Source organism: Gossypium arboreum, chromosome 2 (genome assembly GCF_025698485.1).
Source record: "Gossypium arboreum isolate Shixiya-1 chromosome 2, ASM2569848v2, whole genome shotgun sequence".
Classification (NCBI taxonomy): Eukaryota; Viridiplantae; Streptophyta; class Magnoliopsida; order Malvales; family Malvaceae; genus Gossypium; species Gossypium arboreum.
The window spans coordinates 104,894,642-104,966,730 of NC_069071.1; the positions used below are offsets into that span (position 1 = coordinate 104,894,642).

The 72,089-nt window shown below is 32.6% G+C and overlaps 4 protein-coding genes across 6 annotated transcripts; 1 reads left to right on the forward strand and 3 right to left on the reverse strand.

Annotated features, from left to right (window-relative positions):
• The first annotated feature begins 27,409 nt into the window (after window positions 1-27,409).
• LOC108466700 (endonuclease 2) lies at window positions 27,410-29,717 on the forward strand. Its single transcript, XM_017767071.2, has 9 exons — window positions 27,410-27,693; window positions 27,785-27,956; window positions 28,590-28,697; window positions 28,793-28,848; window positions 28,918-29,001; window positions 29,075-29,167; window positions 29,251-29,318; window positions 29,395-29,468; window positions 29,544-29,717. The coding sequence occupies exons 1-9, from the start codon at window positions 27,577-27,579 to the stop codon at window positions 29,636-29,638; spliced, it is 867 nt and encodes a 288-aa protein (XP_017622560.1). The 5' UTR covers window positions 27,410-27,576; the 3' UTR covers window positions 29,639-29,717.
• Window positions 29,718-37,299: 7,582 nt separating this feature from the next.
• LOC108466805 (probable WRKY transcription factor 9) lies at window positions 37,300-39,426 on the reverse strand. Its single transcript, XM_017767168.2, has 5 exons — window positions 39,078-39,426; window positions 38,823-38,960; window positions 38,370-38,723; window positions 38,183-38,296; window positions 37,300-38,088 (listed from the first exon to the last, which is right to left on the reverse strand). Exons 1-5 carry the CDS (start codon window positions 39,306-39,308, stop codon window positions 37,486-37,488), a joined length of 1,440 nt encoding a protein of 479 aa, XP_017622657.2. The 5' UTR covers window positions 39,309-39,426; the 3' UTR covers window positions 37,300-37,485.
• A 9,666-nt stretch (window positions 39,427-49,092) lies between these two features.
• On the reverse strand, window positions 49,093-53,357 carry LOC108466834 (uncharacterized). The gene is made up of 5 exons (XM_017767191.2): window positions 52,107-53,357; window positions 50,942-51,699; window positions 50,761-50,853; window positions 49,729-50,502; window positions 49,093-49,631 (listed from the first exon to the last, which is right to left on the reverse strand). Exons 1-5 carry the CDS (start codon window positions 52,222-52,224, stop codon window positions 49,488-49,490), a joined length of 1,887 nt encoding a protein of 628 aa, XP_017622680.1. The 5' UTR covers window positions 52,225-53,357; the 3' UTR covers window positions 49,093-49,487.
• Window positions 53,358-54,468: 1,111 nt separating this feature from the next.
• LOC108466835 (kinetochore protein NDC80 homolog) lies at window positions 54,469-58,819 on the reverse strand. Of its 3 annotated transcripts, none has more exons than XM_017767194.2 (5): window positions 57,574-58,819; window positions 56,762-57,008; window positions 55,825-55,971; window positions 55,430-55,689; window positions 54,469-54,663 (listed from the first exon to the last, which is right to left on the reverse strand). In XM_017767194.2, exons 1-4 carry the CDS (start codon window positions 58,647-58,649, stop codon window positions 55,477-55,479), a joined length of 1,683 nt encoding a protein of 560 aa, XP_017622683.1. In that variant the 5' UTR covers window positions 58,650-58,819; the 3' UTR covers window positions 54,469-54,663; window positions 55,430-55,476. The 3 variants fall into 3 exon arrangements, with proteins under 3 accessions (XP_017622683.1, XP_017622682.1, XP_017622681.1); XM_017767193.2 differs by lacking the exon at window positions 54,469-54,663 and adding an exon at window positions 55,049-55,331; XM_017767192.2 differs by lacking the exon at window positions 54,469-54,663 and having other exon boundaries at window positions 55,049-55,689.
• Between the last annotated feature and the right edge of the window lie 13,270 nt (window positions 58,820-72,089).

Sequence of the window (72,089 nt, forward strand, 5' to 3'; positions counted from 1 at the left end):
TATTCAATGCCAGTTAGGGAATTCTATGAGAGAAATTTGGACGATAATGAAACTTTTCATGTGTTATAGAATAGTATATTAGTAAAGGATTCATTCTATGATACTTTCAATTGACAAGAAGGAACATTAATTCATATTTTTAACAAACTTTATTAACCACATGGAGTACAAAACTTTGTCTTGTTTTGGATCCAAAGTTGGTGGACAAAACTATGTAAACAAGAGTAGTATAGCAAGAGTTGTGCTAGATTTGGATATTTAATTTTAATATGAGGTTGTTATTAGTTAGTTATTAGTTACACTAAGATACTGAACAACAAAAGGATATGTAGGAACAACATAAAAAGAAAAAAGAATGCATCGAAAGGTTCTTTATACAGATGTTTTGAATATGATGAAAAAAGGGTTATGGATTTATTGATTGATTAATTTTTGTATTTATACATCGGTAAAAGTTAATGAATCTCAACTAAACATCCTAATAGACAAAACCTATCTAAAAGTAAATAACAAATTACTCTAATATTTGTAATGCCCCTAACCCGAATCCATCACCGGAATAAAGTTACGGAGCATTACCGGAGTTATCGATTTCTTTATCAGATATTCTATTTCATCTAACGTTCATATTTGGAACCAATTAAAATCAAACATATTGTCCCTTAAACGTACTTATTTTTCTCGACATGTTTTACTTGAATTTATTACTCATCTCAACATACTTAATTTCCTTGTATCAACGTATCAAAGATAATCACATATGTACATGTCATGATAAATATCATTCTCTTGCCATTTCTTCATAAACATCAATCAGATAATTCATTATATCGATATTCCATGCATTTAAAAATACAATTCAAGTTACACTAACTTACCTCGTTCCTTGTTCATGTTTATAATTTCATTAATTCGATATATTATCTTTTCCATGTTCAAGTCTCGTATTTCAGTCATCCGGATCTTTATAAATAAATTTGATTGTCGTTTTCATTTATTTCATGTTCTAATACATTCAATTAATGCACTGAACAAAATTATCATTTTACCCCTACACTTTTAATTAATGACGATTTCATCCTTAGGCTCAAAAAAATAAAATTCTTGCAAATTAAATCCTTATTTCCAGCCGTTATTCTCATACAAATTGATAAAAACCCATGAATTCTATAAAATATTAGAATTTTTCATAATTTCAACACTTTTCAATTTAATCCTTAAAACATGTTTTTCCCCAATCTTGAACTAAATTAACAATTTCATTCAATTTTGCAATTTTAAATAATAAAATAATCCATTTCATGCAAATTGGTCATTTTTAACATTTTTACAAATTGCCCATAAAGTTTTACTTTTATTTAATTTAGTCACTAAGCCTAAAACATGCAAATTAGCCATGCTAGCTGAATATTCATACATATTTTCCTCCTCCTCCTCTCCATTCAACATTCTTAATTTATATAACATGCTACAAGTAACATTATCAATAATTTCACTATTTACTTATATGTATATTCAACACTGTCCATTTGTGTCATAGTCACTAAATTATTTATATCTTGAGATACAGAACTCAAAATTAAGATCCACTAATTTTCCATGAAACTAGACTTACGTATCTTATTACCATAAAATTTTCAGAATTTTTGGTTTAGCCAATAAGTACAGTTTATTCTTTAAAGTCATCCTTATTCTGCTATCTGACAGTTCCGACCCTTCTTTACTAAAAATTAATTATCTCATTCTACAGGATTCGGATGATGTTCTCGTTTGTTTCTATTGAAAATAGACTCATTCAGGATTTTAAACATCTAACTTTAAGAACCTAATTATTTTTATCCAATTTTTTATGATTTTCCAAATTCAGAATAGGGGAACCCAAAATCATTCTGACCTTGTCTCACAAAATTTATTATATCTCATGATTCACAATTCCATTGCTTACACGGTTTCTTCTCTAAGAAACTAGACTTAATAGGATTTAATTTTATATTTTATTCATTCTCTAATTTGATTTCTAAAATTTTTGTGATTTTTTCAAAATTAGACTACTGCTGTTGCCAAAAACTATTTTAGTACAAAATGTTAATTATTAAGTTTATAACACCCTTATTTCCTTTCTCTACAATACTTCCCACCACTTTCTCTTATTTCACTTCACTAATATATCAAGAACATAGAACCATATATAAGAAAACTCTATTTTAGCTTCATTTCCATGCTTTTTTTTCAATAATATCACTCTTAAAAATACATAGAAATCTTGATGTTCTTACCTTCTATTTCTGGAATCTAACTTCATATTCTATCTTCCCATAGTCTCCTTATTATTTTTCTCTCTTGGTAACCATGAAAATTCTTTTGATTTCTAGGTGAAAATGGTGAATTTTTGGTGGAAGGACTAAATTGTAAAGAAAGGAAAGTTTCTTCTTCTCTTTTCTTTCTAACGTGGGATGCATGAAAATGGATGGCGATGTTCCCTCTCTTTTTTTTTTCCACACACACACATATATATATACTAAATAAAATAATAAATTAATAATAAATATCTTATTAAATATTAATAAAATAATATTTTTCTAATTAAATAATTATAAAATATCATCAATCATCATCATTACTTTCTAGATTTCTCTCCCTTTCAATTGACCATTTTGCCCTTTATGATCTTTTAAAATTTCATTCTTGAGTCATCACTTAATTTGGTAAAATTACAATTTAGTCCCTCATAATTCTTCACCTATTCAATTTGGTCCTAATTCATCAATTTTTCCTTTTTTCTAGATCATTCCACCATTAAAATATTTGCACTATTAGTCATTCAATTTTTTTATATTTACACTTTAATCCCTCAAATTTTGAGTATTTACTCTTGGGCCATAAAACTTTTCTCACTTTTACAATTTAGTCCCTTCTTAAATCAATATGTCATAATATACTTCCTAGTGACATAACTCAATTTTCCTCTTCTTGTCACTTTATTTCCTTATTTTACTATATTAAGGATACTATCTTACTGTAGAAATTTTCAGGGTGTTACAATATGCTATTTTAATATTTGGGTTAAATTTCAACACTTAAGTGTGAAATCTTAGAGTGAAGACTAACTTGAGAGATGTCTTGGTGAGTATATCAACAACCTAATTAGCAGCACGGACATGACCAACATCAAGTTCCTTTTCATTAACATAATAGCGAGTAAAGTGAACATAAACTTTTAAATGCTTTATCTTGTTGTGTAACGTACGATGTTAAAAACATAGAGTAACACTCAGATTGTCACATGATATTTTAAGTGTATTCAAAAGAGGTATCCTAAGCTCTTTCAGAAGATGTTTGACTTAGAGAGTTTTAGAAGAAGCAGCTTTAAAACCATGATTCTCAATGTCAATTGAAGATCATACATTAGAAAATTGGTTTTTTTATGTTCAATTGATGGGAGCGAGACCATAAAAAAGAATATAACCTAATATGGACACACAATCATGTTAGTGTGTGGGGATAAAATTGAACTTATGAGAAATTAACGAATATTTTAAGGATGTATCAAAGCCATTTTTTTAAGGTTCTCTTGGGCCCCACCTATATTTTGGTGTGTAAAAGAGTTATTGGAAAATGAACCTCGAGGTTATAATGAAACCTAGTGACTTTCAACATTTGGCACTCACAAAAACAATCCACTGAATATTGAGCGGAGCATAAAAAGAAACTTTTGTTTCTCAACTTTTTATATGTTTTTAGTGTATCAAACAAATGAAATTTGACTCCTATTTATAGGAATTCTCATGTTTTTTTTCTTAGAGACCTAACTATCCTATTCAGATGGATAGTTACATCTTTTAACAATAAATATAATTATTCAATAAATATTGGATCACTTGTAATTTTTCAATTATAACTATTAGAACATTATAAATGTTTTAAAAAATTTTCCAACAATTGAGATCATGCCAATCTACATCACCATACATGTTGAGATTATAATCACAAGAATTAAATATTTGCAGACCAATATTTTATTGTTTGTGTAACACCCCTAACCCATATCCGACGCCGAAACAGGGTTACAGAGTATTACCAGAATTTACAGAACATATAATAGACATTTCATATAATTTACCAATCATATCAAAATTCAATCACACTGTCCCTTTTGTGATCCCTCGAGGCCCAAAATATACATTAAAATCAAATCGGGACTAAACCGGGTACTAAGAAATTTTTTAGAAAATTTCAAAATTTTTCGTAGTTACAGGGTACACATGCCCATGTGGTCATGCCCTGTGGGCATTCGAAATAGGGCACACGGCCGTGTCCTAGGCCGTGTCTGTACCTGTGTAACTCTTTAACTTGGGTCACACGGCTAAGTCACATGCCCTTATGCTAAGTCGTGTATAGGTGCAGGGGTCACATGGCCAAGCTACATACCCATGTGTCAGGCCATGTGAAAAATCCTGAGCATTTTGTTTTAAATTTTAATGATGCAGGGGACACACGACAAAGTCACACGCCCATGTGCTGGGCCATGTGAGACACACGCTCGTGTGGACAAAATAAGGTTATTTCCAAGCCTTATTTCCCACTCAATTTGTCTTCCATCTACAATGACATTTTAACACCTTTACAAGCCAACACAAAACATTCAAATCAAGCCAAAATCAAGTTTTATACATGACATATCATCACATGTTTTCATGTTTTCAAACTTACCTAATTGACCCAATTCACATATATGCATGTTTTTACCAAATATGTTAGTTTAATCCAAACATCCATATGATTTCCATCATTTTAACCATTTTAAACACACATGTCAAACATGTTTAGACCATGTATATACATAACAAAATATACTAAACACAAGCCATACAAATGGCTAGTTTCAATCAAACTTTTACATGTCATCATTGGCTAATTTAACCTATACATGCCATTATAAACAAAATTAACTTGCTATATATAAATATATATATATATATATATATGCCGAGAAGTCCGAGGGACAGTGTGATGTGGCTCCGACCAAGTTCCAACCTTTACGAGCTTCCGAGTACTATAAAACAGAAGAAATACAATAGAGTAAGCTTTGAAGCTTATTAAATTCGTATAACAAGAAATTAACTTACCAATTAATTCACATTTAAGGTAAGCAAATAAACATGTTCAAGCCAAATTGGCCTTTTTCCTAGACACATATCCTCATCAAGCATGTTAGTCATGTAATTCACATTAATAACAATAAACAAGTATAAACTTATCACTAATCAAATTTCCTTATTCATGTACTTTCCACATCATGTATTCATCATGTAATTCACATGAATAACAATAAACAAGTATGAACTTATCATTAATCACATTTCCTTATTCATGTACTTTCCACATCTTGTATTCAAACTTCATATACAAGTCATGTTCATGTGATCAAATATATATCCATAATCTTTTATCATAAATTTATATTGTCATTTGTCATAACTTTATCCATTAAACCACTTAAAATATCGATGGATACATGCTGAGTACACACAAAGTGTACATACTATATTCCATCAATTCATATTTAGGAATGCTCATTGAGCATTTAAACGGGAAGCTTTTCCAAGCCAAATAACAAAAAGCTCATATGAACTTGTAACGGGAAGCTTATCCGAGCTTAATAACAGGAAGCTCATAAGAGCTTAAATCAGAAAGCTCATGTGAGCTTAGTGGGTAACTCCGAAGAGTTATTATTAGGAAGCTCAAGAAAGACCTTTTAATTAGGAAGCTCCAGATAGTCATATATCGGGACACTCATAATGTAACAGCACGATTTAGGGCCTAGTCAGAATAGTAGTCTTGGGACCACAAATCTAAATTCGAACAAAGAATTTTATCATTATTTTGGAGTCATTGCATGTTTATATTAGTGTATGAAAAATATTGTGAGTTAACTTTGACGTTTGTGATCCCAATTGCAAAAAAGGACTAAATTGCATAAAGTGTAAAAGTCCTTAATTAATAGATAGAGGTGTCAAATAGCTAGAGAATATAAATTGAAGGTCTTTAAAGGGAAATTATACCCTATAGAGATAGCTTGGTCGGCCATAGGAGACAAATTGATGAGAAAGTCAAAATTAGCTGAGTTTTGGTCACCAATTTTGACTAGTTTTAATATTTAAAATAAAAAAAGGCCCCATCCTCTTTATTCTTCTTCTTCACTGATTTTTACCAGCCATATGAGGGTTTTGAAGCTTGAAATTTGCAACAACTTATCATCATTAGAAGTAAGTGATTTTCATACCCTTTGTTGAAGATTTTTACATTTTTGAGACCCTTGAAGTATAAGCTTTCAAATGAGGGGACTATTTTGAAAATGGTTGAAGGTATAGGGTCCTGCCATGAGAACATTTAGGGTGTTTTCTAAAATTTTATGGAATAATATGAAGCTTAGTGGTGTGGTAAACAACTTTTGTGAAAGGATTTTCATGAAAATACCTAAAAAGGACTAGTTTGCATAAGTTGTAAAGTAGATGATAAATATGTAATATAGTAGGAATTTGGAGTTGCTATAAGAGTAAAAAGGGTTTGGCTAGGCTTAAGATGCGAAGAAATTTGATTGACCTAGGGGTAAAATGGTCATTTTGTCTAAGTCTAGGGGCAAATTGGTCATTTGTCCAAGTATGAATTATGGAATGCTTAGATTGATAAAGTGACTAAATAAGTGCATTTTGTTATTATAGATTAAGAATTACGGAATCCGAACCTAGATCGAAGGAAAACCAAGCAATTAGACTAAGCCAACTAGTCATCTACTTTTTGTAATTCGAGGTAAGTTGTATATAAATAATGCAACTACAGTGTTAATGTATGTGTTGAATTGTACTTGAAATTTAATATAGCATGATGGTAATAAAGATAGTAGAGTTCCCGTTTGAACCTAGGAAACAAATCAGATATCCATGCCATGACATATGGGTTATTGTGGGCTAGTGTAAGCCATGTCTGGGACATGCATCGGCCACATTATGAGAGCCAGTGTAAGACAATGTCTGGGAGGTGGCATCGGCATTGAGACGAGTGCTAGTGTAAGACATGTCTAGGACATGCATCGGCTACATTATGAAAGCCAGTGTAAGACCATGTCTGGGACGTGGCATCGGCATTGAGATGAGTGCTAGTGCAAGACATGCGTGGGACATGCATCAGCCACATTATGAGAGCCAGTGTAAAACCATGTCTGGGACGTGGCATCAGCATTGAAACGAGTGCTAGTGTAACACATGTCTGAGACATACATCGACCTCGAGATGTAAGCCAGTGTAATACATGTCTGGGACATGCATCGGCTACGAGATGTGTCAGTGTAAGGCTATGTCCAGGACATGGCATCGGCACAGATATGCTAGAGCTTGTGTAAGACCATGTCTGGGACATGGCATCAGTACCTTACCCACGTTTGAGGCTTAATGAATATCCGGTAGTGTTCTGAATGGTTCAACAGCGAAAGTTATGAACTTAAGTTGTTGAGGAAGGTATAACTGTGTTGCGAATGGTACAAGTACCTAATTGATATGTATAAAATGTGAGCTCAACGTATATGCTATGTGATTTGTATGGATAGTGATGAGTAAGTTATGCTTATGCCCTCTTTTGTATCATGAACTTGTTGATAATTGGTAAAGTTGTTGTATATTTATTTATGTGTAACTTACTAAGCTATATGCTTACTCCCTTTTCATTATATTTTCTTATAGTGCCGCTTACCTAGCTCGAAGATCATCGGAAGTTAGAGATATCGATCACAATATCAATCAAAGCATTCGGTATAGCTTGATTTATATTTTTGAAATGGCATGTATAGGGGATTAGACTTGTGTTTTGTGTTATTAGTAATTTGGCTAAATGTGTTGGCTTGGGATAAATTCCTTATTTTGTATTAAGCCTCGAATGATGGCTGATATTCATGTTGATTTGTATACAAAGATGTTATATCCATAGATGAGTAAAATGCATACATGGAATGTTGTTTATTGTGGCTGATTTGGTTGCATAAGATAGCCTTGTATTGGTTTTGGTTGCTAATGTGTAGGTTTTGTAGGTAAGGGTGGCATAGAGGCTTGGTAAATAGCCTTATATTGTCCACACAAGTAGACACACGGGCATCTGTCTAGACCTCGTGAGACACACAGTCTACCACATAAGGGTGTTGTACAGTCGTGTGTCCCCTGCATGTAAAAATTGCAAGTCAGTATGCATGGTAGTAAACACACAGGCAGAGACACGGTCGTGTGTCTCAGCTGTGTGATAGACATGGGCATGTGCCTGGACCATGTGACATTTTGGGGATGCTGACGTCAGAAACAAAATGTCCATGTTTTTGCACACAGGCTACAACAAGGGCGTGTCATGGCCGTGTGAAGGACACGATCCAGGGACACAGGCGTGTGCCAGGCCTTGTAAAAACCCCTGTAAGTGTGTATTTAGAATTAATTCCACATGAGTGGAGGACACAGGCTGTAACACCCCTAGCCATAATCCAACATCGGAACAGGGCTCGAGGCATTACCGGAACTTTACACTTTCAGTATACTAACTTGGATCACAAAATTCATTTGAATTTAAAACCTTTCAATCATGAACATCTCGTCCCTTGTATAGGCCTTCGAGACCTATAACATATCGGAGAGCAATGTAGGACAAATACGGGCACGTTCGATTAACCTTAGGCTCTTCAAAAAAATTTCCTTAACATAAAGGGACACACGCCTGTGTAGGTGGACCGTGTGGACTCACATGCCCGTGGGCTTATCCCGTGTCCAAAACTTGAACATTCTGTTAAATTAACACGGCCAAGACACACGCCCGTGTGTCCTACCCGTGTGCTAATTTAGCTTAGAGTTTTAGGTGCAGTGGACACACGGTCATGCCACACGCCCATGGGGATAGGCTGTGTGTCACACACGGCATAGACACACGCCCGTGTGTCTAACCATGTGGACATTAATAGGCTATTTACCAAGCCTTTAATTTCCCCTTTCTACTTCTTTTTCTTAAAAGATACCAAATTCAAAGTAAAACATGATTATACACTTGTAAATGATCTTGATGAAATTAGTTGTATGATAACCTCATATCATTGGTTTCATTCAAAAAGGTTATTTCCCATCTAGTATTTATGGGTTCTTATGTTATTGTAACACATTCAAAACTTGGCTCGTTTTTGAACTCATTGCCACTTGACGTAACCCATCATAATGGAGCATAAACATGCATATAAAGGCAGATCATAGCCTACTTTCAAATATGCCAATTTCTATGGCCTTGTACAAAAAGATGAATACATCTTTACATGCATTCATTTGGCAATTCAAATGACTCAAATGACAAGATACTCAAAGCCCTATACATGCCATTAACAAAATAGAAGTGTCTTTATACCAAAGCCTGACTAGTTGTTAGTGTGTTGACTCTCCAATCGTCTCCCAATCTTTATGAGTCCTCGAGCTCTATAAAATAGGGAAAAGAGAGGGGGTAAGCATTTTCATGCTTAGTAAGCTCAAATAACTAGAAAGTAAACTTACCGAGTAATTAGCTTACATCCATACTTAATTCATGAAATCATCCATTATGAAATGATTTCCTATCACATGCACTCAATCAATGAGTTAGTCACATAATCATGTAATTTATATAGATGAGTTTGTCATTCATCATCTTGTTAGCATACATCATATTAACCCCGTTGAGTTTCTAGGAAATCTCGATGGAATACCCAGTATCCATCAATTCTCATGAATGATCATTTTACATATATGCACTCTCGTGAACCTCACATTTCATGGTGAAATTACCAGTCCATGCTAAATTCCCCATATCATGAACTCGTAAGGTGATGTCGGGATTACCAGTCCAGGCTAAGTCCCTTATAATGACAAACACCCTTAATGAGCTCGAATCTGAATTACCAGTCCAGGCCAAATTCAGACCCTGATCGGATTACCCGTCCGGGCTAAATCCATAGTGCATACATATTCTTTGGGAGGCTTGATCATTCAAAGAACACCCGTCCGGGCTAGATTGCTCTTCATACTTGAGATCACGGATTACCCATCCGGGCTAAATCCTTACTGCAACACATGCAGGATCTCATTCCACATGTAAAACATGGTTTATCCATCGAATTCCCTTTTTAACCTCAACTGAGACGGTTATCAACAATTCATTATCAATGATGCATTTCATACATTTTCATGTCATCAATAAATGCAAATATCATGCATTCAAAAATCATGCAATTATACATATTAGGGGTTTACTTTAAGTTATCCAAACTTACCTGGTATTCTTTTTGGGATTGTGTTTCGGTGATTCCGAAACCTTACGTTTACCGCAATCGACCCCCAGAACTTGTTCCTCGAGGTCTATAACAGAAAAATTAACTCATTAATACCCCACATAATACATTTCAAGTTTAATATCCACCCTCAGTCCAAATGACCGTTTTGCCCCTAACCTTTGACATTTTTACGATTTAGTCCCTAAGCTCATATAATGAAACACATGCAATTTCTATCTTACCCAAGCCTAACCAAACATTTTTCCTTCTTATGGTAGCTCACATTATCCATTAATTTCTCATTTTTACCACACATTTACATCTTTTGCAAAATGGTCCCTATAAGGGTTTCTCATGAAAACCAACTTGGAAAATATGTTTAACACACATTAATCTTTCATATTCCTCCATAATCCATCAAAATACCAATAAATCATGCATGGGTAAATTTTTTAACATAAACTCTAGCATGAAATATGGGTAGAAATAGGAAGAGCAAGCTACCTGGGTTTTAAAAATATAAAGAACATGAAAAACGGGGCTTGAGAGCACTTACTATTAAGCTTGAAAATGTTGAAAACCCTCGCTACGGTGTCTCTTCAATTTTTGGCAGCCATGGAGAAGAAAATGGCTGATTTTGGCTTGATTTTTTCCCATTTTAATTCTTTAAAATGACAAATGACCAAAATGCCCTTATGCCCTTTCTTTAAAATTTCATCCATGCAAGCCCATTTTTGTCCAAAAATTTAGAATTTAGGCATATTTCTCTCCAAGACCTTCTAATTCATAATCTAAAGCAATTTCATGCGAATTGCTTCTAGAAACCAAGTTTTACAATTTATTCAATTTAGTCTCTAATTTCCAATTAGACACCCTATGCTTAGAATTTCTTCATGAAACTTTAACACATGCATATACTCATATTCTAGGCCTCACAATAATCATAAAATAAATATTTTGGTTTCGTATTTGTGGTCCTGAAACCACTATTCCGACTAGGACCTATTTCGGGATGTTACATAGGCGTGTCCCTATATTGCTTAGGCTGTGTGAGCCACACGAGCCATCAGCACGACCATTTCAAAATCAAAACACGAGCATGTTACCCTTCCACAAGGGCGTGTGTCCTATTTCAATGGTAAAATTTCAATAAATGATTTAAGGACCCGGTGTAACATCCTGAATTAGGGCCTAGTCGGAATAGTGGTTTCGAGACCACAAATATGAAGTGGAAATATTTATTTTATGATTATTATAAAGTCTATGATATGTTTCTATGCTTGTGTGAAAATTTCATGAGGAAATTTTATGTGAAAAATGCCTAATTGAACTTTAGGGACTAAATCGAATAATTTGTAAAACTTGTGTTCTAGAAGCATTTTACATGAAATTGAATTGGATTATTAATTAGAGGTCCTTAATGAGTAATTTTACCAAATTATAGGTCCTTAATAAGTAATTTGACCAAGTTCTAAAAATTTTGGACAAAAATAGGCTTGGAAGGGTAAAATTTGAAAGAATAGTAAAAAGGGTATTTTAGTCATTTAGGGGTAAAATGAACTAAAAGACAAAATTAGAAACCAAATGTGTCCATCTTCTTCCTAAGGGTCGAAATTCTCATGAAAAACACCATGGCTAGGGTTTCCAAGCTTCCAAGCTCAATAGTAAGTGCTTCTGAACCCCGTTTTTAATGTTCTAAACATTTTTGAAGACTCAGTAGCATGATCTATCTATTTCTACCATTATTTTGAGTTAGGGTTCATGTTTAAAAATTTACCCATGCATGAAATGTTAGTATTTTTATGTTTAATGGTAGAATAGGAAAGATTGGAGTGTGTTTAACATCTTTTACTAAGTGATTTTTCATGAAAAAGCCTAAAAAGGACTAAATTGAAAAAGGTGTAAAATAGGTAACTAAAAATATGTTTTAATGAGAAATGTGGGCTTCTATAAGCTTGAATATGATTCGGCTCGAGTTAGGTAACCAAGAAATTGAACACATTTCATTTTACGAGCCTATATTTTACGAGCCTAGGGACTAAATTGCAAATATGTGAAAGTTTAGGGGTAAAATTTTAAATTTTCCAAAATATGATTTTTGGGACAATTTGAATAACGTGAGTCCTAAATAGGCTACATTTGAAATGTTAGATCAAAGAAATCGAGATTCAGGCTTAAATCGAAAAAGTACAAAGTTAAGGGCTAAATTGGTAATTTTGTCATTTTCGTATTCGAGGTAAGTTTTTGTGTTAATAATAAGGCACTATTATGTATGAATTAAATCCCTTGTTATTATGGCATAAATTGTATGATGGACTATATTGAAAAGTTGATGGAAGGAGTATATGATGTGGAAATATGATATAAAATAAAGATACATGACTAGTAATGCATGAAATATATGATGATTATATGATTAATGTGTTTATATGATTACTTGATGATATAAAATGTTGTACTAATGTGATGAAAGTTATTTCAATGATTTCTGAATATATGATAATTGCTATGTGAGATGAGACCGACATTCCGAATATGTCCGACAAAGATTTGTATTCAGAAATCTCGTTTGAACTTTAGGAATAGCTTAGGATACAAGTGACATGTCACTAGGATAGATATGTGATATATGCTTTGTTCCAGGTGCTGGGTATCTTGAATGTGTCAGATACTCTTTAGCTCTTTGAGTAGCCCCGCGAGTAGAATTTATGAGCTCATTTGATATGTGATACATGCTAGGGTCCGAGTTCTGGGTATCCTGAGTTGTGTTCGGACACTCTTTAGCTCTTTGAATAGCCCCCGTTGAGAGTGGCATATGATTCTATGATATGAGGCACTTCGTTGCACATTCTGTCTGGTAGCCAAGGCTACATTCAGGCACTTCAGTGCATTACATCCACGTATTCGATCTTTATTCCGAGTGTTCAACGGGAAAAAAAGATAAAAGTAAAATGAAATTCAATGATAAATAAGTGTACCAAATGATTATGTGTGAACGGGCACAGGTACGTATTTGAATTCATGTGAGTACTTTGGCAAATGATGGTTTCGTGGAAGGTATGTATATATGTGTTTATGTGTATAAGTATATATGTGTTCATGTGTATATGTATATAAAGGTGTATGAACTTAGTTAACATCATTGTGACACTAAAACAGCCTTGGGCAGTAGATGTAGTCTGAATTTGAAAATCCACCAAAAATTTTGGAAATTGAATTAGAGGGTGGATAAAATATGAAATTAAAGCTTATCAAGCCTAGTTTTGCATAGAAGAAACAGTGTAAGTAAAATAATTTTTTATTATAAGATATTTGAAGTTATGTGAGACAGAGTTAGAATGATTTCAGAATCCCCTGTTCTGATTTGGGAAAATAATTAAAAATTGTAAAAAAATAATTATGAGTTACAATTTATATGCTTGAAATTCCTAATAAGTCTATTTTCAAAAGAAATAGACAAGAACATTATCCGAGTCTCGTATTATAAGATAATTGATTTTTAGTAAAGAAAGGTCAGAACTATTAGATAGCGAAACAAGGGTGACTTTAACGAATAAACTGTACTAATTGGCTAAACCAAAAATTCTAAAAACTTTATAGTAAGAATATATGTGAGTCTTGTTTCTGGAAAAATTAGCAGATCTAAATTTGGAGTTCTGTAGCTCCAGATATAAATGATTTAGCGACTATGACTCGAGAAAACAGCCTGATTGGAATATGAATAAATAATGAGAATTTGGCAAGAACTTGTTAATAATTTGCTTATTATTTTCATACAAACTTACTAAACGTAAAGCTTACTCCCCCTTTTCTTTTCTCTTAGTGTTGTCAGGTCAGCTTGGGGTTGGAAATCGTCGGAGGCAGCACCACACTATCAAGTCACCTCTTTTGGAGTATTGATGCATATGTTAATAATTTCAAGTGAGTGGCATGTATAGGGGCTAGACAAATTATATGTGTTATTATGATTTAGTCAAATATGTTGGCTATATTGTGTTATTTGTATATGGCCATGAGATGTGGCTCATATTGATTATGGTTTATAAGTTTAGCTAATTATGCTATGTTTAATGCTTATGATGTGATGACGAAATTATGTGGTTGCCTTACATGATTGATAGTATGTCATATGTGTTGGATGTATGCTTTATGACCATTCGAGATGGTCATAATTTTGAAGTAATTTCATGATTTAGAAACAAGATGATGATGATTAAACATGAGTGTTTGACGGATAAGTTGGTAACCTTGGTTTAATGGTAAAAGTGGGCATCAAAATGACAAGTCTTATGAATGGGGATTAATGAATCTAGACTTGGTATTTCATGAGTAAGTGCATTATATGAAAAAGGATATGTTAGTATGATAAATAAGTCTTAATAAAGAGTGTTTAATTATTAAAATGATGCCATGAATTGTGATTTGGATGTGTGCAAGGTTGTAAGGGATTATGAGTAACATAAAAGCGTGGAAAATAGCCTAAGTGTTGGCCACACGGGCTGAGACACGACCGTGTGTCACCACTGTGTGAGGGACACGACCTGGAGGCATGGGCGTGTAGCCTGGCCGTGTGGTTCAATTTGTGTGCTGATGTCATAAACAGAGAGTTACAAGGCCTGAGGAAACGGGCGTGCCCCTGTGTCCACACGGGCGTGTGACTCTGTTTTATGCTAAAATTTTCTAAGTGTTCTTAGAACTTTCTAAAGTTCCCGGTTTAGTCCCGAACCTTCTCTAAATAAGGGACGATGTGTATGAGTATGAAAAGTTTTGAATTAAAAAAAAAATTATTGTCTGGTTTTGCATGTTTGTTTATGCTTAAGTCCAGTAATGCCCCGTATCCTGTCCCGACGTAGGACACGGGTAAGGGGTGCTACACTCGGAATGGTCCCGAATAGTGTTAATGGTCGATTAAGGGCTTGTAGGCCCATAATAAGAAGTTTAAAGTAGAAATTGAAAAAGTTTCGAACTGGGCAAAGTCTTAGTGACTTGGGAACGTTTGTGTGCATGAGATCGAGTTAGGTAATGCTTTGTACTCCGCTCCAGCGTAGATTGCAGGTATGGGGTGTTACACATAAGAGTTGCGGTGTGTCCGCAACACATGTAGGACCACTATCGATCAGAATGCTCATAGGAGCATATAAACAGGAAGCTTGAAAGAACCATATATCTGAAAGCTCAAGAGAGCTTATATCGGGATGCTCATGTGAGCCATAACAGGACGCTATTGGGAGCTATGGTGTGTTCACAACATATGCAGAACCAAAACCATTTCGGGAACCCTGTATCCATCTATTTTCATTTGTTCAAACGGGATTTATTTCTTGTCAGGTATTGTCGGATATGTTATTTATTTTCATACTTAACAATTATACAATTCACATACATATAAATCAAGAATATCACATAAATATTTAAATACACAATTAGTTACACGAACTTACCTCAACAAATGTTCGTGTATGCAAAAGTCTACTAATTTGAGACTTTTTCTTTTCCACGATCTGTCTTCGTATTTGATCTATCCGGATCTATTCAACTAAATTTAACTCAATTTAATACAATTCATATTCAATTCAATCCAATTCACATTTTAGGTAAAATTACCATTTTAGCCCTATACTTTTGATTAATTCCAATTTCATCCCTAGGCTTGGAAAATGAATTTCATGCAACTTAACCCTTATTCCCAGCCTAGCCAAAATTTTCATATAACAATAATAGTTCATGTATTTCAAAAAAATCAAAATTTTTCGATGAATTTTACATGTTTTCAATTTAGTCCCTAAATCACAATCTCATGAAAATTTCCTTTACAAAAGTTGTTTACCTATCAATAATCTTTCCATTTCTACCATAAAACCTCATTATTCATCCATGTTAAAACTTTAATACTTTGATAACTTTGCAAATTTAGCCCCAAAATAGCTAGATTAGGTTATTACGATCTTGGGAATATAAAAATTGCTAAAAACGGGACAAGAAAACATGCCTAATTAAGCCAAATAAGATTGCTTGAGTTCTTTTCTCTTAGCTAGGGTTTCCATGTATTTTAATTTGGGGAAGATGATGAAATAAGATGATATTAGTTTTTTATAATCTTTAATTATTTCAATTTCCAATTTAGTCCTTTTCTTTATTTAATTTTTCATAGATGATTCATCAAACTTATCTAGTAACCCCTCTTAATGATTTATTTTCCATATAAGGACCTCAAATTTTGAATTCCATAGCTATTTGATACTTATAGCTACTACAACTCAACTTTTTCATTTTATGCAATTTAGTCCTTTATCAAATTAGACATGTAATCGATAAAATTTTCTTAATGAAATTTTCATATGTTATTTCTATCATAGTGCAGACCATGCAGTAATAATAAAATAAATTTTCTTTCGGACTCGGATTTGTGGTTAACCACTGTTTCGATTTCATTAAAAACGAGCTGTTACAATTTGTTACAAGTAACACGACAATCATTTAACTACTCTCAAGTGTGATTTAGATGGTGTGATTTAGATGGATTGTGCATAAATTGTGATAATTTATTAAGAGAGTAACAAATATTTGGCTTTGTGAATATCGAATATTGAATTTTGTCAAGCACCCTTTTGAATTCTATAGCATCAAAGAACTAGTTCCGCAATTTAAGACCAAAACCTCTAAAAGAACTAATAGGATTTTGAACACCACTTCTCTCATGCATATTTGTCTCACGAAGAATGTCATAAATATACTCGAGTCGAGATCATAATAAGTCAATTGAAGTATGAATCAGTTCAACACCTTGGAAGAACTTTAGTTCAGCAATATCTTTAATTGAAAATTTTACAAACAAAGATGAAATGAGATTTCGAATGAGGGATGTGTTGTTACCTGTTATAACAATAATGTCACCAACATAAACCAATAAGTAAATGCAATTTCCATTGATGTTGTTAATGAACAAGGAAGCATATGTTAGAGAGGATTGAGACCTCATTTGCGAACTTTGATAACTTCTTTGTGCCATTGCTACGAGGCTTGCTTGAGCTCATAGATGGTCTTAGATAACTTGTAGATGTGATTTGGATTGATAGAATACTCAAATCTTGGAGGTAGTTTCATAAAGTCTTTTTCATCAAAAAAACCCCTAAAGAAAAGCATTATTAACATTAACTTGATGAAGTTTCCAATGATTTTGCACAGCCACAGAAAAACCAAGGTATCATTGTAGGTTCGAGAATCGGGATGAATGTATAATGATAATCTATTCCTAAAATTTGTGTAAAATTTTTCCCAACAAGTCTCGTTTTATAACAATCAATAGAGCCATCAAACTCTGCTTGCGATACCACTTTGCAAAGAGGATTTTCTAGACCATATTTATATGTCCTAAAAGTGATGGAGGAGGTAACATTGGTAGTATAGCCATCAGGTTTTTTTTATATTGTGAAAAATAAAATAAAATAAAATAAAGAACACACAAATTTTACGTGGAAACCTTTTCGGGAAAAAACCACGGGCAGAGGAGAAGAAAATTCACTATGTCAAAAAACGTGAATCAAATACAAGAGGAATAGACTATGTCTATTTATAGGCTTGCAAAGCCATATTCTAGTAGGATTGAAACACCTTATCCTAATCAATATAAAATAGATGGAGTTTAATAAGATTTAAAAACCTTATTCTAAAATAAAATAAAAGAAGTCTAGTTCTATATGGATTTTACTTTTATTTTATTTTCCATCGTATTTTATTTAAATAAGAATTTGGGTCACTTAATTCTAACAATCTCCACCTTGACACAAATTCTCAATGAACAAGTTCTTCATCGCGAACTTTCAATAAACAAGTTCTCCACCTCTTCCATAAAACCCTTAAGGGTTTAACTTCAACAATGAACACCAACCAAGTCTAAGCAATGCTCAAACTTGGTTATAGGAAGTGACTTAGTCATCATATCTGCAGGATTTTCATGAGTACTAATTTTGCTCACAACAATATCACCACGAGCAATAATATCACGAACAAAATGATACCGAATATCAATGTGTTTTATTCTCTCATGAAACATTTGATCTTTTGTAAGAAAGATGGCACTCGATCGTCACAAAATCTGTCTTGATTTGAAGGTCTTCATTGAGTTCACTAAATAGTCCCTTCAACCAAATAGCTTCTTTACAAGCCTCAGTAATCGTCATGTACTCAGCTTCAGTGGTAGACAAAACGACTGTAGTTTGCAAAGTGGCTTTCCAACTAATTGTACAACCTCCGATTGTAAAGATGTAACCTGTGAGAGATCTTCTTCTATCAAGGTCTCCAGCAAAATCAGCATTAACATACCCTATAACTCCATCTTTAGTTCTTCCAAACTGTAAGCAAACATCAATAGTGCCTCGTAAGTATCTTAAAATCCACTGAACTGCTTTCCAATGTTCTTTATCGGGATTTGCCATATATCTCGCTAACCTGACCGATCGCATATGATAAATCGGACGTGAACAAACCATAGCATACATGAGAGATCCCATCGCACTAGAGTATGGAACATGTGACATGTACTCAATCTCATCATCGATTGAGGAGACAAGGCCGATGAAAGTCCTGAATGCTTGTTGCTAAAGGAGTACTAACAGGCTTAGCACTCTGCATATTGAACTCGCAAAGAACTTTCTCAATGTACCCTTCCGACTTAGGTACAATTTACTTGCTTTTTATCTCCGAGAATCTCCATACCAAGTATCTTCTTTGCTAGTCCTAAATCTTTCATCTCAAATTCTTCACTTAGTTGGGCTTTAACCTTTCTTATCTCTCCTTTATCTTTTCTCGCTATCAACATGTCATCAACATAAAGAAGTAGATACACAAAAGAACCATCACTTTTTTCTTAAAGTAAACACAACTATCTAAACTACTTCTTTTGAAATCATGAGAAGTCATAAAGGAATCAAACCTCTTGTACTCTTGTCTTGGTGATCTGTTTCAAACCGTAAAGGGACTTTCTCAACAAGCAAACATAGTCCTCTTTTTCGAGACTATAAAACCCTCCGGTTGTTGCATGTAAATATCTTCCTTAAGTTCTCCATGCGAAATGCGCTTTTACATCTAACTGCTCAAGCTTCAAATCATGCATGGCCACAATACCAAGCAAAGCTCGAATCGAACTATGCTTAACAACTGGAGAGAACACATCTGTGAAGTCCACTCCTGGAATTTGACTGTAACCCTTTGCAACAAGCCTTGCTTTATATCTGGGTTCTTCAACTCCTAGAGTCCCTTCTTTCTTTTTAAACACCCATTTACAACGAACAACCTTTTTACCTTTAGGAAGTTTCACAAGGTCCCATGTTCTATTTTTGTGGAGTGATTCCATCTCTTCTTGCATAGCAAACATCCACTTTTCTGAGTCTTCACAGCTAACCGCCTCAGAATAATTAGATGGCTCTTAATTCGCATCCATATCTTCAGCCACATTTAAAGCATAAGCAACTAGATCAAACTTGGCATACTTCTTTGGAGGTTTAATTTCTCTTCTAGTTCTGTTTTTGGAGATAGAGTATTGTGGTGAAGAAGCAACTCTATTCTCAATTTTTGTTCTGGCTTGAGGAGTTGACTCTGTATTAATCGATATTCCACCGCTTTTGATTTTCTTTATTGGAAGAGTTTTAAGAGATAAGTTAGGTAGCATAGCGCTTCATCAAAACAACATCTCTGCTAATCACAACTTTTCTATTTTCAAGACACCATAACTTATACCCTTTTACACCACTTTATAACCAAGAAAAATGCATTTAATAGATCTCGGTTCCAATTTTCCATTATCAACATGAGCATACGCAGACACCCAAAAATCTTTAAATCGAATAATTAGCAAGATTACTGCACCATACCTCTTGTGGAGTCTTTTTCTCAATGGCAACGGATGGAGATCGGTTGATTAAAAACATGCAGAGAGGCCGCTTCGCCCAAAATGTCTTCGATAAGTTGGCATTTGACAACATACATCGAACCTTCTCCATGATCGCTCGTTCATTCGCTCGCAACGCTGTTTTGTTTGTGGAGTATGACGAATCGTCAAGTGTCTCATGATCCTTCCGACTTGCACAATCTATTAAACTCATCGAACAAAACTCTAAGCCATTGTCTGCATGCGGAGGTATTTTATCTGCTTTTCCTTCGTTTTTCAATCATAATTTTCCAAGACTTAAATGCGAAAACACATCGCTTTTCGCTTCGTGAAAACGCCCAAACTTTTCTCGGAAAAATCATCAATAAAGGTTAGCATATAATTAGCTCCACCTCTCAAGGCACTCGGATGGCCCCCACGATCGAATGAATATACTCCAACGTTCCTTTGTGTTATGGATTCCTCTAGTGAATCGAACTCTCTTTGCTTCCCAAAACACAAGGTGCTCACAGAAATTCGGTTTGCAAATTCCTTGCCCATTAAGAAATCCTCTTTGCTTAATTCGCCATGCCATTCTCACTCATATGCCCTAAGCGCATATGCCAAAGTTTAGTAATATCATCATCCGACAAGGAAGAGGAAGCGACAATGCATCACCAAGAATAATGGAAGCTCAGAAACATATAACTTGGCAATCTTTCTCGCCCTTTCATCACAACAAGGACCCTTTGAAATCTTTAAAACCCCACTTTCAGTTGTGTATCTGCATACCCTTTTGAATCAAGAATACTCAATGAAATTAAATTTCTTTTCAATTCTGGAACATGCCGCACGTCACTAAGTGTTCTGACAACTCCATCACTTTAATTGTTCCAACACTTGCGATTTTACATGAAGTATTATTTCCCATCAAAACAACACCTTCAGATACTGTTTCGTAAGTTGTAAACCAACCCCGATTGGGACTCATGTGGAAGGTGCAGCCTGAATCAAGTATCCACTCCTCGCTTACTTTGGAATCATTGACAGAAGCGACTAGAAGTTCACCATCGCTGTAGTCTTCTATAACATCAGCTTCACCGGAATTTTCTGGTTATTTTCCCTTTTGATTTGCAGCCTCCCTTTTAATCTTATTTTGTAGCTTATAGCACTCAGATTTAATGTGCTCTTTCTTCTTGTAGAAGTTGCAAGTTTTACCTCTGTTTGAAGACTTCGATCTACCCTTAGATTTACCACAAGGATTCCGTTCCTGTGTCCTACCACGATTATCATCAGCATTCCGATCTTGTCTCCCACGAACAATGAGACCTTCTCCTTGAGAGTCGGGTTTAACCACAAGATGCTTCATCTTATCATACGAGGTTAAAGAATCATAAACCTCATCAACTGTGAGAGACTCGCGGCTATATAAAATCATGTCTCTAAAGGTTGAATAAGACGGGGGCAACGAACAAAGTAGAATCAACCTTAGATCTTCCTTATCATACTGAACCTTCATGGCCTCCAAGTTTGAGAGAATTTCTTTAAACACTGTTAAGTGTTCGTGTACAGATGCACCTTCCTCCAAACGATGAGCATAAAGACGCTGCTTCATATGCACTTGCTTGTTAGAGTTTTCGACATACATATTTGTTCTAGCCCTCTTCCATAATGCAGCGGCAGATTTCTCTTTCATCACATCCTGCAAAATTTCGTTGGACAAATGCAGATGTAATTGTGTTAATGCCTTTCGATCCTTACGCTTCTTCTCTTCATCTGTTAATGTCGAAGGCATCTTATCTATCCCTAGCAGGGCATCCTCTAGATCCATCTGTGCAAGAACTGCTTGCATCTTAATTTGCCACAACGCAAATCTGGTGTTGCGATCCAATGCGAAATTTCATACTTCAAAGACGCCATTACCGTGATCGAGATGAATAACCCGGAAGCTCTGATACCAGTTTGTGAAAAATAAAATAAAATAAATAAAATAAAGAACACACAAATTTTACTTGGAAACTCTTTCGGGAAAAAACCACGGGCAGAGGAGAAGAAAATTTACTATGTCGAAAAATTTGAATCAAATACAAAAGGAATAGACTATGTCTATTTATAGGCTTGCAAAGCCATATTCTAGTAGGATGAAACACCTTATCCTAATCAATATAAAATAGATGGAGTTTAATAAGATTTAAAAACCTTATTCTAAAATAAAATAAAAGAAGTCTAGTTCTATATTTATGTAATGGCGTAAATTCAATGTTATCGGAACAGTGGTTTCAGAACCACAAATCCGATTTAAAGAGAAATTTATTTCAATATTTTTGCTTGAAAATTTATATGATAGGAAAATCGTATGAAAATATTGATAGGAAAATTTTATCAATTTAGTGATTAGTTAGAAAAGAAATTATTGAAGAAATTGGGTAAAATAAGGTATCGGGACCTCTATCTCGTAAAACCGAGTCAAAATAATTTTATAAATATTTATGAAATGTTATTAATGTGGTATTAAAATTTCGTTAGGAAATTTTAATGTTTGGGTAGTCAATTAAATGAAAAGGACTGAATTGTAATAGGTGTAAAAGTTGCTAGAGTGATTAAATAGCTTATTAGTCTAATGAGAAAGGATATAAAAGGCAATTAAACCCAAAAGTTATTTGGGCTGGACGGCAAGGGTATGAAATCAGCAGAAAAATTGATAAATTAAGGGTAAAATTGGAATATTGCAAAATTAACTAAATAAAACTAGGACTAAATAGGAAATATCTAGATTTCTCTTCATTTCTCTTCAATTCCAGTAGCTAAAAACGCCATAGGAGGGTTCTCTAAGCTGGTATTTCATAATTTTTGCACCAAGTGAGTTAATCCTTGCCTTTTTCTTGTAATTTTTGTGTTTCTAAGACTTTTACAACTAGATCCTACTATTAAATTCATTGGTTTTTGATTTCATGGATGAAATTTAAAGTCATCATGGTTGAGTGCTGTAAGTTTATGATGAAATAGAATGAAATTAAAGCTTTAATTTGTTTATGAGATGATTTTATTAGGCAATTTCAATGGAAATTGATTTTTGGGACCTAATTGTGAAAATGTTTGGAATTAAAGTCTATTGCTGAAATTCTGATTCCTAAAGGTTGTAAACTAGTTTAAGGTGATAGAATAAAATGTTAATTGAGAAAAATCAGCTCAATTGAGAGGCTAATTGAGTAGGGACGAAATTATCATTTATTAAAAGCTTAGGGAAAAATGGTAATAAACAGCTTGCACTAAAACAGTTTGGACAGCAGCAGTAGGCTAACTTTGAAAAATCACCAAAATTGTAGGAATCGAATTAGAAGATGAAAAAATATGAAATTAAAGCTTATTGAGTCTAGTTTCTCATAGAAGAAATATTGTAAGCAATGGATTTTAAATTTTGAGATATAATGAATTTTGTGAGACAAGGTCAGAATGAATTCAGGTTCCCTGTTCTGACTTTGAAAAATTATAAAAATTGAATAAAAATAATTAGGGACTTAAATTTATATGTATAGAATTCTGAATGAGTCTATTTTTAATAGAAACAAACGATAACATCATTTGAATTCTTTATAAAGAGATAATTTATTTTTAGTGAAGAAGGGTCAGAACTGTTAGACAACAGAACAGGGGTGACTTTGAAGAATAAACTGTACTGATTGGCTAAACCAAAATTCTGAAAATTTTATGGTAAAAATATATATGAGTCTAGTTTCAGGAAAATTAACGGATCTTAATTTGAAGTTCCTTAGCTCAAGTTATAAATAATTTAGTGACTATGACTCAAGTAGACAGCTTTGAATGAACTATAAATAATAGTTGAATTATAGAGAATGTTGCATATGAACATGAAATGTATTAAATTGATAATTAAATTTATTTATTTAGATCCAGAAGATTCAAATACGAAGCTAGATCGAGGAAAGGAAAAAGTTCGGGATTAATAGATTTTTACTTGTTTACAAACAAGTATCAAGGTAAGTTCGTAACTTGAATTATATTCTTAAATGCTTGAAATGCATGTTTTTGATATGAATATGATTTGAATGCTCATTATATGAAATTTATGAAACATTGATATATTTGATAAAAGGGGAAGAAATCCCGGTTGAATGAAAGGAAAATTCGATGGATCTCTGAAAAGGAATTGACGGTAAAAGGATCCTATCTGATATAGCCCTCCAAAGAATATGTGTAAAATGGATTTAGCTCGGACGGGTAATCCGAATTAGGGTCTGAATTTAGCTTTGACTGGTAATTGAGATCAAGCTCATTAGAGTAATTGTCGTTGCGGGATTTAGCCTAGACCGGTAATCCCGACAATACTCTATGAGTTTATATTGCGGATTTAGCTCGACCGGTAATCCCGCCGCAAGGTTGAGGTTCATGAGTGTGCTCTCTGAAATGGAAATGTGCACACATGAATATGAGTTGACGGACCGGAATTGTACACTAAAAGTGTACCTCTGAAAATCCATCGAAATTCGATAAATTCAACGGGATAAATATGAAAATAATAAGGAATGAAAATCATGGTATTGATGAGTACATCAATCATGGTATATATATATATATATTATTGATACATGGAAATTATTGTACTAACTTGAATGTTGAGTTTGTGCATGTTAGGGTAATAATGCATTGAATGGATATATGAATGTTTATTATATTGTATTGAAAATATTAGGTAAGTATAATTCTTGTTACATGAGCTTACTAAGCACAAAGTGCTTACCCCGTTTCCTTTTTCCCTGTTTTGTAGTGTTAAGAGCTCGGAGGTCGGATTTGGTCGGAGACACATCACACTGTCAACCTCAGGATTTCGGTATATAAAGAAACTTTATTTTGGAAATCAATGGCATGTATAAGCTAACAAAGTAAATATTAACGTGAAATGAATGTAAAGTTAGCCATTAGCATGGTTAACAAACCTGGTTATAGATATGTGATGACGTTATCTTATATAAATGCATGAATCTATTATGAAAATATGTTGAATTAAAAAAAAAAAATTAATTCGTAAACTCCGGTAATGCCTCGTACCCTATTCCAGCAATGAATACTGGTAGGGGTATTACAATTTATTTTATTTTCTATCGTATTTTATTTAAATAAGATTTGGGTCGCTTAATTCTAACATATTTATTTTGAATATATTATTTTAAGGTTTAGTGACTAGGCGAGATGAAAAGGGTAAGCTTGATGGACTTGGGTTTACTTTGGCAAATGAGTTTTGGGATAGTGGAGAAGGGTCGTGGGTAATATATTAGGGAACAAGGGATGCTCTAGGTTGGGGAGGTGAAGGAAGGTTGATTTGAGAAAGACGTGAATGTTAGGATTTTGGTAGGTGGGGGTTGATTTCTACGAGTGTAAGTAATGATGGAAGGTGGTTAAAATGGATAAGAAGTAGAAGGAAAAAAGGTTGACGTATCTAATTACGAGAGTTCCAAGAGAGATGTGACAAATGTTGGCATCCATAACAGGAGCAGGCAAATTATCCTATTGATTTTGGTAGGTGGTTACAAATTTAATCAATATTCTAAGAAGAAGTTAAAATTTGGTAGTATCGTGAAAGATATTTGAGAAAGTAGCATTGCGTAATAATTTTTATATTAAAATTTAGTAGATAGAGGATAAACCCAATCAAATTTTAAAAATTTATTTTTAAATTAAAAAAAGTATTTTCAATGGGGTAATTTTCTGCAATAAAATTGCCATCTCTAAAAAGAAAGAAAGAATTTTAATGTACGTGGATCATAAGACAGATAATAATTATGGATTTAGGAAAAACCTAAATAAATACATGATTTGGATCTAGGTTCAAGCTTACTTTTAGTATTGGTTCAAATCTCAATGTAACACAAGTAGCCAAGTTTTTTTTATTTATTTATTTATATGTAATTAAAGTCTTTTCCAAATAGCTTTTTTGGTCGGGAGATTCATTTTGGAGGGATGCTTGATGTAGAAGTGGTTTGGTTGTTTCAACAATGTGATGTTGTCGTTTTTTGGCAAGAGCAAATTATTATGGAGCATACAGTTGGAGATAAAAATGCTTTATACCTTTGTAAAACAAATTTAGAGAATGACCAAGAAGAAAAGAACAAATTTTGAGTCAATTTGTAATATTCATTACTCAAGAGACTATTTATACACACTACAGTTTATCCAAAGAGAAAAGGAAGTTAACCATAAAAAAACCTAATCACTATGTAAACCCCATAAATAAGCTATTTACAATTATACAGATTTTCTCTAACACTCTCCTCAAATTGAAGCATAAATATTAATCATGTCCAGCTTATTATAAATATATATAATTTAAGATACATTTAAAGCTTTTTGTAAACATATGACATTCAGTAGAGACCAACTTTTGTTGAAATTTCTCAAGAACAAAATGATAGTCACTAGATTGGAAAATATGTAAAGAGCAACCATACAATCTGTCATAACCTAGTTAGGATGTTACTTAAAGGAAAATATATTTAAAAATCATAGAATTTGAGTGACATTATTGAGATAATATCAATTTACTAAAAAGTCTTTAAATCTAACATGCTAATCCGATGATTTATTTTTTTTTATAGTGATTTGGTTGAATAATGTATTAATGCTTAAAACTAATTGATTTTTAATGATAAAATTTTGTTAATGTTTTATAACCATGCCATAATTAACCTTAGAATCTTATCATTCCATAAAATCCAATAATAGATACCTCATTGCGCCAAAATAGGGGGGGAAACATACTAATATAGATTCATTGTCCAAATAGTAATAGACAGATGAGCAAGTCTGATTTCTTTCCTTTTCAAGTTCCCTTGCCTTTCCAACCAGGTTACTCAAGGTCTTGGAGAAAATATTATTGATTTCCATTTATGAATTCATCTTTAGATATTCTTAATTTAATTCCATCTATAATTATAATTTCGTATGAATCAACGGGTAATTGGAAAAAGAAGTAAACTTCTTTTCCAGTTATTTCCACCTAAATAGGGTTGTGTTCAAACCGTCGAACGGATAATAGCACCTAATTTTATACCAAAAAAAAAAAATCAAAATGAACAAACGTAGCCTTGAAGTTAGGCATTATAATTAAAAGTAAAAGGGCATAAGTCAACAATCAATATGAACAGGTGTGGACGTATTTTCAGTATATTCCGAAACTGACAACTAATTTGTCACAAATGAATGTAAAACAATAACACAAGACATTAAAACAGAAAAGATCTTGATTGATGCATAGCACCATAGAAAAAGTTGGGTTTTTTCATACGTTTCACACCAAATCCGTTCCCTTTTATAGGCCAGCTATAGCTAGTTATAAAGGCACAGTGTTGAGAGTTGAGAGTTGTGCAAGAGAGTGAAAATGGGTGAGTGTAGAATGCAGAAGATGTTAGCTTTCTTGTCCCTTATGCTTGTTACGCTTCCACCAATATATGGTTGGGGAACTGATGGCCATTCCATCATTTGTAAAATTGCTCAGGTTTTGATGTCATAATATAGTCTGTTTATTTTGTGTGTGTGTGTGTGGTTACTGCTAAAAAGACTAAAAATCATATTTGTTTGTGTGATAGACTCGGTTGACCGAAGAAGCAGCAGATGCCGTAAAGCAATTGTTGCCAAAATGGGCGGAAGATGATCTAGGGAGTGTGTGTTCATGGGCGGATGAGGTGAAGTTCCGTTACCGATGGTCATCACCTCTTCATTTCATTAATACCCCTGAGACTTGCTCTTACCAGTACAAAAGTAAGTCTCTACTGCTTCCTCTGCTGTTGTTTCATTTTATCTTTTTGGGTTTCATAAATTTACAACAGAGAAGCTGGATTGGGAAATATCAGTAATTATTGCCTGGAAAAGGCTACCCAACGTGTCAGTGTTAGTGCCGGTTAAAAATGGTTAAAAATGGGGGTCACGTATGAACTTGACTGGTTTGGACGGCAACCCTGGAATTTTGTTTTAAAAATTTCTTTGCCAATAATTTGGGTTGCTTTTCAAGGAAAAAAAAATGTGATCTTTTTTCTAGTACCATCAAAGATTTTACTTTATAATATTTAAACAGGTAAGGGATTGAAATAGACCGAATTGGTTGAATTTAAATTCGGTTGAGGGTATGGTTCATTGATTAGATTTGTGTTTTAGTAATATTAGTTGAATTGAGTTAAAAATTGGTTAAACTATTGAACCGATTTTCTTTATTTTAAGTTTTTATGAATTTTTAATAATTTATTTAATTAAATTGATGGAATTGAAAATTGATAGTTTGATTTATATAACTATGGATCCAATTTTAAAATACACAAATTATTATTACTTGTTGGTGGGTAGTTGAATCTTGCAAGACAGTCCAATTTTAATGTTAACAACTAATTTAATCTTCAGGGGATTGCAAAGATGAAGATGGAGAAGCAGGTAGGTGTGTAGCCGGGGCAATTAACAATTACACTTCTCAACTTCTCACCTACAATTCTGCCGCAGATAAAGCTGAATGTATGTTCTCCACTTACCCCTTTTTTTTTCTTTTTCTTTTTTTTTTCTTTTTTCCGTAAACATTTGGTTTTTGGTGACGATTCAAAAACTATCAGATAACCTTACGGAATCACTTCTTTTCCTTGTTCATTTTATGGGAGACATCCATCAGGTAATCCATTTTGATACAAATTTTAAGTTCCACAAATACTAAATACATAATAACGATGTCCATGTCCAGCCTTTGCACGTAGGGTTTGCATCAGACAAAGGAGGCAACACAATCGTTGTCCATTGGTATAAAACAAAGCAAGTTCTTCACCATGTAAGCCTGACTTTATTTATAACTTGTTCATTGGCTCGACATGTGATGTGCATTAATGCCAAAGATTTTACAGGTTTGGGACACCAATATAATTGAGACAGCTGAAGAGAGATTTTATAATTCAAATGTAGATGACATGGTTGATGCAATTCAACAAAACATTACGGTATTTTTCTAATCCATTTTTCCACAAAGCTTTATATTTTATTATAAAATTCATCCATTTGTATTTGATGACTGTGAAAACAGAATGAATGGGCAGATCAAGTTAAAAGATGGGAGACCTGTAGTTTAAATAAGACAGCATGCCCTGATATGTATGTTTCTTAAGCCTTTTAACAACTTGGTATTATATATGAAATATGATAAATTCAAAGAATATGTTATTGGCAGATATGCATCTGAAGGTATCAAAGCAGCCTGTGATTGGGCATATAAAGGTGTGAAAGAAGAGTCCGTACTTGAAGGTAAACTTAATATTAATTTCTGAGATTAGACATTGTTTATTTGAGAATAGAAATATGAGGGGGTGGTTTTTGCAGATGATTATTTTGTGTCGCGATTACCAATTATTTACTGGAGGTTAGCACAAGGTGGTGTTCGATTGGCAGCAACTCTAAATCGTATTTTTGGATGAAAAATTTGCCCATAACCCATCCTATTTTATTGAGATTTGAGATGAATTTTAATAAAAATTTGGAGTCATTTCATTTCCAGCTTCAGCTTTTAATTATTTGAGCTAGGTTGATTTGCTTAATTACAGCCCTATCAAACTACTACCATATTATACATATAATTAATTCAAAAGGCGGAAGTAGAAGATATCAATTCCTTTTATACATTAAAATCTTTAAAAGAAGACTATAGAGTCATATTATATGTATGTTAGTCCTTATTTTGACTCTTATATAGAAAATCACGATAACCGGAATACAACATAGTATTGACCAAGCTCTAACATATGCAACAAAACTGTTTTTGAAAGAGAATATTCTTCCAAAGAAGCATTTTTATTCCTTATCTTTTCTTTCTCATTTGGTTTTTGATTGTTTGAACAAGTTTCCTTTTTGTTTTTCATTCTCATATTCCAAGGTTTTGAATCCACTTATATCTTCCCTTTCAAGTTTCCAAACCATAAAAATTAAAATTAATAGATAAATCAACTGATCAACAACAACAGCTGTCAAAGATATGATAAAATTTTAGAAAAAATTTAGAAAGCTAAATCATTGCCATGAATAAAAATCTTGGTAACTAGTGTTGGAGTGGATACAAAATTTTCATTTGGGATTGGAATTGGATGAACAATTTTTGGGTAATTGATTGTAAGACTCTATACTCGAGTTGGTCGTTAGATCTAAGTCTGTTGTCACATTACATTGTTAAAGCAACTTAAGTTACTATAATACAAATACATTCAATTTAATTATTAAAATAATTCATATGCATGCATTTATACACTTATTGATTTCACTTCATCAACTTACGGGATTATGCTAGTTAATTTCAAAGTTAGGATTCAAATACAAACTTAAATGTCAAATTTCAAATTTATGTTTCAATACATGGATCCCGATGTCTCACTAGGTCTCAAGACCAACCTCCTCTATTTTTTCTATTTTTGCTTCAATATTTGAATGTCTCAAGATAAAAGGTTCTTGTCTCAAGACTTTGTCGAGGTACCACAAGACCTAAGAGATCGAATGGAAGGGTACATAGACAAGTAAATCCTTTATGACACTCGTAGACTATTCAAGAATTTCACATTTCATTTATGTCCTAATTTTGAATTGAATAAAGAATTAAGAGTAGGACAAAATTTATTTAACTTCGAAGTTCTTCTGTCTGGAGACAAAGGACCACTTGACTCCAGGACATAGGAACAATTACCTCGAGACTATACAAATATGTCTCAAATTTAAATGAAAATTTTAAATGAAATTTGTTCTAGCGGTCTTGAGACATATTCTTTCTGTCTTAAGACTTAAGTGTTTTTGTTGTTTATTTGTTTTGGTTTTGTTTTGTTTTATCTGGGCCGAACAAAATTGGGCCACTATATTTAAGTTTTAGCACTTTTGGTAAGTGACCAATAATGTTATAATGGTTGAATTTATTATTTGATTACTAGTTAATTAAGTTTGATTATGTGAGTTTGAATGTGCAAAATGGTTGGTTTAGTAATGTTGTATTGGAGGTTAAGATTTGGAAATGTTTGAACATGTTTAAATAGGTTAACTGGATGAATATGTTTTGTGGTACATTTTAGGTATGTATAGATTCATTTGGTTAAGACTTTAAACACTTAAAAGTACAGGATTTTGACCATTTATAAAAGTCTAGTCCATTTATAAGCCCAAAGCCCACTATCCTAAACCTAAGTTGAAAAAAGAAAAAACCCTAATCCCTTCAGCCGCCGCCTCTACTGTGTCAACAGGCACACCCCCTAAAATTGTTCGCGCCCCTTGGATTACCCTCTACCAATTTCACCGAAATGGCAAAGGAATCACTATTGACCGAAAGCTTCTTCACCACCACCATGCAAAGGCCTAAAACATAAACAGGAACCGAAGTAGAGAAGCGGGAAAGAAAAGAAAAGAAAATATATTCTGTAATATATTTGGCTATAAAAGCCGAAAACTATGTTGTAATTTGGACAAAAAATCAAATACAAAAGAAAAAAACAAAGTTAAGAAAAAAAAAACTAAGGTTGTTCATCACTTTTTTTCTACTTTTTATTTAAAAAAATATAAGAAAATAAAATAAGAGTTTAAATCTTACCCGTTCATCGCCACTAAGAGGCTCTTCTCCGTTCTGAAAGGTCTCTGAACCCCTTAGGGTTCGTCGACGGCCACATCGAAGAAGAGAAACCGAAAGGTCTCTCGACTTCCAGTCGAACTTTGACTGGATTTTCGAAGGATCTATCACCAGATCCATGATCTACGCAAAAAAAGGGGGCTCGGGGGAACTTTTTCAGTTTTTCAGCCACTGGAGGCGAAGGTCGCTGTCATCGATGATCGGTGGCTGCGATGGATGACCAGCTGAAAGGAGTCTTAAGAGAAAAAAAAATAAAGGAAGAAAGTTTTTTTTTTTGAAACATGTTTTAAAATAATTTTTTTAATATTTTTTAACTTATATAGGTTTAATAAAACTACGTCGTTTTGGTCTAGCTTCAAAAGCCCCAAAACAACGTCGTTTCGAGCTCAACCCGAAGACCCAACCCGAGTATCCTCAAGATCCGCGTGTTTTCTAAAGAGAGATCTAATTGTTTGTTCAGTCCTTCCGCTTTTTTGCCCCTTTTTAATTTCATCCCCATCCTTTTATTTATTTTATTTTATTAGCCCATAATTTTAATTTTTCTTACAAATCAGTCCCTTGACCCAGTGTTAACCTACCAAGGGAATGACACGATGTTGGGTTGGGGAAAATAATACCCTGGGTCTCTGTACTTTTTATTTTGTTTTGATTTAATCCCTTTTTCGCTTTTATTTTTTTAAAATTTATATTTTGAATTTCATTTAGGTTTCAATTTAGTCATTTGCCTACTTATTTTTTTATCATTATTTTATTATTTATTTTATTATTTTCGCGCTTTATGTTATTCATATTTATCCTTTTAATTATGCATCTTTTATTTTTATTTTGAGTTATCATGTTTATTTTATTATTAAATATAGTAGTATGATTATTATTGTTATTATTATTACCATTGATTAATGTTATTATTATTATCATTATAGTTATATTATTAATATTGTACTATCATTACCATTGCTACTATTATTTTATTCCTTTATTATTTATTTATAATATTATTTTATTTGTACTTATGTAGCAATTTCATTTTTGCTAAGTATTCTATTATGCTTACACATAATCATACAATGCCTAAATAAATTAATTACACGTCGCATTAAATATAAATAATTAGAACTGAGACGATGTTCTTTAATTAGAGGATTTGAGAAATTGTGCCCTAACTTACGGGGCACGACTTTCTCTTTAAACCGAGATAATCTACCATCTTTTTAAAATAAAAACACATAGAATTCAGGTAATAATCAAATAGTGATTATTTAGAATTCAGGTAATAATCAAATAGTGATTATTCTTGTTTTCGAGGATTCGAGACATCATGCCCTAACTTATAGGGCATGATCTTTCCTTCTCGATTAGCTCGAAATAAAGCCTTTTCCACAAAAAAAAATTTAATTTAGTTAGCGCTATTTTAATCAAATAATATCACACAAAGAGGGATCGTATTTTAATTCTCGACACTAAGACATCAAATAATCAACTAGATATCAATTTTGGACGTTATAAGGGTGCTAATCCTTCCTCGTACATAACCGACTCCCGAACTCATTTCCTAGATTTTGTAGACAAAAAATCATTGTTTCAATAAATCTAACATTTTATTGAAATGATCAAATTTCGAGGTGATCCAATAACACCTAATAAAAAGGATTTGTGGTGACTTCATTTTCATTTTTTTAAATAAAAGGTTGAGTTCCAAAAAAGTTTGGACATTAAGCATCAAGCCAACCAACCTAAGTACATGTCATATAACTTCAAAACATATATATACATACAAAATAGGATTGTAATGGCTTCCAAATTGAGCTTTAGAATTGGATGATTAACCACAAATCTTCTTTAGCTTTATCTAGGACTTGCGCACAGAAACAAACAAATCCGTACGCTAATTAATAGCTACTCATTGGTGCTAACATAACTCGAATTCAATTATAAACATAACACAATTTAAATAACATACTGACTCAAGTTAACTAACTAATCATTTCACATTAATATCAAAGATATGTATATACCAATAGATTATTAATCATTTTATCTTATTCTTGCCAATTTTTTATTTAATTTCTCAATATAATTTTCAATGCACCCTCAAGGTATTTGCATCTAATTTAACATATTAAAATCATGTCTCGTATTAATATTAATATCTAATTCCAATTCAATATATATTCAACATGCCATTTTTACATTTATTCCATATTAACCAAATCGAATATAATAACGAATACTCGGATCAATTTACCATCACACCAAATACGCACCAAAGTGCTAATTGAACATAAATGCAACGATCCCACCAACCACACCTGAATACACTCTATCCTCAGGGTATTTGAGTTGGTGATACGTTCTCGACCCCCAGAGTATTAGAGAACTATCATTATGTACACGCATTGCGTTGAATCTTTCACCTATTAATACGGATCTTATAGCATGGCAACTATACTCATGACTCTATTTGATAACATTAATAAGGTAAATATCATCATTTTTGTCGTATATTATCATCAAGCATATATATCTATATTCATTCAACCAATTGATTATAAATCACAGAATCAAGTATATACATAATTGTCGATCACATTCTTATTGATAGTTAATCATTCCCGAACATATATATAATTATTTAATGAACTTGAGTTATGAGAGCACAAACTAAAATATTTATTCGTCGATGGCTTTGGATTTCTTTGTCTCAAGATGTCCTATGTCGTTTTTAGCTACGAAATTAAATTTAAATACGAAAAATTCATTAATAACACAACTCAAAATACAATTCAATATATTAGACACATGAATGCATTTTATTTGATTTAGTCCTTAAACACCTAATATCCAAAATATTCATATCTTACAATTTACTCGATCGAATTTAAATTTGACTTAATAAATATAGTACAAGGACCTCTTAAAATCGTTATTTATTTACCAATCTCAAAACTTTCATCCCTTACAAATAAGTCCCTATTAACATGTAATTAACTAAATTACTTAAATTCAAATTAAAGCTTGAACCAACAATTTTATCACACTTGTAATTTTCTGATTTCTATCTAAAATTAATCATGCATGTCTTGAATGCTTAGCATCAGCTTTTCTCAAGTTTCTCCACAATGAAAACTAAATTAAAGCTTATTAATTAATGCTCTAATTAAACAATTGGGCTACTCATATATATCACCAAATAATACTTTTCCAACAAAAATTAAACATAAAACTCACCAATTTGCTATGTGAGAGCTACGGTAATGTGAAGGTATAAGGAAGAATGATGTTTCCTTTCTTTTGAAGGCCGGTGGAGAAGAAGAGAAGAAATGATATTTTTCTTTTTAACTCTCACTCTCTCCCACTAACATTATATATGTAACTAATCACTAATTTAATGATTTATTAACCTTTACGATACTTAGTTGTAAGCAATGACACAACCATTAATTAAGCATTATCGTATTATTCAAAATGGTTTAATTGCTATTATATCCTTAGTTTAATTTTCATTTAAGATACTTTCCAATTTAAAAAAAATCAAATTTCCATTTATTTTAGTCATGAACAATTTAGTCCCTATACTATTTTTTTTTTACTCGTTTTAATTCAGTTACACTTACTCATTCAATCTTTTTGGTCCGTACATGATACGCAATTATTCTATTTTAGTTATCTATTAATTCAACTCAATTAATTCGGTTCGAAATCGAATTTTATCACACCGTTGAAAATTAAGTCGTTACATTTACTGACAATTTAGTTTAAAATTAAAATGGGACTTTAAAAGAAACTAGTACAAATATGTGTAAATGAGATGTAGAAAATGATGAGATGAGATTAAATGATTATAAAATCTTTTATTATGAAGTGTTAAAAGTTGCGTCTCAGTATTTGTTTTTGGATTCGTATTTAGTTAAGAAGGCTATAACAAAAACATGTGAATGAATGGAATTTAAATTGTGTTTTGAAAGTGGATATAAATTATTATTTATGAAGATGACATCTTGAATATTGAGGAAGTTTGATAAATGCATAATGATTGATGCCAACTTATGATTTGTTATATCATTCATTTGTTTAATATCCTTGTATTATTACTTATTAATTTTGTTACTAGGATTGAGTTTCATTACTTAGTGTGTGATTTTGTTAGTAGGATTAACAATTTGCAAGATTATATATACGGGAGTGTAAAAATTATGTATTTATTAGAAATAACGAAATATAAGGTCTAAAATTAATAATAATAATGTATATGTAAGATGTACGAAATTTAAATAAAATTTTGGTTTAAATTATGTAAAAGGAAATTTAACTAGGTAAATACATCAAATGAAAAATATTAAATGAACTCCAATTGCTTATCTCAATATTGTCATTTGTCTTGAGTTGGTATCAAGTTAACTTATGATATCAAATCAATCAACGACATTATTAATACTAAAATTCTATCACACACGTATATATCGAATACTATGTATTTAAAACACAGAGGTGTATTTAAAACTAACATACAATAAATAAATGGAACATACAATTTGAAACTAATTAATAACAACACATTAAATATGTATGATATTAAAATGAAAAAATAGATTAAATTGTGAGTAAAACAAAATTGAAACACGTAAATACATTATATTAAGAATACTAATTAAATGCACTACAATTTCTTATCATGATGTTGTCATCAATCTTGAGTTAATGTTGAGTAAAATTTTGATACTAACTCAATTAACAACATTATCAATATATTCAATTGGTGGAGGTAATAAAGTATGAATAACAAAATTAATGGATAAATATCAAAACTATACATAAACTTTGGTTACATGTGCAATGTGATACATGGACTTTGACTTTGTGCAATAATATACATGAAATCTTAATTTGATTTAATTTTCACAAATTACTAACAGTGTTATTGTTGTAGCACCATTTTACGCTTACGCATTTTATACACAAATAATTATATTCATCCAACATGAAAATAAATGGATGCATTTGTTTTAAAATTGTGTACAATTGAATCAAAATCAAAGTTTTATATGTAAAGTTGAACCAAGTTAAAATTTCGTGTGTATATTTGCACTAAATCAACGTTCATGTATCAAATTACACACTTAACAAAAAATTCATGTATAAATTTGAGATTTATCCCTAAAGTTAAAATGTTTATATCATATTAAATTAAAGCTTTAATTGAATGGTAAAGTTTTATTGATGCCAATGGCATGGTTTCAAATATCATTATATGCAAATTGTTTTTATTTTTAAAACAATAAAAGACTAAAATAACCTTAAATAATATAATTGATGTAAAATATAAAAGATATTTTCATAATTTTTCTAATTAAGTTAGTGTCGGAAAAATTACAAGATTAATACATTAACAATGGAAAGAAGTAAAATTCATTGTCTTACTTGCAAAAAAGAGAACCTAATCTAAACAAGCTAAGAGTACAGAAAAAAGATTGTATGAAACTGTGATTTCACATCATCCTTATCCATTTCCAATAAGAAAACAACAAATAAAATTTTTTCTCTTAGAATCACTATTTCATACAAGTCTTTCTCTAAAAGTAAATAGCTTTCTCATATACTCTTTAATCCGTGTTTAATGTTCACTAATAAACAAAATATTTCCCAAATGATAATATGAATTTTTACTAAATTCTAGGGTGAATGATGAATGGGCTTACTAGTTTCCAAGAGAGATTCAAGCACCCAATTGTTGGCACTAGAGCTCCCACTCTCTGACACCCTACCAACCAACGAAGAACCCATAGCAATGGGATGATGATGATTTGTTTGAGCTTCTTTATTTGTTAGAGATGTAATAGCAGCCGCCACTGCGACCCTAAAGTTAGGATCTGTAGCAATAGCTTTAACATTTTCAGCTAACAATGACTTATCTTCATCTTCAGATGATTTCCATTCTCTGCCGTTGTTCTGGTTTAATCTGCTCGGCATCCATGGAAAAACTTGTTGATGTGCTGATGGAACTGTGGGCAACATTTGATGATCGAAATGGTGATCGTTTGTGAGGTTATGAAGGATTCCTTTTGAAGGGTCACTAAGGTTGGTAGGTAATGAGTTTATGTGTTGATTGTTTGGAATACCATTAGAGAGAGAGCTGCTTGAATCAAGTAACACGAAGGAGGGTGAAGCTGATGAAGCTATTGAAGCCATGGCGGTTGCACCAACAGGGAGTGGATGATTGTGAGTTCCTTCGTATGTTGTTATAAGAACCGACATGTCGTCCAAGCATCGTTGCACCTAAATATATAACAATGAGATCAAATTTCAATTTGATATTAATCGAAAGACTAAAAAGTGTGCAACTGGATATATATATATATATGAACCGTACTTGTTTCCTGACTGGGCATCCTGGTGCTACCGTGCAACGATAGTAGGCACGTGGGCAAGGGTTTCCTTTAGCAATTTTCTGCCCATATTTCCTCCATTGACACCCATCATTCATCTGCAAATTTGAACGGTCAAATACATAAACAGTTCAAGTGTGTGTATACAGTGTATATGTATATTCAACTTACAGTAGCTGTTTGACATCTTGCTCTAACGGAAACCCTAGGTTTTCTATTAGGTGTAGAAACAGCATTGCTTGTGATGGCTGACGATTGACTTTGGTGAAGCTTGTTTTGCACCGATTCAACGTTTTGGGCTCCTTGACTTTCTTTTTTATGCTCTTCTTCTCCAATTCCTCGTTGACTTGAGATGGTTTCGAGCCTTAATGACAACCCTAGTTCATTCTTCTCTTCATCATCATTATCATGTAATAATGGCGACCCATGTTTTCGGTGGTTGACAGTATTTAAGTTCCTTTGGTTTGCCTGCTGTTCTTGACTTGAGCTTTCATTTGCATTAAGCGAGAGAAAAATTCGAGGTTCCTAAACATCAAACAAATTCACAAACTCATGAATCAAGATTACTACAAAAGAAATCAAATTGAAAATGGAACGAATATTACTATTTATATGTATGTATACCTTGTTGGGGTTGTTTTGCTGAATAACAGCAAACTTCATCTGAAGATGATTGTAGTCCTGCAAAGTTCTTTCCACCTCTTTCCTTAACACTTTGTTCTCTTCTTTCATGCGATTCATCTCCATTTGTAGCATGGACAACTATAAATACACATACAAAACTAAGACTTCTTAAAGTTGGAATCTCAACCTATGCGATCACTTTCGTTATTGCAGAAACAAAAAAGCTGGTTGTGAGTTGGATTAAAGAGTAGCTACCTCTTCAGCCTTCCTGTGTCCTTGTAACGGTGCTGAATCTTCTACTTCTACTTCCCCTGTGGCAGCCATTGATGTCTGTTGGTCCTCCTTATCTTGCAAATCTACAGCTTTATGTTGATTATCATCCCTTTGCATTTTAGACGGATGTTTGACTGCTTCCATGTGCTCTTGTTTAGTATCTAGTTTCAGAGACAGAACAATCTCCATTTCTTTTTCGTCTGATCTCCCCATTTCTTTCGTTCTTTTTTTTTCTCTCTTTGTGAAATGCTGCTTTTAAGGCACCAAAGTCAATTCCTTCACGTATAATTAGATACACTTGGAGACGCATCTGAGATTTGACTTTAATTAGAACCTCAATTAACTAAAGACTATATACACTGATTATATTTAAAAATATTTAATCAAAATATAAGTTTCTTCTTGATATAATAAGGAAAAACTGTTGGGTGATTCAATTAATGAAAAGAAAATAGAAATACTAGTATTTTCATTTTAACATTTCTCTTTATTACTAGAAAAATAAAAGGTAATTGTTTTTAATAGATGATAGAATTTTTTAATTTCGAATTAAAAATATCATCAGTAAATTAGTATTTAAAAATTTTAAAATTAAAATCAATGTCTCTTATAAAATTAAAAACTTTATTATAAAAAAAGGACATAAATCCTAAAACAAACATACATAATATCAAAAACTCTATTATCAATATATTAAATAATAATCCAAAAATAAATACATAATCACCATTTTCAACCTTACATGATGGTGATGGAAAAATATACCCTTTGGAACTTGGAAGTACATAGCATAATTTTATTAAACAAAAAAAAGATAAACAACTTCTTTACATTATTATTAGTATATAAAAATTATTTCAATACAAATATATAAAAGATTTACTTAAAAGGATAATATATATATATAAGTAGCATCATTTTCTCCTCTAAGGGAATTCGAGCCATTTACGAAATCCCAAAGAAAGAGAAAGCCTCCTAGGGATCATAATATTAATTTCATGAAATTGTCAACTATAGAATACCTCATATGACTCTCCCTTGATCCATGTTTTGCAACAATTAATATATATATATATATATATATATATATAACCATCCTTCCTTGACCCTTCCTCGACACATGTTGTGAATTTGGAATACTAAACTTAAATAGCGAAGTTTTCACTTATTTTTAATTAATTTTCTTTTGATATAAATATTAAATTTATATATAAATTTTGAGTTAATGTACAATTTGATATATGAACTTTAATTACATACAATTATACACATAAAACTTGAATTGTGGTTCATACGTATATATAAATGAAACTTTAATTTTGATTTAGTTATACACATTTAAAGAAATGAATGCATACATTTGTTTCATATTGGATTAATATTATAGTTTCTATATGCAATATATATCAACATAAAATGGTGCTAATTCGATAATGTTGTTTGTGATTTGTGAAAATTGAATCAAATCAAAATTTCATATATAAAATCGGACAAAATCAAAGGGATTTTATTAAGGTATAAGCATGGCTGAGCTAACTGAGCATTACTTCAGTTTGTTAGTAGGCTACTTAATTGTTAGGTAATACGGTTAAGTAGTCTGTTAGGTGTCAGTTAAGTCAATTGATTTGTTGTAATCAGTTCATTTCAATTAGTGTATCAACTAAAAATCAACTAGGCTTTGATTGTTAGTACTGAATCTCTTACACAGATAGAGGATGTTTTACTAGTGGGTCACATTCATAAAGGCTTGTATCGGTTTACCACTTCAACACAAAAAGTCATTGCTGCTACTTTTTCTAGTAGACCTTCAAACTGTGCTAGTTCACTCAATCATGCTGAGTTAGGCTCTAGTTTTGTTGTTGATTAGTGGCATAAACGCCTTGGACATCCATGTAATAAAGTACTTCATCAAGTACTCACTAGTTGTAACATTTTTTCACAAGCAGCTAAGCAATTTAGTGTTTGTTCAACTTATCAGCTTGGGAAGCCTCACAAGCTTCCTTTTTCTACTTCTATGACTATGTACTCATCCCATTTTGAATTGGTTGTATCAGACTTATAGAGTCTTGCTCAAGTGACTTTAGAGGGATGCTCATACTATGTTTCTTTTCTTGATGCCTATAATAGGTATACATGGATATACTTACTCAGACATAAGTCAGAAGCTGTTGAAAAGTTTGTTCAGTTTCAAAACTTTGTTGAAGTTCAGTTTAATTCTAAAATCAAAGTGTTTCAAAGTGATTAGGGTGGTGAGTTTAGACCTTTTTCATAAGTGCTCACTAAATCTAGCATGCAACACAGGCTAACTTGTCCACATACTTCATAATAGAATGGTCTTGTGGAAAAAAAGCATAGGCATATTGTTGAAAGTGGTCTCGCATTTCTTGCTCAAGCCTTTCTTCCTATGCACTTTTGGACATATGCATTTCTCAGTGTTGTGTATTTGATTGACAGGTTTTTCACGCCTGTCGTGCAAGGGAGGTCACCTCAAAAATTGTTGTATCAAACTAAACCAGACTACTTGCATCCCAGGGTATTTGAATGTTGTTGTTATCATTATCTAAGACCCTAAAATAGGCATAAATTGGAATTTTGATCCAAGCCATGCACTTTTCTTGGCTATATTCCTCTTCATAAAGGATACAAGTGTCTTGATGATTTTGGCAGACTCTTTGTCTCTAGATATGTCATTTTTTTAGAAAAGTGTTTCCCATTTGCCTCCAACATGTCCAAGCTCTCTTAAGGACATTCATTTACTGGCCACCAGACTCATTAGAGGGTCTATGTTATAACACCCCTAACCCGTCTTCATTGCCGAATTAGGGTTATAGAATATCACAGTACAATTCAAAGCATTTGAGTTCAAACAATATAGTTATTCAATTTAAATTCTAACATTTATTTAAACATTTAATTTATAGCATAAAATACACTTACAAGCCTTGAATCGAGCCTACAAGGCCCCAAAAATAATTTGGGACGCTCGGGGATCATTTTGAAACAAAATAGTAAATTTTAAAAAAATAAAAAAAATTTGAAAACAAGGATCACATGGCCATGTGGCCAAGCCGTGTGACATAGCCCAAGCCGTGTGGCTTGAAAACATGGTCATGTGGCCAACTGTGTTCGATTCGAATTATGGGACGCACTACTGTGTCCTAGCCCGTATGTCCGCCAGTGTGGGTATTTGAGACAGGGTCACATGGACGTGTCGCAAGTCGTGTGCGAGACCATGTGTGCGTTCAAAGTTTGGTCACACAATCGTGTCACCAGGCCATGTGACTCTCTGAGATTGTGGTTCATCCTGCACTTAAAATTTAAATGACACACAGCCGTTTACTACCTTGTACTTCACAAATTACCCCTAATGCAAGCTAATTCAAACCCAATTGCTTAGGCGCCAAACCAAACCAGTTCAAGATACTTTCATATGATTAAAACACATTTAAAGACATCAAAACATGCCAACAATCAATCAACCTAGGTGCCTAACCAATGTGCCCTTATTGACACGACAATTTGTAAACCAAATCAAACACTTATCAAGCATCAAACTAATTTGTAATTAGATTCATCATGAGCAAAATAATCACATAGTTAATTTGCCATCCGACCCTACCATTTAAGTTTATTTCCAAGAATCCAAAATTCCAACTCAAACTATCACCTTAAATAAATATAATTAGAACTACACAAACATCCCATTTCAATCCATACATTAAATAACTTATATATACATCATCACAAGCATTAAGCAAAAGGCCTAAAGTATTTGCAACCAAAACATTGGATCAAGTTACCAAACATATATACATGACCACAAAATATTACCAAATTAAGTACCAAACATAACAACATGGACAAACCAACCAAAAGTCCTAATACATTCCATTCATAACCAACATCCAAAATAACTCAAAACATCTACCAAAACAAGATATGGATAGTGTGTATGCTCTGACTTGAACTTCCAATGTACTAGGTTTCAAGAAATCTACAAGAAAAACATGATACTTAAACCCAGTATAGTTAGTAAGTTCAATTATATGAAAACATAGCTTAATTAATAAATTTACTTTACATAAAACATACATGATCCCGAATCTCACTTATGTATTCAAAAATTCTTATTTACATAACAAACCTTAAAACATTAACATAATAGTCATTCAATTGATATCCTTTTCAACCTTTCCATTTTTTGAAGATGCTATGGTATCTTTCAACCAAGGTCTTACACAATCCTGAAATGATGTCATAGTATCTTTCAACCATGGTCTTTTCCTTTTCAAGTATAATGCCATGATATCTTTCAGTCATGGTTTTTCCCTTTTCTCAAATCAAGCAATTCAATTACCAATTCATAGATATGTATTTATAGGTATCAATTTACATCTCGGAATCAAATGAGTTACTTTAATTGAAATATGAACTTACCTAGATAGATACATCACGAACACGAAACCAACGTATTCCACTACTTTAGCTTTTCCGCAATTAACGTCTGATTGTGTTGCTTCTTGATCTAAATGAGAATCTCCACTCAATCAATACATTCAAACATCTCAATAAATTATTCTCAAGCTAAATAGCCCTGTCAATCATATTTAAAAAATTACCCCCATCATTTTACTCATTATACAATTTAGTCCATAAACCCGAAACATACAATTTTACCATTTTTAGCTACTAACCAAGCTAGCTCAACTTCTAAAGGCTTCAAAAAATTCCATATTTGTCATCATTTCACAATATTTATATGAATTTTTACTATCTTCTCAAATAGGCCCCTAAACATTAAAATCATCAAAAATCACTTAACAAATTACTTATATTTAATTATCAACCTTAATAATCTATCAACTAACTCACAAAAATTTCCAATTCATTTATGAAAGGTCCATAAACTTTTAAAATATTACTAATTGACCCCCAGGCTAGCTAAATTAAGCTAAAACGATAACAAAACTTAAAAATCATAAAAAATAATATCAAAATCACTCACATGCACCCTTAGATAACTTAGTCGAATGCTTCCTCTTAGCTATGGCTTCTTATTTTCGGTTTGTAAAAAAACTAGGAAGAAGATGATGACACTTTTTTTTACCATCTTTTAACTTAATTTACAATTTATTTAATTACCAACTTAACCTTTTAAAATCATTAAAATTACAACAACAAAAAAAAACAATCCATAAACAACCACTAAATTAAGATATGGTATTATTACTCACTAAGTCCATTAAGTTTTCTTTTTATATCTATTTAATATATTTACTAATAAACCTCAACTTTTACATCTTTTACACTTTAGTCCTTTTTCTTAATTACCTATTTAAACCTTAAAATTTCTTAACAAAAATTTAGTATGACATTATTAATTTCTCATAAATATTAAATAATTTATAAAATACTAACTTACTCACTGGAATAGTGGTCCCGAAACTATTATTTTTCGATACCACTGAAAATAGGTTGTTACATATGTTCCCATTTTGTCATCTCAGAGGTTTGGCTCCCCTACTCCACCTTCTTATTTCTATACAGGTTCTCCTATAAGGTCAATTGTTGCTACCTTCTCAGTCCCTGCAGACAATATGCATGCTCAGGAGTGACTCAATTTCCAATGCTTCTCATCAGATTGATTCTGTTTAAAACACTATCCCTGATCTGGTTCTAGCAGTCAGCACACGTTCTTTACCAGTTTGTTCCAATGTTCATCCCATGTAAACTTAATCCAAAAGTGGCATTTTTAGACAAAAGGTTTATTCAGCTGAAGTTTGTGATCAAGAGTAATTGACTATTGAAGAAGCTTTCAACATTCCTAAGTGCACCAAGGCTGCTCAATAGGAGTTTGATGCTATTATGAAGAACAACACCTGGGAGTTCGTTCATTTTCCTCCTAACAGGAAAGTTGTAGGATGTAAATAGCTCCTCGAGTATGGTTTCACAGGCTAAAGGAACATTTGGTAGCCTCAGGGTTTGTGTTGTCTAAGTTTGATGCTTCTTTATTCATAATTTATAGAGAAATGGTTCTTTATGTTTTAGTCTATGTTGATGATATCATTGCCACAGGGAATCATGTTGCCTATGTGGTTGATTTTGTGAAGTCTTTAGAATTAAAGTTTTCCCTCAAAGACTTGTGGCAATTGCATTTTTTTCTTAGGAATTAAGGTGTCTTACACTGCTGATGGATTGTTCCTCAATCAAAGGATATACATTCTAGACTTGTTAAAGAAGTTTCAGATGGAACAATCGAATGGTTCTCCCACTCGCATGGTTAGCTCTTGCAATTTGTCTGCTCATATTGGTAATCCAGTTGAAAATGACTCAACATTATAGTAGCATTGTGAGAGCTTTACAATACATAGTCATTACTTGACCAAAAATTGCCTTTGTTGTCAACAAGGTATGTCAATTCATGCACAAACCTCTTGATCAACACTTTAAAGTAGTCAAAAGAATTCTATGATATCTACAAGGCACTATGGATTATGGCATCTCCTTCAAAGTAGCATCTTGTTTGTCTCTGGTTGGATATTTTGATGTAAATTGGGGAACTAATCTTGATGACAAACATTCAACCACAGGTTTTTAAGTCTTTCTAGGAGGCAGTCTTGTGTCTTGGGGCATGAGGAAGCAACAATGGTCTCTCGTTCCATTGTAGAAGCGGAGTATAAGGGCTTAGCTCATGCTACTGCAGTGATTTTATGGTTGGAGTCCTTGTTATTTGAGTTAAAGGTCCAAATAAAGTTGTTGCGAGGTGTGACAACTCAGGTGTAATGGTTTTTTTAGCAAATCCAGTTATGCATTCTAAGTTCAAGCATTTAGAATTGAACTTATTTTTTGTTCAAGAGAAAGTGGCTACTAGCAAGTATGAACACCTATGGACCAGAAGTTGCAAGGAGAAGGAGAAGATGGGTAAATATTAAGGTATAAGCATGGTTGAGCTAACAGAAGCCTTGTGTAGTTACTTCAGTTTGTTAGTAGGCTGATTAGTAGTTAGGTGATACGATTAAGCAATCTGTTAGGTGTTAGTTAAGTCAGTTGATTTGTTGTAATCAGTTCATTTCAGTTGGTGTATCGACTGAGAATCAGTTAGGCTTGATTGTTAGTACTAAATATCTTCGTTAATGCATTAACTAAACTTGTAAAAATGAGATGGCTCGATTCTTTGAGATTATTAGAGCTAATTAAATAAAACAAGTAGACTCTATCTCTAGTTTCTCTTTTCTTTATCTATGAGTGATTCAAACAGAGTTCATGTATGTTTTTTATATTTATCTCTTTCTATCTTTTTTATTTTTATTTTAAAAATCCTTAGATGTATCAAAATATATAATAATTAAGCTTCAAACGTTTTTTTTTATGTTTTTCAATGGTTTAATCATTTTAGTGATTAGTTTACGGCGGATTGAATCTTAGTTCGATTGGCATGAGTATTATTGTCAATGCAACAGGACGTGAGTTCGAATGCGTTAAAGTGTATTATCCTTCTACTTATGGGTTGGGAAGGGCTATAGGCAGTTCTAGGTATTGTCTCAAAAAGAGTAGATATAATCAAAACTTAGAATGAGATTATTAAAAAAGAGAGAGATTGGTTTACATATTAAAATTTTAAAAATAAAGGAAAAAGTGAATTTAATCTCCTACATCTTAAAGTTGTGAATGTGACAACGTTTTTCTTGATTTTCTTGTTGTTTTTAAATGTCAAATCTTTCATGAATTATAGCATTTGATCACGCAAACACGATTTCCCACATACTATTTGTGTATATTCAAAAAGATGGATTATTTCATGGACAGTAATTGTTCCCCTCCTTTTTCACTTTTTTCATCTTTGAAAAACCCAAATACAAACAAAAACTTTAAAACTATTCATCTAAACCTTAGGTTTAAATCACAATGTCAGCATTGTTAGCGTGAGGATCAATTCTAGAACATTCAACTAAGATAACATTAATTATAATTAATGAGGATTTAAATCCAACTTTGATACCTCTTTACCATTTAATTAAGATTAACATATCATATCTATAATTAATACACCATTTTTACTTTTTATTTAATGTACAAAATTAAAAGAATAAATTAAAATAGGGATAAATTTCAAAACAATATATTAATTTTGATTAAATGTGTAATGTTATGTATAAACTTTGATTTTGTATAATTTTATATACGAAATTTTCATTTGATTCAATTTTACAAATTACTAACATAATTATTAATATAAAATCATTCCACATTCATATATATATATATATATATATATATAAATAAATAATTTAATGTATCAAATTATAAATTAGATGAAAATTAATGTATAATTCGTAATTTCCACGTATTAATTATTATTAAGTGAAATATAAGTAGAGAAATCTACAGTTGCAACATAAATACATGCATATAATATATTGAAAGTTGAAATAATATATGGTTAAAGAGTGGAGATCAATGGATGAAACCAATGTCAATAGAAAGACTTGTGTTTATAAGATTTATCCCCTCATTACCCTTTTGTATTTTTGCAATTATTAACAATGGATTTGAAACTTTTGACTTATATAAGGCTGCTATACATGTAATTAATGACATTGTTTGGATTGGATCTTCAGGATTTACTTATGTATAATAGTTTTTAATATTGAATATTATATCACTTGGTTCTATAAATTAAATCTATTAAAATAATAGTATCCTTTCATCATCTTAATTTTATTTATGAATTTTTCAACATTCAACTCTACCCTAAAAAAGCTTCAATCCAGAATTAATTTATTAATTGAGGTAATCGAGAACTCATCACCTCTCGAATGTGATGAGAAATGGAAATTATAAAATTTAACAGTTGACCCATTTGCTTTCTTTAATCCCCCATTTTATAAAATCTAACTCAAACTTGCGCAAAACAAAATTCCAATAACTACTCAAAATAAATCCATCTAATATCATACTATGGATTCCAAACCTTCATTGCAACTCGCCTGACACATTTGATACAAATTCCCAATCCTTTTTCTTTTATCATTTTGATTTCGCAAATAACACTAAATTATTATCACACGTCTCACGCCTACATTTTTTTTATTTTCTTTTATTACATATAGTTTCGGTTAAATTCTACTATACTTCACAAAAGTTTTGAATTAAGTCTCAATTTGATGAATTTTAGTTTTTTAATTCTCAAATTCATCAATTGTAATCCCTATAATTTTAAAATAATAAACTTCTAATCTTTACCCAAGCAAAAGTTGTTAAATTCAATTACCAACACAAATCTTATACTATACCTACAATTGTAAATTTAACTCATATTTTTCAATTGAATCTTAATACAAATGACAATTGTTAATCTATTAATTAAATTTTTAATTTTAGTGAGTAATATATAAAAATAACAAACTAACATGACATTACACATATAATAATATATTTATGATCAAATTTTAGAAATAATTATCATATAGGAGAACTAAAATTTTAAAATTTTAAAAGTGCCAAGGACTAAAATAACCAAATTAAAATATAAGAACTAAATCCACAACTATGGATACTAATAGCGAAATTTAACCAATAGTGTTCTATAATAATAACATTTGAATGGGTGGGCCTACCTAACATATAGGCAACAGGTTAATGAAGATTTAAAGAGTTGGACCCAAAGAGTAACGGTCCTTTAAAGCAAACTACCAAACAAACAAATTAGTTTTTCATAAACCAGATTAGTCAAAGATCTAAATAAAAATCTTTCACTTTTTAAAATTTTATAGCACCATTTCAACACACAATAATAACAGCACTATTACTCGGACACACCATCCATCTTCAATTTTCTTTTTACTACCTCTCATCTTTTTTTACTTACTAAACCATTCACTACATCACTACTAAACAGAATCTTTAGCTTGTTTTCATACCCAAATTGCTTTTATGTGAAACAAAAATAAATCTAAAGTAGAAGCACAATAAATGAAAAAGGGTACCCAAAAGAACATACAGAACTAAATTTTCTTTCCTCTTTTCTTCAATTTCAAATGATAAAATAAATAAACCATAAGCTATTTGTTGAATTGTGTCCCCTCAACCGCCAGTTAAAACCCAGAGACTGAACTATTTACCCCCACATCCTTACATTGCAGACATAATATAAACCTATTCCCACCCTCTCTCTCTCAATCTTGTTTTTATACCTTAGAAAATCCTATGTTAAAAACCCAGGTAGAACGTAGGATTGGATCCATTGTAACTTATTCCAATCCACTGTCACTGATGATAACAGGCACATCGTATTTTCATCTCAATATATAAAGCAAAAAAAAAAAAAAAAACACAAACTGGGTAGAAAAGGGATAGCCACTTCACCCATGCATTCAAATTTTATCAAGTGGATTAAACATTTTGACGAGTCCAAGCTGCTCCGTTGGAATCCATTGAGCTCGATCCGGATATGGCATCACCATGAGTCCCATTCTGAGAGTGACTTAATGACTGCATTAGCTGGGAAACTTTTGCGGATGGTTTCAATTTCATGTACTGCAGAAAAAAAAAATTAATAAGCTTTTTTAGGAGATGGGATATAAGAGATTTCAAAAGAATAGCAGAATCTAACTGCACAAGAAAGTTTGACTACCTGCTCAAAAAAGGCACTAATCTCCTCTTCTGTAAGACCATCATCATCTTCAGCATTCTCTTCCCAACCAAGGGAACGTAAAAACGCAGCCTCTTCCTCATCAGGATAAAGGTACGCATCAGGTCTCGAATGCTGATCTCCATTGCTAGAACCGTGCTGAGGCTCAGCATAAGCATCTCCATTCAAGGCCACTTCACTCCTATTTTCAGTTGGCAAGTCAGCAATTGAGATCTCTGATGATGGAACACCCCCATCCAGCAGAGCAACAGAAGTGCTGGAATCTTCAGTGCCAAGTTCATCAGACTTCTCTGAGACAGGTGGTGACACAGCAGAGCCTGAATCAAGGACAGAGGAAGCAGAATTCGAAGTAGATTTCTTCTTTAAAAGATTGAAGAAGTCATTCCTACTTTGGGCTTGAGCAGTTGCTCTCTTCTCCATGGTCATCCGTAATGGAGTCTGATTACGCTCAGCGGTGGCAGGCCTGGGGCTATTGCCTGAACCCCTAAAGGGAGCAGATGCAGCAGTTGATTGAGTGATGTTTATTGGACTATTTGCAAATTTGTTGCTTCCATTAGTAGGACTCAAGTTATCCCTTGTGGTTATTGAGGAGACACCATTTGATTCTCGTGATGGTTTGAGTATAAGAAGCCTGCTCTCATTAGAAACCTTTTGACTGTCAGATCTTGAAGTTCCACCACGCGTGGAACTAAAAGAGAGTGAAGGATGCAGCTGCTGTCCAACTTTAGGCCTTGATTTCTCTGAAGGACTGACCACCTATTGAGAAAAACAAGAATAATATGCAAAAATTTCAACAATTTGGTAAGAAAATTAGAATAATATCACTAACACAGTATAAACCAAATTTCTCCATTTCTTTGCTCATTCCCTTCTAAGAAACTTATATCTATTCGATAAAAAATTTAATTTACAATACCTAGGGTGAAGCAGTGCTACCTTGTTGCAACTAGCAAATCACCACGATGTGTTCTTAATAAGAAAATACATAAATAGAGAAGCTTAACAACAGCTCACCAGAGTTTTAGGCGTCGATACTGTCACTAAGGGAATTAGTTGCCTCAACTGTTTGATAGCCAGCTCCTCAAGCCTTTGAGTTTCAACATTTAACTACATCAAGGAACACATCAGATCTTGTTTCAGCACTAATATAATTGCTAAAGTATAAACTTAAGAACGGAACAATAGTTCAAGTTACCAAGGGAGGTGTACGAGCACGAGAGGGCCCCTGAGCCACTGCTTCAGCCATATTAAGGCCTGTCATCGTAGTTGGAGTTGAGCCTGCAGGAACATTTTGTGAAGCACCTGCAACACCTCTGCCACTGTTTCCAACACCTACTGGGATGTCTGCCAAAGCTGATGTCCTGCCATCACTGCCAAGGACAGGTGAGGTACCCACTGGCAAGCTCTGCACAGGATTAGTCAAGCCCGGAGACAAAATCCTTCCTACTTCAGACCCAACTTGTCTTACTTCAGCACCAAGTGAAGGAAAATCACGTTCAAATGCAGATTTATTACCAACAGCAGCAACTGTGCTAAGTTTACCATTACCACTGCTATGATGGCTTTTGCTGGTGCCACTTGATTCATTTGTTGCTTTCCTCGGCCATGTGTCACTGTGCTTCCCAGTTTTCAAAGACTGAGAACGCCGCAATACATCCTTCTCAAACATACTTGGCAGCAGATTATCCAGAGAATCAGGATAGTTTCGGTTCCTATGGTCACCGAGAACAGCATTCTTCCTATCATGGTAACCATTACTAACCTTTTCCCAATCCCTTTCCCTGTGGCCTTTACCAAAATTGCTGTAAGACCATGAGTCAGAAGCACCTTTGCTACTAGAACTCCTCCTAAAATAGGCAGAACTGGCCCTATCCAAGACAGATGTCCGGCCTATGTCACCATCACTGTCAACAGACAACTTATTTCTGGCATGCCTCAATGCAGAATGGTTGTCTATAACAAAATAATAGAATCAAAGATTAGAATTTAGAAATTTACTTCTAATTTTGATTGAAAACAATGACAAGGAAATAATTTTCAAACTTAGTTAAACTGTCAAGTACCATCTGAAACTAGGTCTAAAAGTTGCAGGCAACTACATAGAAAAATTAACTTCTAGAGACATACCTCTAAATGTAAAATGAAAAGGAAACTTGTAAAATTTTACAATATCATCCTCTTTTGACAAGCAAAATGAAGATACCATATGCATCATGAAAAATGAGGAATGTATTACAATAGTTTGAGTGCTATATGCATCATCAAATGCTACTATTAAATCTATCCTAAAGATAACAACCATCAGACTTATCAAGGCCATAATGCAAGAAACAAATAATACAGATACAAACTAAAATTACCTGAATGTGAATATGATGATGATGATGATGTAAACTGATTATTTGAATTGCCACTACCAGTAAGGCTACCACTGCTCTTCAACCATTCCGGTACCAATGAAGGCTCACTTCTTTCCATAACTCTTGCCAAACATGATAATAAAGAAAGAAAAATTTTCCAATTCTGTTTCCCTTTTCTCCAGATTATAACTTCTCAATATTCCCAAAAGTGTTATGTTCCCTTAAATCCAGTTTCACTTACCAAATAGCTTACTTAACATGAACCTCAAAGTTTCTGAAAACTATAAACCAAAATCTCCCAATTCCAAAGTTCTTCTGTTTAAACTGTAACTAGGGTTGTGTTTTGTGTTCCTCCTATACAATATACTCTCTTTAAGAATATTAAATCAGCCAATCAAGTCAACCAATTCAAAGAAACTAGAATTATGGCATTGCTGAGCAATAAAACATACTTGAAGATTTTCCAAAAAATTCTTCTCAAAAATGGCTACTCTGTGAAAAAGCGCTTCTGGAATTAAAAGGACTTGGTCATTTGTTGTTTTTCCTTTGTATTTCAATTTCAATAAAAAGGCTGCTTCTAGGGTTCTTCAAAACTCAAACAAGAACAAACTAAGAAGATGACAGTTTTACCCTTTCAACAAGAAAGTACAAAACGAGGCGGCTCTGTATGAAAGAACCTAGACCCAATATGGTAAATAGCCAGAAAAATTGAACCCTAAAACATTCCTATACCATCCTTTCAACAAACCTTCTCAAAAATCCAGGTTTATTTTTCTTTTTTCCTTTTTTTTTCTACTATAACAGTAGAGTAACAGAGTAAAAAAGGAAACGAATTCTCAGATTATCGTAAGGATTATCAGTCGCTAACCATCTAAATCACCGAAGACAGATTTAAAAAGTAAAAAGAACCTCAATCGTACGGCTCTTGACGCTTCGGCGTCCTCAATTCTCTTGCGGTGTGCGTCAGCGAATCAATTCAAAAGAAAGAAAGAAAAAAACCATCAGAAACCAGAAGGAAAATAAGGAAGTAAGTCAAAATAAACAGGTGATTTTTTTCCGGTATTTGTGGCGTTAAGGAAACGGATGAAACGACGTATTATTTATGGTGTGAACTTCTGGAGAGAGGAAAATGCTTTGGAATTGCGCCGGTGAAGACTGGAAGAGAAAGGGTGCAAATTTTTCTTTCATATATATGAGATGGAAACAAAGGGAATAAAATATTAATATTATAAGAAGTGCAATTTTTGTGTACTTCTTTTTCTTTTGTTTTTAATTTATTTTCTTAAAAGATATTATTATTTTGGATTATCCTCTTGCTCACGATTATTGTTGGAGTAAAAAAAATTTTCACAAACATATTTCATTTGTTTTTAGACATGTTTTAGACATAGTAAAATAATAAAAAATTATAAAAAATTGATAATAAAAGTGTTTATAAATTAAATTAAATTGTTTTTTAAATAAAATTTGAGTTTGAGTCTAACTAATCCTGTTTTGTTTTTATTTAAGTTTAATTATAAAATATATAATTATTTAATACAGAATATAACACATTACCATGTGTGCTTTTTGTTTTTCTAGAATTTTATATTTTTTATTCCACTAATAATATATAAATTTATTTTTATATTTTTAAAATTTTAAATAAAAAACAAAATGAGCCGAAATTAAAAATCTAAGTCCAAGTTGAACCGAAGTAGATTGAGATAATATTTACGGAAATTTTTATTTTATCGACTTTAAACAAAATAATTATCCTATTATCGTTATTATAAAAACGCTTCTTCTTTCTTTTCTTTTTTTTTTTTTTGGGTTTTATGTTACCCTTAAAAAAAAACACCTAATAAATAACAATAGACCTAATCATTGGCCGGACCACTCGGCTTACTCAAAATGTGAGAAGGTTTGAATAAAAATATAGGCCCGAAAAATGGGCTTAGATAAAAAATAAGACCTGTTTAAAAAATAGGTCAGGTCTCAAGTAAATTATTTTTTGTCCAACCCTAGCTCGGCCCAAATCCACTAAAGGACAAAAAAATTATGATTTTTTTATTGTTTGAATATTGTATAAAACTTATTTTATTATTAATTTTATTATTATTTTAATTATTTTAGAGATATTTGCATGTTAAGTTATATCTAGCTTAGTATTATTTAAGTATACATATTTTTTAAAATTTATTTTTAAATTGTTGAGAAATATTTATTTTGATATTTTTAGTATTTTGATGTATTATATATTTTTAAAATTATATAAAAATAATATAAAAATTAATATGGGCGAGCTAGGTCGGACTTGGGTTTTAGTATTTTTATCCCGGTAGAGCTTAGACAAAAATTTAGGCTTATTTTTTGGATCAAGTCCGGACCTAATAAAAGGGCCTAAATTTTTAGTTGAACCGGGTCCTGCCCATGCTCACCTTTAAACAACAACCGTGACTCTTGATTTTTATATCGGGTTAAGTCGAGTAGAGCCAAACCAGGTTGACTCCTTTTCTATTTATCGCACGGATTTGGTGGCCCATTGGTCATGCAGGTGCGGAACTCCCTCCATAAGCTAAGGGAAAAAGAAGAAAAAGATTTATTAGATTTGTTTGTTTGGTTGTTTTTTTTTAAAAAAAAAAACTTCCTCGCACCTACTCAAAACTCAAATCATTTAGGAGGGCAAAATGGAATGGAATGAAAACATCTTAATCACCAATAAATCAATGACTGAATTTTCTCATTAACTTTTTTCTCCAGAAAATTACGAAATTTTGTAAATGTTAAATTTAGGTATATACCAAACACAATTTTTTTAAATCTTTTTAAAAGAAAAACTTTCTATATATTTTAAATATTATTACACTATCAATTGATACGACTATTGTTGTCAATATAGGACATAAAAGAACATATATGATCAAAAACTATTGTTGTCAATATAGGACATAAAAGAATATATATGATCAAAACCTATATTGATATTATTCAAAAAATTATTAGACTTTATTAAGTCTTAAAACATAAATATTCATATACAAAACTTTAAACAAAATGGAAAATCCAAATAGCAAAGCAGGAAACAACTACTGTACCACAATGGAAAGGCCAATTAATTTTTTATTACTTTTTCTTTTTCGTTTTTCTTTCACTCCTGCCGAACATGGAATAGGTGTATAATTGTCGACAAATTTCACCATACGAACAAAAGAAATGTAGGCAGCATCAAGTGGAAACTTCAATCTCCAGATTTGTCACCATATGAACAAGGATTATAAAAAGTTGTTTGAATCAGCAGTAAGCAGTAAAATAGTTGTTTGAGCACAATCAGGAAGACTAACCTTGGTCATAGAGATTTTTCTATTAATACTACTGACTTGCATTCGCGCTACCAGTGAATTTGTGCAGGCAATGTACCCCTGTAAGCATCTGAGACAGCTGCAGTAGTTTCGGAGAGACTGACTCTCATCTCGGAAATTTTGGATTCGACATGTTGTTTATATTTCGAGAGAGAATCGACCAGCATAAAGAGCTCGCGTGCATGCATCTGAGTTTCCTCTTTACTTTGCTGGATTGCTTCTTGCAACCTCAGCTGTGAAGCCTTTGTTGAGAACAAAAAAAAAAAAAAGATAATGTTAATTAGGGATCATTGAGACACTCCTATATGGTCATGACCCTTATTATTTTATGATGATAAAAGCTGCTTTAACCGATGAGGTCGACAGAAGAGGCCTACCTTTAGAATCTCTGCTGCTTCTCTTTCTGTGACATCCAATTTATGAGCCTCAATTTGGATATCCTCAACCATTTTCTTAGCTTCTGCTGTGGATCTATCACCATATTCTTGCATTTCCTTCTTTAACAAATTTATTTGGGCTTCAACCTAACAATATGGTAACAAAATGTCATTCTCTAACACTGGTCCCATGTGAACTACAAGGTAGAGCATTTTCCGACATTAGCACTATTCAAATGTAGAAAACCTACTCTAGCATAGGGGGTTAGGGGAAGAAAAAATAAAGGTCGAGACAGAATATAGTATTATTAACACAGCGAGTTCTGTGCCAAATTTAAGAATTACTTGGATGCTATTTCATTGGTTGTGCAAATTGTTCAACAATTAAAAAATCATGGAAAGCCAAAGTTTTCTTATTGAGTTCATAAAATTAAAAAAAAAAAAAAAAACAGAAGGAACCGAACATAATAACCTAATTAAACAACAAAAACAAGTGAGAGGATGTGAAAACTAGTGCAAGCGTCATCTTGCAATGCCTGCATGCTTAGATACCTCAAAGTGGCAAAAACAAAGATCTAGACCATCACCTAACCGAAGCTTGAAGCCTTAATCCAACATGTAAGACAAGATAAAGCCTCCATCTGAATTTCAGAGTTTTGATACTATAGGCCATAAGGGGCTGAGTTATCAAGAATAAAGTTTCAGCCTTGGAACATTATATGTTTGTGGACAATATCTGCACCAGACAAGCATGAGCTGCTTTTGTTTGATCCACATACCGTATCTTTGTTACATGGCCCAGAAAGTATGGTTTACAGAATAAGTCCTGACAGGAAAAATACACGCTAACCATGACATGCACCAAAGGAAGTAGAAGAAAACGATAATATCTATTCACTACTTTCACAGATTGAAGACCTGATTTCAAAGCACTTACTTCATCAATATGGGATTGTAGCACAACAATACGATATTTTTGGTTCTCAATCTTGATATCCATTTCTTTTGATTGTTGCTGAAGAATAATCACGTCTTCAAACTTCTCCTTAGAACCCTTCCTTATTTTCTCAGCATAACTTTCCAGCTCAGATTTAAGTGTAGCTTTGTAGTTGATTCCTATCACCTCAGCAGGTGTTGAGCCTTTAGGATTCACCTCATACTGGAAACCATTACCAAGCTTTAACCTGAACACCACAGAGAAAGTGATAGCAGTCCTATTAGTTGCTACCAAGCACTAGGTAAAAAGCTGCATAATTTGACAACATGCTCAAGTTAACAAATTTAATAGACTCTACAGAACAAAACCAGAGAAGATAATCTTGAGCAGAATGAGAAAGGAAACTTATCCAAAACCCCAGGGTCAGAGATCAGAACAACTCTCGGGCTCAAAATAAAGTTGCTAAAACTGAGCAAATTTGTTCAACCAAACACCTAAGGGGGTCAGCTTTCAAGGGCATGCATACAACAAATTGTTTAAAATGTGGAGTATCATTTATCCAAAAGTTTTCCCACCATAGACTCACCTTCATTTTCAGGAATCATTCCTTAATGCTAAAAACTCGGGCATTTAAGTTCCACTTTATAGCATAAAGGAAGAAACCCCTAATCTTCAGTATTGATATTCTTAGATTTCAACTAAACTTATTAGTAATAAATAAGAAATCAAATTCCACATCACATGCATGAGCAATAATTGTTGGAAAGATATCATTAGAAGTAACACAAAAGCAAAACTAAAGCTCACAAAACCTCCTAATTGCTTGGTTGCAATCCATTGCAAGCGCGACAAGCTCCTTAAATTTCTGCCCAATAGTAGAATCAAGATCCCAAGACTTATCTTCCCATGAATTCCTTGCAATTTCTGCCTCTGAAATATCCCTCTCCACAGCCTGCATCTCCCTCTTCATCCTCTCTATATCTCTGGCATTAAAAGTTTGTAACTCCACTCTCTTTTTAAACTCCTCATTCTCCTCGCAAATTCGCTTCCTCTCCTCTTCTTTCGCATTCAACTCCTTCTCCTTTTCCTCCAACACCTGCTCCATTGCATCAATCCTCCCCGTAAACTCTGCAATCATAGCATGAAACTTCTTCACGTCTTCCTCTAATACGTTCTTCTCCTTCTCTAACGCTTCCCTCTCCGTTGGCCCCGTCCTTAATGCCTCTGCTTTTGCCTCCAGTTCTCCAACACTCTTTTCCAAAGCCCTGTTGCTCTCCGCCACGTTTTCCCTCTCCTTCTCGACCTTCTCCGTAAACTCCTTGTCTAAAACCTCCAGTATATCGTCCTCTCCTTGTATATATCGCATATAACTCTCCAATGCATATTCATTCATGCTATTATTTTGAGCAAAATAACTTGTGGAATTCTGAGATATATGTTCATTGAAGATTGCTAGTTGGACCAACCAGTGAAGGATACCAAGCCAGTTAGGCCAGTTGTGTAGGGAATTAGGGGCACGGAATGTGGATTTGTTGAATTTGAAGGGGCAATTAAGGAATCTGAGGAGGAAAGATAGGTCGTCTTCGAGTTTGGAGCAAGGGAAATCGATCATGGAAAGAAGGTATGTGAGGATATTTGAGAGGTCCTTGGCGGAAGGGGCCTGAGAAGTTTTGGTGGAAATAGGATGAATGGAATGGGAGGATAAGAAGGCATTGATGGAGCGGATGGTGGCCACTTGGAAGGCGCGATCGGAGTAGGGTTCGGCGGCGGAAATGGCGCGGCCCATAGCAATGGAGGAGGGCCGGCTGCTGGCATCGGAATCACGCGACTGTTGTATTGGCGGAGGATGGAAGGAACCGGTGGCACGGCCGCGCACGGTGCCCCTCATTTTCCTCGGTCTAGGCAAGGCGGTGCTTCGTTATTTTGAATTCTTCCTTTCACTTCGCAGCGTTTTTTCTTCTTCTTTGGGCTAGCTTTCACATGTTCAGCTTTTTATTTCCCGCCTAAGAGGTTTTTGTTTGAAACTAGAAAGTGATAGTTCCCATTGGGACCGACAGTGAGGCCAACGATGTCGTTTTATTTATCCCCATTTTGTTTGAAAATTGGCCATATTGCTTTTAAACATTTGTATTAATTTTTAGAAAAATCTCAAAATTATACATCAATTTTGATTTAATATACAATTTAATACATAAACTTTGATTTAGTGCAATTATCCATATGATGGTTTAATCATAGACATTTAAACAAATAAATACATCAATTTATTTTTATATTAGGTATATGTAATTATTTGTGGATGAAATATATAAGCATAAAATTATGTTATAATGATAATTGTGTTAATAATTTGTGAGAATTGGCTTAAATTAATATTTCATGTATAAAATTATACAAAACTGAAAATTCATGTACAAATTTACACATTAAACAAAAATTCATAAATAATTTTAAGATTTATCCTTAATTTTTTTATCAAAGTTTGAATCGAAATTAAGAGAGATTTAGTATTTTTCCACCTCATGATTTTAATGAAATATGATTAATGTAAATATGATTAATGTAACAATTTGTATACATTCAAGGTTTGATTTACTACACATTTTTCGGAGAATATAATTATTTATGAAATTATATTTTGTTAATTAAAGATAATATTAAAATATTTTAATAGTTTTTAATCAATTTTGTTACTAATTATGAACCCATCAGCAAATATAACAAACATTAATTTTTTATCCATTTTAAGAGGATTTGACAAAATGTAAGTTCAAGAGATAAAAGATACGAAAAATTAAATTGATGGTTAAAATAACTTCTTTTTTTTTATAAAATTTAAGGTCTAAAAAAGCTATTATGCCTTTAAATTAATACAAGTCCTACAAACAATTCGAGGTGTTTATGGGTCAAGCCGAATTAATTTGAATTAAGCTATATTATATGGCATTAGCACAATCTACACTTGATCAAGTTTAACTCGACTGAAATATGAACCTTAAATTTTATTCAAGTGTATTTATATTTGTAAATAGGTCAACCTGACATATTTTATCCTCGTTCATATTTTCTTTTAAAACTTACTATTAAATTTTAATTTATTTTATTTTTAAAATTTAATATTTCATAAAATTATATGTTTTTTTAAAATTTAAACATTTACCCTTAACATTTTTTCAATGTTTATATTATAACACTAGATATTATTTTAAATTTATTTATTTTGGATAAATCTATTTTACTATCCAAAGAATGTTACCAGCCAGAATTCATTTACAACTTACAAAATTGAATTAAACAGTAACTTCTATAGACAATACCCCAATATACACATAATTTTATATTCATGACATCAGCTCTATTTATTAACTCAAATTTACTAAAAATGTGGTGAATTAGTATTAAAAACTCAAAAATCAAAACTTGAAAAGTTAAAATAGTGAGTTTGTGGTCTAGCGAATTCATTGGACATCCAGTAAAATGAGTAAATTCTATTTTACCCTTTTTCACATTTTTTAATATTAGCTTTATTATAGTATTTTAATATAAATATAGATTTAATTATTTTAAATAATTAGATTTTATAAATTTGGTTAATCAATAAAAACAATTTTTAATGAAGATGTAATTTTAATAATTCATAATTATTATTTAACATAAATACTACGTAATATATTAATATTATTTTGAGCCTTTTTTTGTAATTATACACATATTTTAATCTAATGTCCTCAATGCTCGTTTTCTATTTTTACTTCACTGTCACCATCATGTTTGAATCCAAATAAATATATCATCGTTAATTTTATTTTCACCACTACAATAACTAATCTCATTCAAACTAATTTCACCAACCATCCAAACTAAGCCTTAGAGTCGTTTCGCCTCCATTGTTTGATCTATGCTACCTTGGAGAAACTTCATAATTAGCATCATTAATGTCATGCTTTTCAATCTTATAATAGTTCAACCAAGTTATCGGTGCTAACTCAGTGCCTCTTTTGAATGTGATTGATTTTTTATACTTCACCCATTTATTTAAGTTATCATACTAAAATCTCTCTGCAACAAGGGTTAGCTGACAATGACGATAATCTTTATATTTTTTTAATATATTAATGTGATTGAGCTTTAGGACTTCACCCTGTTATTCTCGACATATAGAACGAGAAAGGCCGCATTTTCATCCCCTAAACATTTATAAACACAAAGTTCATCTACATTCTGCTCAAATCCAAAAGTCTTGATCGCTTGATCGAATCTTTGATTCCATGAGCGGGATGCTTGCTTAAGTCCATATATGTATCTAAGCAGTTTGCAAACTTTAGGCTCGTTTCCTTTTGCAACACGCCAAACTTGATCATTTAGAAATATTCAAGTATGACATGTCACTACTTACTACTCGGTTTAAATCTAAAATTAGTTCTGGCGTAAACTTTGCATAACTTCAGTATTTAAATAAAACATTTAATAGATCAAAGATAACAGTATATAAGTCATGTAATAGCCCGTTTTCAGAGAAATCAGAACAGTGGTTTCGGGACCACAAATTCAAAGTCAAAAAATTTGTTTTTATTATTATTTTATAGTCTCCAGTATGATAGAGATACCGTATAAAAATTTTGTTAAGAAATTTTATCGTTTACATACTTAATTTGATAAAAGGGACTAAATTACGTAAAGTGCAAAAGTTAAGTTCTAATAGCTAAAGGTATTAAAAAGCTATAGAATTTTAAATTGGAGGTCCTTATATAGTAATTAGCCTTTAAAGTTGTTAGTGGATAAGCATGAATAGTCATCACTAGAAATTGAATGAATTATTAAGGTTAATTTTGGAAATTAGTGATTAAAGTTATGATAAATAAAATAAAATAAACTATTATCATCATCTTCCATCAAAATTTAAAAAATAAAAAAGAGAGAAAACCTAGCCACGAAAGCTTGAAATTTAGGCAAGCTTACTTTGCTCAATTAGGTATGTATTTTTTATGATTTCTATATTTTTTATTGATGAACATACTTGAGTTTTAAAGTTTGATGATAGAAAATAAATAGTTGTTGTTAAATAAACAACTTTTGTAATGAGAATTTTGATGAAATCACCAATTAGTGGCTAAATTGAAAAAGGTGATAAATTTATGGTAAAATTTGTGAATTTTTTGAAATATATTGGCTGCTATTAATATGTATAAAAATTGGCTAGACTTGAGCAAGGATTAAATTGCACGAAATTCATTTTTGAGCCTAGGGACTAGATTACAAAAGAATTACCATTTTGCCAAAATTCCATGTTGAATTAAATTGAATGAGAATTATATTGAAATGAGTTAAATTCATTCGCATAGATCCTGTCAGACCTCTTATAGAGTTAGATCGAGGCAAAGAGAAAATATCAGATTAGTTGCCTTCATATCTACATACATTTATCGAGGTAAGTTCGTGTAATTATATTGTATATTTATATGTTTTAAATTGAATTATATGTATGTGATTTGTATAATTTCCATGTATAAATACCGATCGCATATCCGATGATTACCAAGCCCCTTTTGAACCTTAGGAATTCGTAGGATACAAATGACATGTCATTAGGGTTATCGATTTAGTTGAGGTCTTACATGTGTTGCAGACACACCACAGCTCGTATGAGCTTACCGATTTGCATCTCATGAGAGCTTACCAATTCTCAGCTCGTGTGAGCTTATCGATTCACAGCTCGTGAAAGCATACCGATTCATAGCTCTTATGAGCATACATATACATGAATTGACAAATTGCAGTTAAGTACACCTCGTGTGTACTACCCGTGTATCCAACGATATTTTAAATGGTTCAACGAGCAATGTTCTATTATGAGACAATATGAGTTTGATACAAACTATTACAAGTAAATACATGAAATAAATGGAAATGATATTACATGATATATTGAAACATGAAATGGAGGATACATGTATATGAAATTTGCTTAGTCGTTATGTTAATCCATGTTTATTGGCCATTATATGTGTTTTACATAGCTATCATGTCGAGGATATGTGTTTAGGCTTTTGGCCAAATTGGTTTGGATATGTTTTGTATGCTTACCTTAAATGTGATTAAATGGTAAGTTAAATTCTTTGTTATACGAACTTGCTAAGCTTAAATGCTTACTCTGTGTTATTTTCCATGTTTTATAGTAATTCGGAAGCTTATTCGATTTGGAAGCTTGTTAGAACTATATCAAACTATTCATCGGTTCTTTTGGTACTTTTGAATATTTAAATTTGGTTATAATGGCATGTATAGATTAATTTGGCCAATATTGGCATATAAGTGTTTTGTTGAGATTAGTCACTTAAATGGCTTGTGTTGGGTATATTTTGATGTATATATATGTGGTATTATCATATTTATATTTGTTAGAATGGTATATTTGGTACCATCTGGGATTATGCATATATGTATTTGGTTATTTAGGTAGGTTTGGATACTTGGTTGACATTTTTTTAAGTTGTCACTTGAGGTGCCTAAAGGCATATTGGTTGTATGTGGTGATAATACATGTTTAAGACTTGATTTTAGCTTGTTTTGAATGCCTTTTTATGACTTGGTTATATGCAGATTGTTGAGTTTAGGTTGGTACCAAATTGGGTGAGAAATGTGGCTTGGAAAATGATTTATTTTCGTCCACACAAGTAGAGACACCGGCATGTGTCTCAGCCATGTGTGACACACGGCCAAGTGACACGGCCGTGTGTCCCTTATAACTTATTAAGAACACAAGTTAGTATGCTCACATGGCCTAGCACACAGGCATGTGACTTGGCCATGTGACCCAAGTTAGAGAGTTACACGAGCACAGACACGGGCTGGGACACGGTCGTGTGTCCCTATTTTGAATGTCTACATAGCCTAAGACACGAGCATGTCTCTTGGCCGTGTGAATCACATAGTCTTGCCACACGGCCTTGTGACCCCTAAACTTTGAAAATTTTCAATGTTTTCTAAAAAATTCTTTGAATACCCGATCTAGTCCCGACCTATTTCTAATGCGTATTTTGGGCTTCGAGGGCTCATATAAGGGACAATATGTTTAAGTTCAATTGGTTTCCAACATGAATGTATATGATATGAAATGTTTGTTTATTTGATTTGTAAACTTCAGTAATACTCTGTAACCCTGTTCTGACGCTGGATACGGGTTAGGGGTGTTACAAGTCATGTGGCGTATAAGTTTGAATATGATATTTTCATCAAGTAAAGTATAAATTTTTGAAAATTTTTTGAAAACAAACCATAAAAATTTTAAGAAACTTCATTTAAAACATAATTTAACAGATAATTGTTCTTTATACAAGTTCCTCTTAACATAGAAAAAGATTTGATAAGAACTTAGTGAGATCTTCCAACAGCAATAGCACTCTGGCGTAGTCTTTCAGAAAGATCTTCCTTCAAACAGCAAGCCTGAGAAGGAAAAAGTTACGGTATAAGTTCATAAGAACTTAGTGAGTTCCAAAGTGATCTTAAACAATAATACTAATTACATAAATGGGCCTTTCAAAAAGGAGATCACAAACAATAACACAGAGTACACCTAACGGCGTATAAAATTCACAGACAAACTTAGTACGCCAATGGTGTGCCGTATGGGCAAATTCTATACGCCAACTCAACATAACTCCAAGAATCCATTTTCATGTCAGCCACATACCCGCTTACGTAATCGACATCTGAACATACAGTTTCGTTTCATTCATATACATTCTCCCCTTAACTCCTCGTTTCAAAGATCATAAGGTATAACATGTTTTATCGTGATCTCGCCAATCCGGTTTGCAATATATCGCCTTTACTAGAGGCTATAAAACACATCTTATTATTTTCATCTCCTCATATCGATCATTTCATATATTTCATATCGAAGTAAATGGTAGTGACTTAACATCGAATGGCTTTTACTTTATAACACCGACTTACTTAACTCAAACCAACAACTCGACAACCACAATTCACATACGATGCACTTTTCATCCCTTATAGAGAAAGAGTACTTACCTTAGTCAATTATCAAATAAAAAACCACAACACATGGAAATAAGAAGGAACTCACTAGAAATAATAGCAAAGTCTATAAAGCATGTCCTTTGCCTTTATCACTCTGGACATTCAAGAGCTTCTTGAACTAAAAATAATGATATTTAAAAATATCGGACCATTGATTTATCAAATCTAAACATGCATACAAGAAACATGAATTCTTAATCTAGAACCAAAACTTTCTTTCCTTGCATACCATTCTAATATTCATGCATGCGAACCATAAACACGTAAATAACTTTGAGAATATTCTAGGGTTCATCAGCAATTACCAGTGAGCTAAAATGAACGTTTAAGTTAGTTGAATACAGTGAACCCAACTTGAGAGGTTTTCTGAACTTAAGTTTTTAGAGAGTTCAAAGAAAATCAAGGAAAAGAACAAAACAAAGATAATGCAAAGATTTTCAGAGAAAACATCGTTATTCTTATATACTTAAGCTCGGAGACAATGTTTAGTGGAAAAATCATATAATTCCACTAACACTCTTGATTCCTTTAATTAAATACGCTTATCATAATTTAAGTCTTTTCATTTACAGTAGCTTAGTTCCATTCTAACTAAACCTCAACTTAACTACCTGAATTAACTTACTAAAATATTAAAATATTAATTAAATATATTCAGCTAAGAACCTAATCAATTCGACGGAGCATCTAGGGTGGTGTATTCTAATGTAAGGATCCGCCAAACCACAAATCTAGCCAAAACTGAGAAAATATCGATTAGTTGCCTTCATATCTACATACATTTATCGAGGTAAGTTCGTAAATTATATTGTATATTTATATGTTTTAAATTGAATTATATGTATGTGATTTGTATAATTTCCATGTATAAATACCGATCGCATATCCATGATTACCAAGCCCTTTTGAACCTTAGGAATTGTAGGATACAAATGACATGTCATTAGGGTTATCGATTTAGTTGAGGTCTTACATGTGTTGCAGACACACCACAGCTCGTATGAGCTTACCGATTTGCATCTCATGAGAGCTTGCAATTCTCACTGTGTGAGCTTATCGATTCACAAACTAAATGAAAGCATACCGATTCATAGCTCTTATGAGCATACATATACATGAATTGACAAATTGCGGTTAAGTACACCTCGTGTGTACTACCCGTGTATCCAACGATATTTTAAATGGTTCAACGAGCAATGTTCTATTATGAGACAATATGAGTTTGATACAAACTATTACAAGTAAATACATGAAATAAATGGAAATGATATTACATGATATATTGAAACATGAAATGGAGGATACATGTATATGAAATTTGCTTAGTCGTTATGTTAATCCATGTTTATTGGCCATTATATGTGTTTTACATAGCTATCATGTCGAGGATATGTGTTTAGGCTTTTGGCCAAATTGGTTTGATATGTTTTGTATGCTTACCTTAAATGTGATTAAATGGTAAGTTAAATTCTTTGTTATCTGAACTTGCTAAGCTTAAATGCTTACTCGTGTTATTTTCCATGTTTTATAGTAATTCGAAGCTTATTCGATTTGGAAGCTTGTTAGAACTATATCAAACTATTCATCGGTTCTTTTGGTACTTTTGAATATTTAAATTTGGTTATAATGGCATGTATAGATTAATTTGGCCAATATTGGCATATAAGTGTTTTGTTGAGATTAGTCACTTAAATGGCTTGTGTTGGGTATATTTTGATGTATATATATGTGGTATTATCATATTTATATTTGTTAGAATGGTATATTTGGTACCATCTGGATTATGCATATATGTATTTGGTTATTTAGGTAGGTTTGGATACTTGGTTGACATTTTTTAAGTTGTCACTTGAGGTGCCTAAAGGCATATTGGTTGTATGTGGTGATAATACATGTTTAAGACTTGATTTTAGCTTGTTTTGAATGCCTTTTTATGACTTGGTTATATGCAGATTGTTGAGTTTAGGTTGGTACCAAATTGGGTGAGAAATGTGGCTTGGAAAATGATTTATTTTCGTCCACACAAGTAGAGACACCGGCATGTGTCTCGACCATGTGTGACACACGGCCAAGTGAACTGCGACGTGTGTCCCTTATAACTTATTAAGAACACAAGTTAGTATGCTCACATGGCCTAGCACATGGTGCATGTGACTTGGCCATGTGACCCAAGTTAGAGAGTTACGAGCACAGACACTGGTGGGACACGTCGTGTGTGTCCCTATTTTGAATGTCTACATAGCCTAAGACACGAGCATGTCTCTTGGCCGTGTGAATCACATAGTCTTGCCACACGGCCAGTGACCCCTAAACTTTGAAAATTTTCAATGTTTTCTAAAAATTCTTTGAATACCGATCTAGTCCCCACCTATTTCTAATGCGTATTTTGGGCTTCGAGGGCTCATATAAGGGACAATATGTTTAAGTTCAATTGGTTTCCAACATGAATGTATATGATATGAAATGTTTGTTTATTTGATTTGTAAACTTCAAGAATACTCAGTAACCTGTTACGATCTGGATACGGGTTAGGTGTTACAAGTCATGTAAGTATAAGTTTGAATATGATATTTTCATCAAGTAAAGTATAAATTTTGAAAATTTTTGAAAACAAACCATAAAAATTTTAAGAAACTTCATTTAAAACATAATTTAACAGATAATTGTTCTTTATACAAGTTCCTCTTAACATAGAAAAAGATTTGATAAGAACTTAGTGAGATCTTCCAACAGCAATAGCACTCTGGCGTAGTCTTTCAGAAAGATCTTCCTTCAAACAGCAAGCCTGAGAAGGAAAAAGTTACGGTATAAGTTCATAAGAACTTAGTGAGTTCCAAAGTGATCTTAAACAATAATACTAATTACATAAATGGGCCTTTCAAAAAGGAGATCACAAACAATAACACAGAGTACACCTAACGGCGTATAAAATTCACAGACAAACTTAGTACGCCAATGGTGTGCCGTATGGGCAAATTCTATACGCCAACTCAACATAACTCCAAGAATCCATTTTCATGTCAGCCACATACCCCGTTTACAGAATCAGATACAGAACATACAGTTTCGTTTCATTCATATACATTCTCCCCCTTAACTCCTCGTTTCAGTATCATAAGGTATAACATGTTTTATCGTGATCTGCCAATCCGGTTTGCAATATATCTGCCTTACTAGAGGCTATAAAAACACATCTTATTATTTTCATCTCCTCATATCAGATCATTTCATATATTTCATATCAGAAGTAAATGGTAGTGACTTAACATCAGAATGGCTTTTACTTTATAACACTGACTTACTTAACTCAAACCAACAACTCTGGACAACCACAATTCACATACAGATGCACTTTTCATCCCTTATAGAGAAAGAGTACTTACCTTAGTCAATTATCAAATAAAAAAAACCACAACACATGGAAATAAGAAGGAACTCACTAGAAATAATAGCAAAGTCTATAAAGCATGTCCTTTGCCTTTATCACTCGGACATTCAGTAGCTTCTTGAACTAAAAATAATGATATTTAAAAATATCAGACCATTGATTTATCAAATCTAAACATGCATACAAGAAACATGAATTCTTAATCTAGAACCAAAAACTTTCTTTCCTTGCATACCATTCTAATATTCATGCATGCAGAACCATAAACACGTAAATAACTTTGAGAATATTCTAGGGTTCATCAGCAATTACCAGTGAGCTAAAATGAACGTTTAAGTTAGTTGAATACAGTGAACCCAACTTGAGAGGTTTTCTGAACTTAAGTTTTTAGAGAGTTCAAAGAAAATCAAGGAAAAGAACAAAACAAAGATAATGCAAAGATTTTCAGAGAAAACATCGTTATTCTTATATACTTAAGCTCGGAGACAATGTTTAGTGGAAAAATCATATAATTCCACTAACACTCTTGATTCCTTTAATTAAATACGCTTATCATAATTTAAGTCTTTTCATTTACAGTAGCTTAGTTCCATTCTAACTAAACCTCAACTTAACTACCTGAATTAACTTACTAAAATATTAAAATATTAATTAAATATATTCAGCTAAGAACCTAATCAATTCGACGGAGCATCTAGGGTGGTGTATTCTAACAGAAGGATCCGCCAAACCACAAATCTAGCCAAAACTAAGAGTTCGCCAAGTGACGCATACATAGAATCCTATACTTAGTCAAACAAACATTTGACTTGCTCATCTCTATACTTATTTTACTAAAACACACCAAACAGTAACCATATACAGATACTTTTCTAGGCGGGCTGTTACAATCCTCCTTCGCTTAGAAAATTTTGTCCCTGAAATTCATACTTGTAAATAATTGAAGATGCTGCTCTTTCATTTGACTTTCTCTTTCCCATGTAGCTTATTCTAAACTATTATTTCTCCATAATACCTTCACTAATGAAATCCTCTTATTTTTCAGTTTTTTTACCTTTTTTGCTAAAATACGAATGGGCTCTTCTTCATAAGATAAATTCGATTCAACCTCTAATTATTCAATTTGCACAACATGATCTAGACCACGGTAATGCTAAAACACAAGTTAAAATAAACAGGTCTAATTTTTGAAAATACTTGTTTAATATTTCTGTTAAACATAGTTGTTTTAAAACATAGCTTAAGAAGAAATCTTATTTTTGATAAATGTTGCGACGATCTTAAAAATTCAAGTTTGATCAAGAGTTTGCAGAAAGTGGATTTTATTAAGAAAACACTTAAAATAATTCATCCATATTAAAACCCATGCAAATGTCCAATTGTCCACAATTTTTAAAATAAAACATCCATGCCACATTTTAATGATAAACCACAATTAAAGTCCTAAAATCGTTTATTTTTTAGAGCCTCTCCGATGGCTGAATCCGAGTCTTAACCATGAGAATTATCTGAAAAACATAAGTAACGTGAGTGAGCTTTAAAAGGTTCCGCGTGAGATCAACACATAATATATATTTGTATACATATCAAAGTACATACATCAATCATGACATAATCATAATTCATCAAGATCATGGAATATAACACCAAATGCTTACGCATGGACATACCGATGCATATTTTAATCGATGCGCATTTTATAAAGTTCCTACCCATCTATGCTACACACCAATATCGAGTTACCCATAACTCATCCATCCAAAACATCTTTTGTGGACAAGTCACCACTGAATTGTAGATATACTGCCACTGCTTTCACGTTTCACAAAATCCCACCTGATACATGTGATGGCAATTTTCACTTATAACAGATTTAAATCACTTGTACACTTATGCATGTAAACATGCCCACATAATCACTTATCACGTAACAATCTCTTTTAACATGTTTAACATGTTTTTCATAATAGATCATAGATATTGACTTGTCATACATATATACACATAAATCGCACATTTTTAAATCATCGCATATAACACATGAGCCATACATCACATATCATGAGCATGAGATCTACACAAATGTCATAACCACAATCATAAGTATATAGCTTGTCATGTAAATCACAAATCCACTTAGTTAGAACACATACTTGGTATCCATCTCGATAAGTTATACAACTCTTCATAAACATTTAGTATATTCATATATTTTGATATAATTAATTTGTTAATAATAACATACCGATTTCACACAAACAAATAGTATCGATCCATACCTTAGATTGTATATCTGAATTGCCTCAACACTTATTTATAGTTTCATTTGATCTATCTCGCAAAACAACCTATCATATGAGTAACATGTATTAATGTGCATCTTTGAAAATGTTTTGTCACTTAAGAGATTTATCACTAATAATCTTAACATCAATTACCCCAAGATCTAAGACTCTCAAAAAGAGGATTTCCTTTGCGAAGTTAGGGGTCTCCCCTATGATTATTGTTCGGTCATCCAAAATGATATAAAGAAGTATTAGTACTATAGTTCATAAATAAATAACAATAAAAAAATACCACTATGATTCATGGCACTAGACCATTCGACCATATTAAAGAATCACTAAGAGAAGGGTTTTTACAACCCAAAATAATATTTACTTTCACTTGATTAATTCGAACGGATCAATGAATTAGAAATGAGCGATGTCAGAAAATTGAGTAATCTAGAAAGGATTATTATAATAAAAGAATAAGTTCGATTAAAACAAAGAGAGAATCGACACAATAAGAGAAAGAAAAGGAATATTTTTTGTCACCGATGATGGCGATGATGGCAGTCCGACAATGGACGAGTTATAAGGTTCAGCTAAAAAGTGGGGAAAAAAGAATTAAGAGAAAGAAAATTAAATAAAAATGGAGGAAGAGGACTTGCAGTGGCGCACAGCGGCAATGAGAGGAGGGAGATAAAAAGAGTGGAGGAGTGGCGACCATGAGAGGTGGTAATCAATGAAAAGAAGTTTGGGTCATAGTGGAAGAAGAAAAAGATTAGAGAATGGTGGTGGTTTGCAAAAATGAGAGAAAATAGTGAGAAAAGAATGAAAAATGAAAGAAAGTGAGAGGGAAAGGGTGTATGAATGCCAATGCAAGGGAAGAGTGCTCGATCAACCATGGCCAGGTTCAATGTATCAAGAAACAAGGTATGAGGTGAGGTTATGGCAAGGGAGGGGGACATGGAGTAAAAAAGGGGATCATGTACCCCCTAACTATGGTAAGTTTGACCTTTTAATGGAGGAAACAAATCCTCTTCATTATAGTACAAGAGGTGGATGACAATGCTTATTAAGTATGAGAAAAATTGTCAAAAAAATTAAATGCAATAGTGTGAACAATAAGGCTTGGGCCACTATGATAGCTAAGTAACCATTAAACCACCAGGCCATTAATTCCCTTGTTTTCGTTCACGTGCAAAAAATAAATAAAATATATAGGATGTGACATTGGACACACGACTATGTACCTCCAACTTACACGACTCTAGTTTGTTATACAGTCTAGGACATGACCGTGTGACTTATGTTACGAATTTTACATTTAGGTCCACACATCTACAGTCTATTACATAACCGTGTAATTCTTTTAATAAATAAAATATATGGGAAGTGACACTGGACACACGACCATGTACCTCCAACTTACACGACTCCAGTTAGTTACACAGTTTAGGACATGACCGTGTGACTTATGTTAGGAATTTTACATTTAGGTCCACACAACTACAGTCTGTTACACAGCTATGTAACCTTTTTATGTAACACTCATATCCCGTTTTCATTGCTGGAATAGGATACTAGATATTACAAGTCAAGTTGGAACAATTAATATGATTTACATTCA

Bases quoted from the DNA above. Each gene is read 5' to 3' on its own strand.
- LOC108466700 (XM_017767071.2), top strand. From the start codon at position 27,577: ATGGGTGAGTGTAGAATGCAGAAGATGTTAGCTTTCTTGTCCCTTATG. The intron at 28,698-28,792 runs GTATGTTCTCCA...AAAAACTATCAG, and splicing joins TGCCGCAGATAAAGCTGAAT to ATAACCTTACGGAATCACTT. The intron at 29,168-29,250 runs GTATTTTTCTAA...CTGTGAAAACAG, and splicing joins CAATTCAACAAAACATTACG to AATGAATGGGCAGATCAAGT.
- LOC108466805 (XM_017767168.2), bottom strand. From the start codon at position 39,308: ATGGGGAGATCAGACGAAAAAGAAATGGAGATTGTTCTGTCTCTGAAA. The intron at 38,724-38,822 runs GTATACATACAT...TTTGATGTTTAG, and splicing joins AGCAAAACAACCCCAACAAG to GAACCTCGAATTTTTCTCTC. The intron at 38,297-38,369 runs GTAAGTTGAATA...TCAAATTTGCAG, and splicing joins CAAGATGTCAAACAGCTACT to ATGAATGATGGGTGTCAATG.
- LOC108466834 (XM_017767191.2), bottom strand. From the start codon at position 52,224: ATGGAAAGAAGTGAGCCTTCATTGGTACCGGAATGGTTGAAGAGCAGT. The intron at 50,854-50,941 runs GTAACTTGAACT...TCCTTGATGTAG, and splicing joins GTGCTCGTACACCTCCCTTG to TTAAATGTTGAAACTCAAAG. The intron at 49,632-49,728 runs GTAGTCAAACTT...TTTTTTCTGCAG, and splicing joins TTAGTGCCTTTTTTGAGCAG to TACATGAAATTGAAACCATC.
- LOC108466835 (XM_017767194.2), bottom strand. From the start codon at position 58,649: ATGAGGGGCACCGTGCGCGGCCGTGCCACCGGTTCCTTCCATCCTCCG. The intron at 57,009-57,573 runs GTTTTGTGAGCT...TGTGGTGTTCAG, and splicing joins TGCAACCAAGCAATTAGGAG to GTTAAAGCTTGGTAATGGTT. The intron at 55,972-56,761 runs GTAAGTGCTTTG...CCATATTGTTAG, and splicing joins TACAATCCCATATTGATGAA to GTTGAAGCCCAAATAAATTT.